The sequence below is a fragment of the Oreochromis aureus genome, linkage group 22 (genome assembly GCF_013358895.1).
Source record: "Oreochromis aureus strain Israel breed Guangdong linkage group 22, ZZ_aureus, whole genome shotgun sequence".
NCBI lineage: Eukaryota > Metazoa > Chordata > Actinopteri > Cichliformes > Cichlidae > Oreochromis > Oreochromis aureus.
Genome location: NC_052962.1, coordinates 37,476,205 through 37,548,293, shown reverse-complemented (window position 1 = coordinate 37,548,293; position 72,089 = coordinate 37,476,205). Strand labels below are relative to the sequence as shown.

The 72,089-nt window shown below is 41.7% G+C and overlaps 1 long non-coding RNA gene, 2 pseudogenes and 5 gene segments (V, D, J or C); 6 read left to right on the top strand and 2 right to left on the bottom strand.

Annotated features, from left to right (window-relative positions):
- The first annotated feature begins 18,660 nt into the window (after positions 1–18,660).
- On the top strand, positions 18,661–19,165 carry LOC120435959. The segment is given in 2 exon segments: positions 18,661–18,712; positions 18,820–19,165. Coding segments are annotated over 2 exon segments (384 nt in total).
- A 4,617-nt stretch (positions 19,166–23,782) lies between these two features.
- On the top strand, positions 23,783–24,890 carry LOC120435961. The segment is given in 2 exon segments: positions 23,783–23,834; positions 23,942–24,890. Coding segments are annotated over 2 exon segments (375 nt in total).
- An 8,489-nt stretch (positions 24,891–33,379) lies between these two features.
- On the top strand, positions 33,380–33,870 carry LOC120435593. The segment is given in 2 exon segments: positions 33,380–33,431; positions 33,539–33,870. Coding segments are annotated over 2 exon segments (384 nt in total).
- A 2,735-nt stretch (positions 33,871–36,605) lies between these two features.
- LOC120435958 lies at positions 36,606–46,666 on the bottom strand (annotated as a pseudogene).
- On the top strand, positions 45,335–45,822 carry LOC120435960. The segment is given in 2 exon segments: positions 45,335–45,386; positions 45,494–45,822. Coding segments are annotated over 2 exon segments (381 nt in total).
- A 5,598-nt stretch (positions 46,667–52,264) lies between the features above and the next one.
- LOC120435592 lies at positions 52,265–52,750 on the top strand. The segment is given in 2 exon segments: positions 52,265–52,316; positions 52,419–52,750. Coding segments are annotated over 2 exon segments (384 nt in total).
- Positions 52,751–53,686: 936 nt separating this feature from the next.
- LOC116319568 lies at positions 53,687–54,945 on the bottom strand. Its single transcript, XR_005609961.1, has 2 exons — positions 54,871–54,945; positions 53,687–54,171 (listed from the first exon to the last, which is right to left on the bottom strand). It is a non-coding gene; the product is annotated as an uncharacterized LOC116319568 (long non-coding RNA).
- A 6,411-nt stretch (positions 54,946–61,356) lies between these two features.
- On the top strand, positions 61,357–69,306 carry LOC120435591 (annotated as a pseudogene).
- Positions 69,307–72,089: the final 2,783 nt, after the last annotated feature.

The window sequence follows — 72,089 nt, the reverse complement described above, 5'->3', positions numbered from 1 at the left end:
CTTTATGTATCCAGTTGAAAAAAAAAAATCTAGTTAACATTAAAAATGTCTTTTTATGTTACGGCGAGTGAGCCGTGTGGAAATAATAAAGGAGGATCCAATTGCAGGCAGTAGTGAAGGTGTGAAGGTGGTTTATTGAACACGAAACATAAATAGACAAACGGCAAATGGAGAATGAACTTAAACTATACTGGGAAAAACTAACTACAGAACACGAACCTGAACATGAAGGAAGGTAGACGATGGTACATGATGATGACAACAGGGAGAACACACGAATAGAACATGGAAGATACACAGATGGACCAGCAACTACAGGGACAGAAGACATGACTTAAATACAGTCAGAGAAGCGTTTTGTGGGAGAAACGTTTCGTCACTCATCCAAGTGACTTCTTCAGTCTCAGCTGACTGCAGGTTTCCCCAAACCTTATAAACAGTAACCTTATAAACAGCATAATGACTGAAACTGTTTATAAGGTTTGGGGAAACCTGCAGTCAGCTGAGACTGAAGAAGTCACTTGGATGAGTGACGAAACGTTTCTCCCACAAAACGCTACGTCCAGATGAACAGATTCAACTTTTGGAGACAGCTGGAAGTAATTAACGTGACGAGAAAAGGGAGGCAATCTGAAAACACTCACATGAGACACGGACTTTCACAATAAAACAGGAAACAAGAAACCATCACACAGAGACACAGGCTCAACACAGAGAGGCAAACAGAAAATAACACATGGAACTCAAACTATACATGAGGCAACAAATCCTTAAACATGAACAAACAGAAACATAGAATTCCAATAACAATCAACAAAGCACAAGAGTATCAAAAGGCAACCCATAATGCAAAAATAAACCAAAACATCAGAAACTCAAAATGCTGGGTCAAACCGACCCAGAACCATGACATTTTAGGAGTAATCTGGCCAAGAGGACAACAGAAATTGCAACAAATATAACAATAGTTCTGTAAACATATTTTAAGTGGACAAAAAGGACCAGATTACTTATAATGTAAGTACGATAACACAGGGTTATAAAGATACTTCAAAAACAGGTAATTTAAAAAATTTTATATATCCCCTTTGTAAACTCTGTTCACTGAAATCTATTTACCAACATACGTAAAGATATTAAGTAACACAGAAACATTGGAAATCACCTTTTGGAAGGCGATCACACAGGGTTTAAAACTCCTTCTCTTCAATCTCCGTTTAACCCCAGCTTGACAGCCCCAAGGTCTCCTATTCAGTTCCTTGGGTATTGAAGACTTTTCAGCGGAAGATATAATAGGTGTTCTCAGTGCAAGGAGCTGATCACACGTGTAAACAAAGCCAGCCATGCAGCCGACTCGGCTTGTGGTCATCATGAAAAGTTTGAGTGTGAAAAGAGTGTCAAAAAAAAGAAAAGAATAGAAAACAAAAAAATTGAAACAAAAAAGAAACATTTAAAGATTAAAAAGAAAAGGGAAAAAGCAACAGAAATCCTAAAGACACTCAGGAATGTTATGAAGATGGGGAGCTGCTACAACAGGTTGCCACTAGCACAGTGCCATCTTGAATATATTTGTTCATATCATCATTCATTTAATCTTCTTATTTGTCAATTAAATTATTCTGTTTCTTCTGCACTGAGAAAAAAAGTATAAAGCTTTGGGAATAACACATTTTTTAATTTCACATTCTACCAATTATAAAAGCAAAACTTTACAAAGAACAAATGTACTTAATTCAGATCATTTCCATAGAGCCACTTTGCATCAGCAGCACCATGCTCCAGTGCTCTGGGAGAGTTTATAGTCCTGAGAGTTGAACACTGGATGACTGACAGCTGTCCTTCATCACAACAGAAGCCACAGAAATCCTCCTCATCAAAAACATGACTTTGACCTGCGTCCTCATCTGGACTCTCCTCTGCTGCTGCTTCACAGGTAAAGTCCAGAGAACATGTGCCGGAACATAATAGTGCAAAAGTAACATGACAAAACTCTGTTCAGACAGTGAATCTTATATAGCACTTTCCTACTCTCCCTGATTACTCAAAGTGTCTCCTAACTACATTCATACACATTCACACTCTTGACATGCTGACTGGATGAGACAGGGATTGAACCACTAAACTTGCGGTCAGTAGGTGACCTGCTCTACCTCCTGAGCTACAGCCTCCCAGTGGTAAACCTGAGTAAACCCTCACTCGGTTTTGGATAAAGTGTACACTTGCAAACCTGTCAAACCTACATTTGAAACGTTGGCTACAATAGCAGTATAGTATTGCAACATGGGTCTTTGGATCTTCTAACTAAAATAGGAACATAGGAACACAAATACTGCCATCATTGCCAGACCTGGCCCACATCTGGTTGACATACACCCTGCCATGACACCAGTCATTAAGAAGTGTCATTTTGATGCTGGATATGGGCCAGACCTGTTTTTTATGAGCCTGGGCCACATAAAAAAAAGACCCCAATCGGGCCAGATGTGGCATGCCATCACATAAACAGTGCCATCTACACCAGACCTAGCCCATATCTGGATGACATTGCACTTACCATGCCAGAAGTCAGCCAGCAGTGGCGGCTATACACCAGATCTGGGCCAGACCTGTCTGCTATGTGGGCACTCTTATGTTTAATTTGTCTTTTCCCCCGGTGATGATCTCTTTGGAACTCATGTGGATGGTAATTAATAAACAATACATGCAATTATTTCACTTAAAATGAACTCATCTTTCTTTTTTTGGAATAATGAAGGGACAGACCTTATCTGTCCATGAAATGGTTTGTAGTCAATTGCTTTTGAGCCTCTGAAAAAAAAAAAAAAAAAGAAGTATCCTTGTGGCAATAACGTCTGCACCTTATCTGCTCAAATACATTCCGGATTTTAGAAAACTGACTTTGAGATCTTTATTTCAGTGATATGTTAATTTGATTGATCTATTATTAAACAGCATCATGAGACTCGTCCAAGTCTGTGTTGGAGCCAGTCTGGGAAAAAAGTCACACCAAAAGGTTCATTGCCTCAGTGGTGTTTGATCACTTTTACATCAGTAGCTGAATAAATGTTTAATTCTGCTTTTGATTCAAATTACCAGATTGTGCATCAGGAGAAGACTTCAAGATCCTGAATGAATTAATAAAATAAAATAATAAAAAACTAGTGCTGTCAAAATTAACGCGTTAACTCAAATTAATTCCCCATCACGGTCAACACGATTACAATTTTTAACGCAATTAACGCATCTGGAGTGCAGAATGACTCAAAATCCTTGAAATGTTTCTGTAAACGCATTTCGGGCAGTTTGTCCAAATACAGTTACCTTCACACATGCGTAAATGTGCAGTTGATCTGGTAGTGATGGGCCGCTGAACCAATCAACTCAATATGGAAGATGATAAATGCACATTGGCCCTCTCGATGGGAAATTTGAGTATTAAAAAAAAACAAGACGGAACAGTCGACTGACATAAAGCATTGTGCACAATTTTCTTTTCACCGAAGCACTTCCGGCTTAAACTATCACATTGACGCGAAGCGTACGTTAGTCGGGGATGCTGCTAGGACTTTGGCTAATTTGTCACCCAGCTTGCGACAAACCAGTCATGGAGCATCGGGGACCCAGGAAGTCTACTCGGACATACTGACTGACACAATTGCCAAGTGGACTGAGACAAACTGCAGACCTATTAATATCGCTGAGAACACGCAATTTACACAGCTTTGGTTCCTCGTTTCAAGGACTTGAAGTGGCCCCCCAAGAGTGACAGAGAGAGGGAGTGGATAAATGTTCACAGAGTTTTATGTTAACATGAATGTTCAAGATGTTCAATAAACATGTTAAGTGTCATGGCTGTGTGCAGGCAGGCACGGAGAAAGGACCCAAAATGCAGGACTCGGAGGCAGACGTGGACTCAAAAACGCACAGCTTTATTGCTGGATAGCAACAGAACAGAACTAACCTAAACTGAGAAAAATAGAAAATAAACTAAGCAGGCTGGCAGACAGAACACACAGTTAACCTGAGGGTTGAAGACATTAACGACGTGACAGAGAACAAAGGAAACACAGGGCTAATATACACACTGCAGTAATCAAGGGATGAGAGACAGGAGGGGAACACACCTGGGAGAAATCACAGCTGACGAGACAGGGGAAACGTAAACTGAGCACACTCACATAAGACACAGACCTTCACAATAAAACAGGAAACTCAGACACAGGGAACCAGACAAGACGCTGAACTAACAGGCTGATTAACAAACAGACAGTGTGACACCATAGACAGAACACAGAAGTGGGACCAGGGCAAGCAAAGAACAGAAACCTAACAAATGGCAAATCATAACAGAATATGTACTCAGAATAAACAAAATCATAAGGAGAAACAAAACGCTGAGTCGGCAGACTCAGGATCATGACAGTACCCCCCCCTTAAGGGCTGGCCCCAGACAGCCCAACAGAAACACCAACACATCCAAAAAACAGAAAACGACCCGACCAGGGCGGGCGTTGGGGGTCCAGGACGGAGGGACAGAGTCCAAAAAGGCCCAGATGGCCAAGTTCAGGGGGTCGACCCGGAGGCCGACAGCACAGGAGGCCAAAACAGTTCAGTTCCGGAGGCCGACCATGCGAAAAGCAGCGGTAGCGGGGCAGGTCCGAAGGCGAGCCACGCAGTAGGCAGTGGCGAGGGGACAGTTCAGGGGGCCGACCGTGCGGACGGCAACGGCGGCGGCGAGGGAACAGTTCAGGGGGCCGACCGTGCGGACGGCAACGGCGGCGGCGAGGGAACAGTTCAGGGGGCCGACCGTGCGGACGGCAACGGCGGCGGCAATTCAAGTCCGGAGGCCGGCCACGCGGAAGGCAGTGGCGGCGTTCAGGAGGTCGTCCACAGTGGCGAAGATGCCCAACAAGCGGCCTGGCAGATGACCGACGATGTTGAGGCGGCAGTCGGGGACCTGAATGCTGCGTGGCCCCCGCAGCACCAGGCGAGGCGGAGGCCGAACCAGACGAGGATGAAGCCGGAGCCGGACCAGACGAGGATGAAGCCGGAGCCGGACCAGACGAGGATGAAGATGCTGAAGCCGGACCGGGCGACGCTGAGACGGCGGAGGAGGCTGGACCCGACGACGGCGTGGGTGAAGCGGGTGAAGAGGATGAAGCGTGGGTGAAGCGGGTGAAGAGGATGAAGCCACGGAGGCTGCAGCTGGCGAGGATGAGGCCACGGAGGCTGCAGCTGGCGAGGATGAGGCCTCGGAGGCTGCAGCTGGCGAGGATGAGGCCTCGGAGGCTGCAGCTGGCGAGGATGAGGCCTCGGAGGCTGCAGCTGGCGAGGATGAAGACTCGGAGGCTGCAGCTGGCGACGGCGTGGAAGCCGGAGACGGAGGCGCTGCAGCTGGCGACGGCGTGGAAGCCGGAGACGGAGGCGCTGCAGCAGGCGTGGATGAGGCTGCTGATGCGGGAGCTGGACCAGGTGAAGCTGAGACGGAGGCTGGGCCAGACGAGGGCGGAGATGAAGCTGGGCCAGACGAGGGCGGAGATGAAGCTGGACCAAACGTGGATGAAGACACAGAGGCGGAACCTGACGGCAGCGGGACTGTTGCAGGCGGTGATGTGGATGCTGCAGGCGGTGATGTGGATGCTGCAGTTGAAGCGGAGGCTGATGAGAAGACTGCTGCAGGCGAGGCTGAAGCGGAGGCGGAGGCTGGACCAGGCGAGGCTGAAGACTCGGAGGCTGCAGCTGGCGAGGATGATGAGGCTGCAGCGGGCGAGGATGAAGCTGCTGCAGCTGGCGGCGGCGTGGATGAAGCTGCTGCAGCTGGCAGCGGCGTGGATGAAGCTGCTGCAGGCGGCTGGACGGGCTCCTCGGGCCCTCCAGCTGACGGTGCAGAAGGCTGGATGGGCTCCTCGGGCCCTCCAGCTGACGAGGCAGGAAGCTGGCTAGGTTCTCCTGAACCTCCAGCTGACGAGTCTTGGGGCTGGACGGGCTCCTCGGGCCCTCCAGCAGACGAGGCAGGAGGCTGGACGGGCTCCTCGGGCCCTCCAGTGAGAACTGTCTCAGGACCAGTAGGCACAGGGGCCCCTGGGACACACAGGACAGAACCAGCAGGCGCGGGGACCTCTGGCAGGCACAGGACAGAACCAGCAGGCGCGGGGACCTCTGGCAGGCACAGGACAGAACCAGCAGGCGCGGGGACCTCTGGCAGGGACAGGACAGAACCAGCAGGCGCGGGGACCTCTGGCAGGGACAGGACAGAACCAGCAGGCGCGGGGACCTCTGGCAGGGACAGGACAGAACCAGCAGGCGCGGGGACCTCTGGCAGGGACAGGACAGAACCAGCAGGCGCGGGGGCCTCTGGCAGGGACAGGACAGAACCAGCAGGCGCGGGGGCCTCTGGCAGGGACAGGACAGAACCAGCAGGCGCGGGGGCCTCTGGCAGGGACAGGACAGGACCAGCAGGCGCACGGGCCTCTGGCAAACACATAGCAGGCTGCAGCTGCACAGAGCATTGACTCAGCTCAGGCAGCGTCAGCCGGGTGCAGTCCTCAGCTGGCTTCTTTATGTCCAGGGGGCCAGGGTTAACTGAATGCTGACATATGACCTCTGGGGAGGCCCCGGAAAGAGTAAAAGTCTCAAATTTAGCCAGGTCTGGAGGAGCAATGAAAGTCTGTGTGGGGCCATCCTTCTCCTGAAAATGAGTGGGTGGAGATGGTGGCTGAATAGACGGTGGAGCTGGCGGCTGAGGTGCAGGTCAGACAAGAGAGTGCACTGAAGTCAACTGAGCTGCGAGTGACTGGAGAACAGGAGGAGACTGAGCTGACTGGGCTGCAGATGGTAGTGGCGGTTGTGGTAAAGATGGAACTGGTGATTGAATGAATGACTGAGCAGCAGGGGAATGAACTGGGGACCGCTGGGCAGCTAAGCGAGGTGATGCTGTGGCGTGTCCAGCGGGGTGGCCTGGGGGGGCACAGGCCACCCCCCCAACCAGACTGGCCACCCCAGGTGCCACCCCGAAGCTAAAACAATAAAATTCAATGAAATATCAAATGTACGATTATGTTTTCATAGTGAAGCTCAGATATCCGAGTGTAAATGAATGCAGCATCGGCTATGAGCATCATGTTAGCAAAGGTAGGAGAGCCAAGCACGAAAGACGGCACCGCAGAAAACAGTTTTTCGGCGAAAGATTAACAGTTTAACATGGCTGGACTGGCCATCGAGCATACCGGGCATTTGTCCTGTGGGCTGATGACTTATTTATTTTGTAACGGCATGAACAATGAAAGGTGGTGGATTGGCCAGATGCTGGCCGATGTGTAAAAACTCAGTTGTTTGGCGGTGGCCAGCAGGTGGATGAGGGAAGGGGAGGCAGGAGGAGGAGAGACCCGAGGCAGCCGCCAGATCCTCTTGGGAGTCCGAGTGTCAGGTGAACTGAACTTCAGGTAAGAAGTTATGACCTGCAGTCTATCTAGGTCAGATATAAACCAAGTTTAGGTGGAGTTTATTTTCTTGTGCTGACTTTTTACAGTCAGTTACAATAACTCGTACTGCGTACTAGCTAGCATGACGGAGTTTCTATTCAGCTGGGTGGGTGCTGTGATGTTACTGATAGTGAACTTTATTTTATTCATAAGGTTAATTAATAGAGTTTCCAATGGCTCCTTAAAAAATGGAATGGTCCCTCATTCAGAGACAATATTACCCGTTTCGTATTGAGCTGAGAAGAGACGCAGTTTGTTCCGTACTAGAATGAAAAAAAGACACAAAGCTGGAGTTATTCTGTCCTTATGCTGAACAGCTGCCTCTTCTTCTCTCATTCTCTCCCCTCCCTCTCCTGTTGCTACTTCAATCATGAAACTGATCAATGATCAGCTGATCGGCTTTTCTCTTGTTTGTTTATCGCCCACTTTGCGCCAGGAAGAGGAAACCAGCGGATGTCGCGCTAAACAACAGCAGCACGTTTAAGCTTGATCAGCTGTTGTTAGAATTGATTTAATGTTACTTTCTAGTATCAGCTGATGTTTGCTGGAGCCACAGCTGTAAAGCTGCTGGTCATGATGTCGGTTTGGATATGTGTTGAGAGGGAAACATGAAGATGAAACCAGGAGATGTCCTTACTGAATCATCAGAGCTGAACAGGTGATGGAGAAACAGGTTTACCTTTTAGGTGACATGAATGAGTTGAAGGAAAGTTATGAACTGTTTCTGAGAGACAAATAACACCAGGATCCTTTTCTATGTAGCTGACAGCTGGTAACTGTGCAGGGGCGGATCTAGCAAAGTGTTGCCAGGGGGGCCAGGTAGGGCATTAACAGGGAAAGGGGGCACAAAGAAATACTTTTCTTACTTATTCTCATTTAAAATATCTCGCTTTTATTAAATAATTATCTGAATCTTGCGAACAAAGTTTTTATCTGACATAAAATTTATAGAAATCATACATATACCAAAAAGACAGTGTACATCACTGTCACAACACCGTTTGTTTTCATTCAAAGGCTTTATGGTTTTAATACCTGGTGGGCCGGTCTCTGGTCAAAATGCCCAATTTTTTGTCCCAGTCCAGCCCTGCAGGTTAATACTGGCAGTGTCACCATGCCAGTTGACTGTATTTCATCAGCCAGTGTTGTTCTTTATACATCAATATTACCAAAGTTTACCATAAGGCAGCATAGAAAGTATTTACTTGGTTTCAGGTTTTATTCAAATGTTAGTCTTTTCAGTTGTTTCCCCACTTTTTTCCCTGTTTCAAAATTAAACACCAGTTTGTGAGAAGATTATCTTCTTTTTTTAATAGGCAGATAAAATTTTGCATTGGCTAATTTCCCAATTGTATGTTAAAAATGTTTGTATTTTAATATTCAAAAATGTTTTTGCCCAAAACATATGTGCCCTATATGTCAGTAAAAATACTATGCAAATATTGCTGTCCTTGAATGCTGAGTAAACATGAATGCTGAGTAAACACTGACAAAGCACTGATTGTATCTGTTGTACTTCATCAACGCAGTATCTAAAAACTTTGCACCGTAGTGGTTAAAACCTCATTCTAATAAGAGTCAAAAGCAAATTCAGTTATTAGGTTTACAGGGTTATTGAATTATGGTTAACGGTTGGTAGAATTTTTTTTTAACATTATCTGCCAATTACATCTGCCACCCTTCTCCAAATCTGTGCCCCTACCTGGCCCCCCCAACAAAAATTTTCTAGACACGCCACTGAGGTGATGACGGCTGGGCAGCTAAGCGAGGTGATGACGGCTGGGCAGCTAAGCGAGGTGATGACGGCTGGGCAGCTAAGCGAGGTGATGACGGCTGGGCAGCTAAGCGAGGTGATGACGGCTGGGCAGCTAAGCGAGGTGATGACTGCTGGGCAGCTGACTGCACTACCTCAGTGGGGCTTCTACATGACCCGGGAAATGCTGACTCTTCAGCCAGTAGCGGTCCAGAGTCTGCTGAGGGAGGACACTCAGACTCTGGGGAGGCCCTGGAGCATGTTTCAATATCTGCAACATTACCACTTGCAGTCTTTAAATGAGGGTCAGTAGTCCAAGAAACAAAACATTTGGGTGCACACTGAACAGTCTCTTGAGGTGGCAGTTCAGGGAATAAAACAGTCTTAATGTTCTCAGAGCTGAGGTTAATTGTCTCCGGGGTGGAAACCGCAGCTTTAGCTGATACGAGGTTAACAGGTTCAGATGGAATAGAAGAAACATAGTCCTTTTTATCGTTATGCCCAGAAGGAGTGCGGGAAGAACTGTCGTGGTTACTCACAGCTGCTGATTGCTCTGGGGAAGGGCTGGAGTGCGGCTGTAGCGAGGAATGGTGATGGCGCCAGTGCCGCTTCCTCCTGGAAGTGGGAGTGCAGACTGCGGAGGAGAATGGTAATGGCGGAGAGGCCGACTCCTCATCCTGCGACCACATGGCCGCAAGGAAAGAGGCTGGCGAGCGATAGCCGGAGCAGACCGGAGTCGGTAGTTCACTCGGTGGCAGCGGCAAGGGGTTGATATCCTGCCGCGGCGATCGCTGTGGTGTCGCAGAAAGCTCCGTGTTCGGCTGCTGCGGAGGCCTCGGAGTGGAGTACTGCGAACGAGCAAAGGCTGCTAGCTCCCGAGCCTGAAGAACCTCCTGGGCTTCGTGCATCTCGTCAATTAAGCTCATGAACCCCTTGAGTTGGCGGAGATGTGGATTTCCCTCGAGGATCGCTCTGATAGCATTTAATCTAATCGCCATCGCCTTGGTATCCTTTGTGTGGGAAATCCGCTTCATTAGGCCCATGACGCGGGCAAGATCGCGCTCCCGGTATGAGTCCGCTGGGTCCATGTACTGGTCGCGTCGTTCTGTCATGGCTGTGTGCAGGCAGGCACGGAGAAAGGACCCAAAATGCAGGACTCGGAGGCAGACGTGGACTCAAAAACGCACAGCTTTATTGCTGGATAGCAACAGAACAGAACTAACCTAAACTGAGAAAAATAGAAAATAAACTAAGCAGGCTGGCAGACAGAACACACAGTTAACCTGAGGGTTGAAGACATTAACGACGTGACAGAGAACAAAGGAAACACAGGGCTAATATACACACGGCAGTAATCAAGGGATGAGAGACAGGAGGGGAACACACCTGGGAGAAATCACAGCTGACGAGACAGGGGAAACGTAAACTGAGCACACTCACATAAGACACAGACCTTCACAATAAAACAGGAAACTCAGACACAGGGAACCAGACAAGACGCTGAACTAACAGGCTGATTAACAAACAGACAGTGTGACACCATAGACAGACAGAACACAGAAGTGGGACCAGGGCAAGCAAAGAACAGAAACCTAACAAATGGCAAATCATAACAGAATATATACTCAGAATAAACAAAAGCATAAGGAAACACAAAACGCTGAGTCGGCAGACTCAGGATCATGACATTAAGTGCGTATATTTTCCCTTTTTTCTCGAGTCTGTTTGCTCATGCAAAATGCAAAGAAAAAAAATGAATGATATTTAAGTGGGATTAATCAAAATTAATCCAAAATAACCCTGTGGTGAATCTGATTTAACATTTTAACTGTTTGACAGCACTAATACACACTATATATTAGTGTATACTTATCTATTAGTATATAGGTTTTTAAAAAAAATTCTCAGGAGAGAAACTGCTAAAAGATTGAAGAAAACTATTCAAATTCTCTTTGAATTTAAGCACACATTCTTTGTTTATTCTCCATTTATTTCATTATATTGCTTAAATGTCAGTTACAAGCTTAAATATGAAGTTGAAAAAGAGTAATTGCAACCAGGCTATTGATCAAGTAACTGCGATTAATCGTGATTAATTATAGAAAATTGTGAGATTAAAAAAAATTAACTAATTAATCTATTGACAGCACCAAAAAAAAAGAAAGAAAAATTAATCCAATTACATCTCAAAACACGTTGGCTGATTAAAATGAAACCTGTGAATTCACATTGTGATGTAGTCTTGCTGGAGTCAGTGTGATCATTTCCATAGAGAGCCACTTTGCATCAGCAGCACCATGCTCCAGTGCTCTGGGAGAGTTTATAGTCCTGAGAGTTGAACACTGGATGACTGACAGCTGTCCTTCATCACAACAGAAGCCACAGAAATCCTCCTCATCAAAAACATGACTTTGATCTGCGTCCTCATCTGGACTCTCCTCTGCTGCTGCTTCACAGGTAAAGTCCAGAGAATCAAACTCCTCTCCTCTATCAACATCTGTCCCTCTGAAATGAAGCCCACAAAACCATGAAGCTGCTTTATGTTTTTGTCTCTGTATCCTCAGAGTCCAGAGGACAGATCACAGTGACTCAGCCTGGAGCAGTGAGCTCTGCTGTGGGAGGAACTGTCAGCATCAAGTGTAGGACCAGTCAGGATGTTTATGTTTATAGCAACTATCACCGTTTATCCTGGTACCAACAGAAAGATGGAGTTCCTAAATTGCTCATTTACTTTGCTACCACTCGAAAATCAGGGATTCCAGCTCGTTTTACAGGCAGTGGATCAAACTCTGACTTCACTCTGACCATCAGTGGAGTCCAGGCTGAAGATGCAGCAGTTTATTACTGTCAGAGTCTCCACTATCCTAACAGTCAGCGAGTGTTCACACAGTGAAAAACAGTCGTACAAAAACCTCCCTCAGTCAGACTGAACAGAAACTGAACTGACTGCTGCAGCTGGAAGATACTGCAGAGACTGATACAGTTCACTGAGGACACACACACACACACACACACACACACACACACACTGTTAACTTTATTCAAACTTTATTGAACATTTCAAAACCGTTGTTTTTCTCATTGCAGGTTCACAGCATTTGAACCCATTTTAATATTGCATTTTTATCTCATTTACTAAAGACAAAGTGAGAGAACATGTGATATATAACATCTAATCTTCATGACTCTGACATTGATAAAATTTTTATTACATATATTTATTAAAGTTACATACTTTCCTCAGGGATTAATAAACTTGTTGGCATGATCTGAGCTGACCAAAACAAATTCCACCTTCCAAAATTTTCTTAGAACCTTCTCCCAACTTTATAAAATTGGATTGTAAGAAAGGCAATCAAAAAATACACGTCTTTGTACTCTCTGTTATGGACACAGATCTATAGATCTTTATGGACAGAGCAGTATTAAAGACTCAAATCCAAGCACTCAGTAAGGTGCAGTGAAATGCTGAACAATTGTACCTCCTCAATAATCATGTGTTGTTTGTTACTGCTCACTAAATTATACAAAAGTGTGTTGCATCCTTGGTGTAACAAGAATGTGTCTCCCCACTCCAACTCCACCCAAGAAAGAGCAAAATCTCTGAGCAAGTGTAAATGCAATGCAGCCGTTTATTGACTTTGGCAGTGAGCTGTGCCAAAATAACAAACAAAAGATCTCCAAAGGTCCCTAATCTTCTCTGCCAAACTAAAAATAATAAAAAAAGACAATTTATTTCCCTAAACTCCTACTGGAAAAACAATTGAAAAGAGGTTTCAACAACAAATGCTCCCTGCTATGAGGCTGCTGCAGTGTTCAACATATACTGTCAGAGAAAGGGTTACCTAATTTACTAAAGTATTTACAAGTGTCCCAAAAAAGTTGATTTTGTTTCTTCGGATGTGCCATTTTTAGTTGGAGAAAGGTTTCTTTACTCGTCCAAGTGATGAAACTTTCTCTCACTGAAAACACAACGACCAGAAGAACAGAATTTTGGGGGATTTCCTCACCTGGGTGGTTGAGCATACATCAAGATATTTACAACTATTTAAAAACACCTCAGCCAGCACTCATAACACCAGACACACACATTTACTCGCACTCAGTAATGAAGGTTTTGACTCAGGATTTCACACAGAACACTCAAAGCTACCATCAGAAACACAGGCTGTTTGTTGGGGGTGGAAGCCAGGAGAGAGGGGGGAGGTGGCTGTCAGTCATCAGGTGGTCAAGAGCTCCCTGTCTCTGCTCAATACTATGGTGACTGAATGATTCTGTCACAACCGTGTGGAGAGAAGAGAGAACGGACTCAAGTGCAGGCACTGACGTGAGTGAGTTTATGTAATGAGAAGACAAAATGCAAACAAAAGGAGAACACGGTGGGACTTAGACTATCAAAACCTAAACTGGGATAAAGTAACAAAAGAACATGAGGAAAGAAGAAAACGTTACAAAAACCTGAACACTGTGAACGAGGAGCCTGAGACATAAACATGAGATGAGACACAAGATGAGAAACAGCAGATTACATGCAGACAAACCAGCAACAAACACAAGGAGACACATGGCTTAAAAATACAGAGGGATAAAGTGGGAATGAGACACAGAAGGAGAGACTGCTGGGAGAAATCTGACATAACGAGACATGGGGAAGCAAAACTCACTGCACTGAACACAGGATACAGACTGTCAAAGTAAAACAGGAAATAGAATAGAGACACTTGACAAGGGGATACAGGGGAGACAGAGCGAATATGGAACAGAGAGAGAGAAACCAGAAAGGCTAAGACCTCTAAATAACACTGAAACCAAGGGACTAGAAATGATAAAAAATGAACTAAAGACTATATAATAATTCAAAATACAAAATACTGGGTCACTGATGAAGGACCGTGACAGTTTCATTGATAAACAGCATCATCAAATCAAATCACTTTTATTGTCACGTCACATGTGCAGGTACACTGGTACAGTACATGCGAGTGAAATTCTTGTGTGCGAGCTTCACAAGCAACAGAGTTGTGCAAAAATACAGTAACGTAAAACAAGCAAAATATAAGAATGGCTAAATCTGAGTGTAATAAATATATGTACAATATAAGAGTTGTTAAGGTTCAAAAATATAGGGAAGTAAACACAGGCGGAATGCAAGTAACCACACTGGTCCAAAAGGTAAAGACGATGATTTTTAATGAAAAGACACGCGTGGGAGAATGAGCTGACTCTGTAAGCAGACAGCCCCACAATCTCATCCTCCAAACATCAAACTACAGTTTTATATGCATCAGAGTATATTTTGTGACGCGCCCTCGTTGCGTCAGTACATCAGCTTCAAAACCACAAATGTTCTATTTGACAACTTGAGACACAATTAAAAGAACACTGGCTTCCATCTTCTCCCCGGTGGTTTCCCGCAAGCCTGCTCAGCTCTCGCCTCGTGCACCTGCTTCTTCATCAAACAGTCACGTACACCAACATAAAACCGCAACCCTAGCAACACATGCTTAAACTTTCACCTACAAGTGAACCCTCTAACTAAGTGTGTGTGTGTGTGTGTGTGTGTGTGTGTGTGTGGTTACGTGTGTGTCTATGTGCTAACCACAATCGCACCCCATTTCACCTGCCGACTAGCTCCTGGCCTCTCCCCAGACAGAGAGACAGAAGCCGCTCTCGTGTATGTAATAACCGAACCGAAACTATGTATGTGTACTCTACTGAATAAATGTTTTCATCAAGAACCTCTACTAAAAGCTTAATCAAAAGATATAAAAGTATAAAAGATAATAGCATCATCGAAACTGCTCCTCAGACTAGCTTTCACTCAGACTCTAGTTTCGGTTTCACTTCCTGCAAAGCATGTAACTTCAAAAACATGTAACTTCCTGTCATATTTTGGCACAGAGTTACTCTTTCACACTGCAGTCTGCATATAAACATTTAAGATTATAAATCCAACTCAACAATTTAAAGTGGTTATAACTGCACCTGTAATAAAGCTTAATTGGGTGCCAATGTGTTTAAACATCTAAATGCAATATCACTATTAATAAATGCGTCAATGCAAATGCTTGTTATATGATTATGATGCAATAGCAATAACAAAATAATGAAACTAGAAATAGTAAAATGAAATAATAAAAATGGCAGAAAAATAACACCTCAATTCCTCACAGAGTGTATGCATTACTGGATGTGTATACTAAATATGTTTTTGTTTTTTTGTTTTTTTTACGTGTGTGTGTGTGTGTGTGTGTGTGTGTGTGTGTGTGTGTGTGTGTGTGTGTGTGTGTATACATATTTTACAAATTAAATAGATTAAACAATAAAATAAAATATATAAAATATACAGAGGTTGGTAGTTGAGACGTGCAAAACAGTGGCATTAATGTACAGTATGGAGTGCATAATGTTGTTGAATGTGGGTGAGGTGTCTATGAAGTGTTCAGCAGTCTGATAGCCTGGTGGAAAAAGCTGTCTCTCAGTCTGCTGGTTCGGGACCGGATACTGCAGAACCTCCTTCCTGATGGAAGTAGTCTGAACAGTTTATGACTGGGGTGACTGGAGTCCTTGATGATCCTCCCCGCGAGCAGACGACGCAAATCTCTCTACTTTGTTTCATGAAGAAGTAACACTGAGTGACGGACAAGGTAAGGGACTCATGTTGTAACTGACGTCAGACGCCGGAGATTTTGGCGGAAAATTAAAGCGAATGGTAGTTTAGATTTGAATAAATTCCTTTAAGCTTCAATCTTACCAAATACATTTATCAATTGTCTTACAACTAACGTTATTTGTCTAAATAATCTCCAACACCCTGGAGAACAATGGGGAGAGTTTAGAGGCTCTCCAAGATTATATTGATCAGTGCTTTCAGGATCTAGTGATGAAGAGGGCCCAGTGTGCAGCTTCCCCGGCTAAATCTGAGACACCATCGTCGAAAAGACTTCGCCCGGCAGATTCCCCCGGCACAACATCGCCAGCCGGCAAAGATATTGCCGACATACTGGAGTCAATCGACAAGCGATTGTCCAGCTTCGACGCAAGGCTGTCCTTGGTGGAGATTCTTCACCGAGAATTTAAATGCTTGCGAGAATCCCTGGAGTTCAGCCAGCAGCAGGTGGAAACGCTCGCTGCTGAAAATGCCACGCTAAGGGAGTCGGTGAAATGTCTCACAGAAAATGTTACCCAGCTCAATAGAGAAAATAAAAAAATAAAAGAAATAGTTATTGATCTACAAGCTCGTAGCATGCGTGATAATCTGGTATTTTCTGGTATTCCAGAAGCCGCTGGAGAGGACGTGGAGACCACGGTAAAAAGCTTCATCAAAACCCACCTGAAGCTGCCGGAGGACACGGTGAAGAACATCGTCTTCGATAGGGTGCATCGCCTCGGCCCCATTCGGGCTGCGGCCGGAGACCACGTCTATCGTGGCCAAATTCGCCACTTCAAACAAAAGGAACATGTGAAAAGCCGCGGCAGGGAATTAAAAGGAACGGACTTCAGCGTGAACGACCAGTTCCCCAAAGAGATCCTGGAACGACGCAGGGTCCTCTTCCCAATCCGACGCAGCTTCATCCAGAAGGGCTCCCGCGCTGTCATCGCTGTGGACCGGCTGTGCGTGGACGGACAGCTCCACCGCGACCCGACATCACTCCGTGGCTGTATTAACTTCACACCAGATAAGAATCCGCTACACCCTTTCCCCATCCACTCACACTAACTTGCATTAACATCTGTTTAACTTACTAGTATCAAATCGCATCTTAAGTGTGATATCATAGCAGAATTAACACCGTCACTCTCCGTCAATGGTTTGATTGGAATGTTTCCGTTTTTTTTTCTTTTCTTTTTTTTTCCCCCTCTTGTTTTTATGCTGCTCACCCTTGTCCTTGGTTTCTTTCTTTCTTCTTTCTTTCTTTCACTGCTTCGATCACCTGCTTCCACACTCATCCACAAACAACATCCTTTATTTCGACACATACGCACAGCACGATCACGCACAATCATGCGCTCAACGGCAGCACATTTACATCAGTCAGACAGCGCACACAGACCTACAGGATACACACACTTAAGCCAAGCGTACTCATATTAGTAAATATGCAAACACATAGTCAGACTCAGGGAGCATCTCGCCACACATTTCTTCTCTCTCTCCCTCTCTTTATTTATGAACAAGTGATTTATTCTCTCCACCTGTCTAAGCGACACACACAGCATACACCCCTAGTTATACACAGACATCTATGGGTGCACTAAGATTCGTTACATGGAATGTAAATGGAGCTGGCTCCAGAGAAAAGAGGTTAAAAATATTTAACCAACTCAAAAAACTACAGGCAGATGTTGTCCTTTTACAAGAGACCCACAGACCTCTTAAAGGTTCGAATGAACTTAAAACACCTGAGTTTCCTAATGTGTTCTCAGCTTGTTATAATTCTAGACAAAGAGGAGTAGCAATTTTAATACATAAAAATATTAATTTCACAGTACTCGATACAGTTATAGATCCAGAAGGCAGATTCTTAATCATTAAACTATCTATACTTGATAAAAAGCTATGTATTATAAGTGTATATGGTCCAAATGTTGATGATCCCTCATTCTTTCACAGTTTTTTCAGTGCACTCTCTGAACACTTAGATGGCACACTTGTTCTTGGAGGCGACCTCAACCTTGGACTAAATGAAGAAATGGACAGGCTCAATACAGCAGGAACTCAGCGTAATTGGCAGTCCACAAATATAATCAAACAGTATATGAGCGACTTTGGTCTTTGCGATGCATGGCGCTCCCTTCACCCCACCAGTAAGGAATATACTTTCTTCTCACATGTTCATCACTCCTACTCTCGTCTGGATTATTTTTTGGTCAGCAGCTCACTGCTGAGGGACATTTCAGACACTGAGATTCACCCTATAGCTGTCAGCGATCATGCTCCTGTATCTTTAACACTTTAATTTATTTATATATATTAATTTATATGAAACAAAAAACATCAAATCAAAGTAATAAAAATTTTTTATGATGTCACACTTTCTATTTCAATCTGTGATCTTATCTGACAGGGTTCTAGAGAGGCTGGAGCTTTACCCACCTGTCATAGGGTCAAGGGCAGGTTACACATTAACTTCATCATCCATATGGAAATTGCAAATTAAATTTTGAGTAATTTTAAATATTGATTAATAGGAAAGTAAGCAAAAACAGAAAAGACATCATTAATTCAGACAGAAATTTCAGAGAGAAAAAGCACGAATGATTTCATTGTGTCAGTCAGATCATTTCCATAGAGAGGCACTTTGCATCAGCAGCACCATGCTCCAGTGCTCTGGGAGAGTTTATAGTCCTGAGAGTTGAACACTGGATGACTGACAGCTGTCCTTCATCACAACAGAAGCCACAGAAATCCTCCTCATCAAAAACATGACTTTGATCTGCGTCCTCATCTGGACTCTCCTCTGCTGCTGCTTCACAGGTAAAGTCCAGAGAATCAAACTCCTCTCCTCTATCAACATCTGTCCCTCTGAAATGAAGCCCACAAAACCATGAAGCTGCTTTATGTTTTTGTCTCTGTATCCTCAGAGTCCAGAGGACAGATCACAGTGACTCAGCCTGGAGCAGTGAGCTCTGCTGTGGGAGGATCTGTGAACATCAAGTGTAGGACCAGTCAGATTGTTCATGTTTCTGGCAGCAACCACTTTTTAGCCTGGTACCAACAAAAAGATGGAGAAACTCCCAAACGTCTCATTTACTATGCTAGCACTCGAGATTCAGGGATTCCAGCTCGTTTTACAGGCAGTGGATCAAACTCTGACTTCACTCTGACCATCAGTGGAGTCCAGGCTGAAGATGCAGCAGTTTATTACTGTCAGGGTCATCACTACATCAACAGTCAAGCTGTGTTCACACAGTGAAAAACAGTCGTACAAAAACCTCCCTCAGTCAGACTGAACAGAAACTGAACTGACTGCTGCAGCTGGAAGATACTGCAGAGACTGATACAGTTCACTGAGGACACACACACACACACACACACACACATTTTTTTAAAGATTGAAAAGAAAACATTACATCACTCAGAAAATTAAAATGATTATTAAATCAACGTCAGCATTGTCAGTGACTCAGTATAATAAATCCCTATGACAGTAGCAATCTCAGCTTCCAGTAAAATATTGTGTTCAAACCAGTAAATTAATTAAATTTTCCTCTTTCTCGTGATTGTTTTCACTTTTCTAGTCTTGTTTCAGTGATACTATAATTGTGTTTTGACTTAAAAAAAAAACCTAGTGTTGATTACGGCCGACCTGGACTAGAGACAGAATCAGAATTATCAGAATCAATCAACCGAACATCCCATCACGTCTCTTGTGAACATGATAAAATGTCCACTTAATCATAAACTTAATTTAATAATGGAGTTGTACATCTGGACTAAGTAAGTTTTCTCTCAGGATGTTTGGCTGCCCGTAAACATGTTCTCTTGTCATTTTCTTATAAATCTGTGTTTTGTTGAATATTCTTAATTAAGGTAAGGCACATTTTCCTGTTACCAACTTCCACCACAAGGTGGCAGCATCATAAAGAACAGCAGTTACTACTTCCAGATTTCACCAAGTGCATCTTGGTCTATGGCAGGGGTGTCCAACTGCAGACCTCGAGGGCCGGTGTCCTGCAGGTTTTAGATGTGTCCTTGATCCAACACAGCTTAACTTCCAAGCAAGCGCCGAGTGCGCTACGACTGTAATGGGAAATTCACAGAGAAACTCGCGGAGTCTTCAACTGACCGCTGCGGCACACCTGCACCAGGGTAAACCTCCGCCTACCCCAGTCCTGCTTTACAGGTGAAAATAGAGCAACTAGCCTTTGACTTTATTTATTTTCTGCTGTGTTTTACTTGCATCTATTTGAAAGAGTGAGTGTAAACACAAAAAAATATTTTATTTTATGTGCTGGAATGTGCAGAAAATAGGTTTAAATGTTAAACAAATTTCTTCCAGTCAGAGAATGTTGCATATAATTTAATTTTTGCTTGATGCATAAAGTTAAAAGATTAAAACTAATAAAACAAGTTTTAAGAAGAGACTTTTCCATTTGATTACATTTTGTATGATGGATTATGCAGAAAAAGTAGAATTGGGCTGAAAAATCTATTGCTTTATCACCTATTCAGGTTGTAAATTGTGTTTTTTAAAAGTAACTAAGTAACTAAGTAACTAAGTAATTAATTACTTTTGAAAATAAGTAATCAGTAAAGTAACGGGATTACTTTTTTGGGGAAGTAATCAGTAATTAGTTACTGATTACTTTTTTCAAGTAACTTGACCAACACTGGTTATAATCAAATGATCTTTCCCTGATCTAATAACAATTTACAACATATCAAGTTTTAACCCGCTAAGTTGACAGGACAAGATTATAATGCTGGTTTGCAATCTTTAATCAGTCCCACATCATATTGGCCCACAGGTCTGCACAGGGTGTGACCTGCACTAAATAATCATCAACATTGGGATCCAACAGTTCAACTGAGCGAACACAGTGAACATTATAACAATAGACAGCATAACTGTTTTAAAGGCATTCAATTTTTAGGGAGAACAATACTTTTGGGTCCTCCCTGACTTGCCAATCGGAAGCTCTGTTACAAATGTGCACAAATCTGCCCAGTTCTTCCCACCTGCAGTCAGTGGACCTTGCAAGGGAAATGTGTGGGGTGGATGCATCCATTATAAAAACCTTTTTGTTCTTTAGTGAGTGAAATCGCAAGCGCAGCAAATGTAAAGCTCCAACGTAAACATTTCACTGATAGTTTATCATTTTCAACTCTGCATTTCTCCACTGTGAGAAATGCAGTGCAGACCGTCAGCAGCCAACACAGGCATCTGGAGGCATGCAATCACATGCTGTTTGTAAAAAAAAAAACTTTCAGTGAGCGGCCTTGCCCCCAGCCACCATTCATAAACGAAGGCAGGGGTCACAGGGCTGTATTTCACTATTGCATAGTCACATTCTGACTGTGTGATTGTAATGTTGTCATGGCAGGAGATCAACTTTATGTTTAATTTACACATTAAGTAAATTTACTAGACATGAGTCTGACCCCGCCAAAAGTTAAAACATAGAAAAGTCAATACAGGACAGGGGAACTGTGAAATTCTCCATTCGAACATGCCCTGTTGTAGAGACAGAGTGGGTGTACCTTCTAATGTTGGCTGGAATTTCAGGGAGCGTGAGAGCGTAACACAGAGTGACTCCGGATTCTACAAGAAATTCCACCTTCTCACCACACAGACATCGTATACATAGGCTTTAAAAATAATAAATAAATTAAACATAATAAAACAATATTCAAAAAATCTAATTTGAGAATTTACATTTGACAGTTTTTAAGATACATCTCTTCTATGCTTCCACCTTCTTTCTCAAAACTCTAAACAATAAATTTAATTTTCAGCCTACATTCACAAAATGTTACACTCATCAGGTAAAACCTCACAAACGCATCAAAAAAAGTTTTATGTGTGCTCACAAACATGCAGTGTCTTCAGCTCATGCACAGAACCAGTTAAAATGATAATACTGCTGAGCAGTTATTGCACACTCAGTGTTTGGGAGTAACGGAATTCATGTACCGGCGTTATGTATTTAAAATACAAAATATGAGTAATTGTATTCTGTTACAGTTACTGTTTAAAAAGGTGGTATTCAGAATACAGTTACTTTGTTGAAATAAATGGATTACACGTCGGTCTTTTTCTGTTTCACATGTTAGGCTATGTCCTCTCTATTTTTGGTAATTCCACGCTGGTTGAAACCCCCCCAAAAAAACGCATCAAGAGGCTCTAATGTCTGTGTCTCAATCTTGCGGCCCATGTCACCACTACTTGCGACCCTAACCCTAACCCATTATTCAAAAAGTGATTTAATATGAAGGCAATAGGCAGAGTGTTACAGGCATAGCCCTAAAGAATGTAGCCTCATGGGCAGTGTAGTCCGTGCTGGAGGGAGAATGGACTGCCATACCTGTTATGTGTCTGTGAGCGCGAGGGAGGGAAAAAAAAAGGAGAGTCAAAAAGTAGGAGTTGTCACCGAGTAGAAACGGGAGCTGGAAGCATGTAAATATAATAATAACCACTGCAGCCAAAAAGAGTGCCTGACGAGCCCAGCTGTAAGTAAGCTATTAAGACTCGACTGTACACTGTGTTCCTGTTTTCCTCTGAAACAATAAGTTCCGTTGGAGCAGCCTTTCAACGCCTCTCTGTCTCTCGCTAGCAAAGTTGACCCAGACAACAAAGTAAAGCTAGTTTTCGGCTACGAGCCCGACACGAACCCGACGTATTAGCCAGAGGTCGCTTTACTACGGTTCAGAGCCGCGGACCTATTTTATATATGCGCGTCTGCAGATCACTGCAAAAAGTGCAGCCTTACCTAATGTTCACCTACTGTTACTCATTTTATATTAAGATTTAAAAATCTAGTTGGTATTGGTATGGCGAGTAGCCTTCAGTAATAGTAATAAATCACACAGTAATATTACATTCATGTAGTTGTGGTCAGCATCATGCATCAACGTGAATCACTGCAAGTTTTTTTTGTACTGAGTTTTAGAAAAATCTAAAATAAGTTTTGCAAATTGTACCTTTCCTCTGATTTTTTTTAAATGTCTTTCATTTTTGAGGCCATGTTTAAATGTGCAGGTTCTTTTTTGGGGGGCAAAAGTTTTCTATTCTGTCCTGTTGCTTACATGTAAGCGGTTCTTTGATTTGCTGACAGGTAAGTTTCTAAAACTTCTTTCAGGGTGAAGATTCTCTGAAACTCTGTTCATGTGTTTGTGAGTAGACATGTACAACATTTTGTTTCCTTTTTCTTTTTCTTTTTTTTAAAGTGAACAAGAGGAAATCAGATTTTGTCTTACAAGGACAAATGTCTGTGCCTTTATCTTTAGACTGCATTGTTTGCATGTTTTTTGGCATTTGGCAACACTTGGGGTTATATGACAAAGTACTGCTCTGGTTTGATCTTGAAACATTTTCTTGCCTTTCTCAGTCAATGGACATTTTTTTCAAAAAGATTGCAGAAAATACCCAAATTTAAAAATCCCACACACCCATCAATGTGGGGATGTATCCTAAAGCACAAGAAAGAAAGAATGTTCATACACTCAAAAATATTTCTATATAAAATATAAATAAGATTTCAAACCAATTATTTTTTTAACTGATTCACGACCTGATCAAGATAAAGACAACTTAACTATTCAAAGAAGAAAAAGGAAAAATCATTTCCAAATAATCAGTCTTTTTGAAATCATTTACACTGAATATTTTGCCAAACTGACTGATTAATTGATAAACAGCATCGACTATTTGATCCAACTACTTGTTGGAGTCAGTCAGATGATTTCCATAGAGAGGCACTTTGCATCAGCAGCACCATGCTCCAGTGCTCTGGGAGAGTTTATAGTCCTGAGAGTTGAACACTGGATGACTGACAGCTGTCCTTCATCACAACAGAAGCCACAGAAATCCTCCTCATCAAAAACATGACTTTGATCTGCGTCCTCATCTGGACTCTCCTCTGCTGCTGCTTCACAGGTAAAGTCCAGAGAATCAAACTCCTCTCCTCTATCAACATCTGTCCCTCTGAAATGAAGCCCACAAAACCATGAAGCTGCTTTATGTTTTTGTCTCTGTATCCTCAGAGTCCAGAGGACAGATCACAGTGACTCAGCCTGGAGCAGTGAGCTCTGCTGTGGGAGGATCTGTCACCATCAGATGTACTACCAGCCATAGGGTAGATGAAGGTGATGATCTGTCCTGGTACCAACAGAAAGATGGACAAACTCCTATAATGCTCATATATAATGGTGTCACTCGAGTATCAGGGATTCCAGCTCGTTTTACAGGCAGTGGATCAAACTCTGACTTCACTCTGACCATCAGTGGAGTCCAGGCTGAAGATGCAGCAGTTTATTACTGTCTGGGTGAATTCAATGTTAACAGTCAGTGGGTGTTCACACAGTGAAAAACAGTCGTACAAAAACCTCCCTCAGTCAGACTGAACAGAAACTGAACTGACTGCTGCAGCTGGAAGATACTGCGGAGACTGATACAGTTCACTGAGGACACACACACACATATTTTTTTCAATATAAAGCGCCTTGAGGCGACTTTTGTTGTGATTTGTCGCTATATAAATAAAATTGAATTCAATTGAAATTTTATAGAGCTGAAATATTTCTGCTTTAAAAATAAATTAGCATCAAAATATCCATCCATCCCTTTACTATCTGCAGTATCATATTCAGGAATTGAAGTAACAAGTCATAAAAAATGTGACAAGAATGAGCACATTTTCATTCTTTCATGCTTTCATTCTTCATTGAAATTAATATGCTCAAATATTTAGTGTGAACTCTGCAAACACCATTGCTTGTGAAAAATAATGTAGTGATTTAAAATTGTGGACTTTACTGTGTTTAAATAGTTATGATTGATAAGGATGAACACATTCACAGAATTACGTTTACAACTGACATTGTTGGAAATGCAGGAAACATTTTGAATTTTAAATGATTTGGACTTCTCATGTTTTTAGTATCATCATGAATAATCATCCTGAAGAATACTTGGTCATAGGGGGCTCTCTGATTTTTGGCGTTGTTCTGTATTCTTGTAAATTTTTTTAAACCTTACAATAGTGACTGTTGTGAGTTGATGTTACATAAATAAAATTGAACTGGACTGAACTGTTTTTTAGTTCCTACAACTGTTTCACAATGAAAACCTTCTGTAGAAATTAAGTTGTTCTAACCAGTGAGATGCTGGAAGGCTTTTAATTTGAAAACACCCAGGAACTAATGAGTTTGTTGAAAAAGTGGATTGCAGTGACCTAAAGGGAGCAGGAGAGCATACACTTTGAAATATTGATGGATTATTATGACACAATTGTGATAAAAAGATTTCTATCAGTGCTCTGAATCACGTTAATGTTTACAGTTTGAGCTGCTTCAAAATGCCTTTGAATTTTAATTATCAGTTTTCTCAATTTTCAGTTCATGAAAAGGTTGACTTCATGAGTCAAGTAGCGTGTCTTATCCTGACATTTTCCCTCTTGCATGAAGTTTAGTTAAGTTCTGCTCTGTTCCCTTTAAATATTAGAATTATTTAGGACCAGGAGCATGTGGGTGAAGTGAAGAGTGAAGAGGATGCTGGAGCCTCTCTCAGCTGTTGTATTTGTATCCAAGCCTCTGGATGTCTGGGGCCTGGATCTCTTCCATGCCTGCTTCATGCCCTGGGGGACGGGGCTATGACTCCCCACACTCCCTAGCAGATCGTTACATGGAGAAACTTTTGAATACAAGCGTGCTGATCCACACAGGTGTGCACACAGGTGTACATACTGGTGTTCACTGTTCACAGACACAAACTACACTTTTCTTGGCTGCTACCTCAAAGTAAATTGTGCGCTGTTGGTCCTGCGTGCTGTACAACGACATTCAATATTTAGTATTTACTGTTATTTACACTTAGCTAGACTAATGCGATGGTGTTGTGTTTATTATGTTGCTCTCTTTTTTTGCTTGTTTTCTCTTTTCTTTCTTTTTCTTCTCCTCTCAACAGGTGATCTGGGAGACTTTTCTTTTTGTGCCCTTTCTTACTGTCCCTCTTGTCTTCCGTTTTTCTTTTCTTTCATCTTACTTTCTCCCTTTCCTATCCCCCAGTCATGTCTGTCCGGTCTGTAACAACTGATAATAAAATAAAATAAATAACAATAACAAAGGTCAATCAAATGGACCGATATGGCAGGGCAATGATGATCCACTTGGTAAAGTAAATCCATTGGGCATCTTTCTTGGCCTTCAGACATCAATTCTGACGGCTAAAGAACCAAATGGGACAGGCAAAAAAAACAAAACAACAACAACAAAAAAGGATATGTCTTTCAAAATGAGAAATTCAACATTGCAGAAATGCTCAATAAAAAAAAAATAACCATGTGAGGATGTATCTTAACACACAAGAAAATAAAAATAAAAATTATAAAGTGTATTTCCAACCAGTAATCTGATAAACTGATTCACCGCCTGATCAAGAAAACGCAAATGCACAGGAGCCTGGAGGCTGCTGCGAGAGGATCCAAAAGCAGATTCAAGCATGGGAGGCAACAATAAAGTTTCAACTAGTTTATTTACTTAAACACAGGAGTTACTGGCAACACGAATGAGGGATTCTTGGCAAGAAGGCAAGCGAGTCAGAACTGTGGGAAGAGGGAGAGCGTGATTAGAGAGGACTGTAGGGGAAGCTCGACTATAGAGGTGAAGAATATTGGAAAGGTATTCTTCTTGGCAGGTGGAGGGTAAAACACCTCTAGGGGAGGTGGATGGCCAGTTGAGCTCCGAGAGTGGTGAGTGAGTGGGATGATTCCAACCTTGTTTTCCAGTGATCCACAAGAGACGGTAGACGGTTCACAGACATGTTTTTTATGTCATTTTGCAGAAAAAGCGATGAAAGCCACCCTGATCTGGAGTCCCGTCCTTCCCGATTACCAAAACCACTGCTGCCACAACCGAGCACGGTCCGTTGAAAAGCAAGGCCAACTGCTGCTGTGTAACAATAAAAGATCCCCACCTTGACCTCGACCCTAAGGAAGAGAACACACCCTACCAAGATGCCATAACAGCGCTGAACAACGGCCTGTGGCAAGCTCTGAATGCAAACAACACAGAGGTGAGTCAGCTGATAGCGGCATTGTTAAGCCTGACGACTTGGACGAAGCAAACGCCTCCCCCTGTGAGAGTCACTCCTCAAAAGGTCAAACGATTCTACGTAGGGGGAGAGGATAAACTAACGCTGGCCAAAGTATGCCGACATGCTTGGTACACCCAGGAAAGGGTTGATGCAAAGAAAACGGAAGAAGAAGGAAAACAAAGCGCTGACCCTCACCACGCAGCATGCAGCGCTATGCTGAGAGGAAACACAGGCCAACGAGGGAGGAAGGAAGAGGCAGAGAATGGTGATGTGGAGACAGGGATGCCTGTTTGTGGGTGCCTGAAGGTGGCTGAGGAAAATGCTACAGCTGTGGGATGGAGGGACATTTTAGGAGAGACTATCCTGATCAAAAACCCTGAGGTAAAGGACTGAAGGTGGACTAGAGGAAAGGGACTCCGGACAGAGCTGTAGGCAGTGGATCTCCCACGTCACCATTAAAAAAAAAAAACTAAAAAAAAACAACAAACAGTGAGGTTAAACAATGCACATACACACACACACACAAGCAGAGAGTGTATTAATCCACCTACTAACACAACCATACAATGAAGGTCAGCTTACACTCATGAACATGCCCATATGTCTCATCATTGTTAACTGTCAGCAGTTCATCCACTGCTGACAGTTAACTCTCCAGGTTACAGGACAACAGGTTAATTTTTGTAAAAAAAAGGTGACGCTGGTATTACCAACCCGAGAGCACACGATAAATTTAGTTGTTATTATAATAAAATTGCCCTGCAAGGCAGCGGTCCCCAACCTTTTTGGTGCCACAGACCTGTTTATGTCCAACAATATTTTCACGGACCGGCCTTTAAAGTGTCACGGGTAAATACAACAAAATAAAAAAAAGAATATTTATTAATAACACACGGGACAAGACCCAGGAAAACCAAGTTAACAATAAAAACAATTTAAAAAAATAACAATAAAAACTGATAAAAACCCTGAAAACCATAAATTTCACACCCAAGCCTCAACTCTCGCGGCCCAGTACCAAACGACCGGTCCCTGGTCCAGGGGGTTGGGGACTGCTGTCCTCGAGCACTTGTGGGCAACCAGTAAATATGATGTGGGGGAAATGAAGGGGTAGTGGTACCTAGTCTGATTTCAGACTTAGTCAGTAATGAATTAAAGCCAGGAGGAGTGAATGCAGCACTGCATGTCACGGCACCTGAAGTTCTAATCCCTACACCTTATTGTTCCACCAGGAAGCAAAATGCTTCTGTGATTTATCTGGCTGATGTTTTTTGGTTTCCTTAATACAACGTTGATCCTGCCAGTTAGTTTTGGTTTGCTTTCTCTTTCTAAGAGAACAGTTATGCTTGGACATGTCCTAAACTAGGGCTAATATTATTATTATTATTATTATTATTATTATTATTTTGGTAACAGTGCATGAGAGGCTCCATTATCAGCAATGATTAGCATGAATGCATGTAACTGCACTGTGACGGACTGATGATGGGGACAAGTTCTGACTGACTTGCAACTAATACTAAAGACTGCACCTACTTTAGGATTAGTCACTAATGCCTAAATCACCCAAAAAGTGAAAAAAGGGTGAATGTTTGTTTTTGCAGGAGCCGTGAAGGTTGACATGAGTGTGTGGGCCCTGCAGACTTGATCATTTAGCTGCTACTTTCTGTCTCACTGATTTTTGTGTGAAGGAAACTGTTTTAATAGCTCTGTGTTGGTTATGGAATCACATTGTATTGTTGAGAAAATGCCAAATGTTACAGTGGGGGAAATGTGTATACAATGTGAAAATAAACTGTTATAAAACTAGTGTCACTTCTTTCACAGCACCTGTTTTACTTTGATAGTCCCTGTCCTGTGTCTGTACTGTGTCTGGTTTTGCTTCCCTTTGTCTCGTCAGCTCTGATTCCTCCCAGCTGTGTTCTCTCTGTGTGTCATCCTGTGTTTTACCCTGCGTCTTTTCCAGCGTATACCTGCATGTCATTCTGTGAGTTATGGTCTCAGGTTTGTTTATTAGAATTTCCCAGTTAAAGTTTTTCTTAGTTTCTGTCCTTCAGTCTGTATTCTCACCATTTGTAAATAAAGCTCACTCGTATCAAACCCAGTGCCTCCATTTGGGTTGTCTCATAACTCCACACGCCGCAACCGTGACACGTTATCATATCACTATTCAGCTCAAGTTGCTGAACTCGTAACATTAAAACAAGTAAGTGATCTTATTTAAGATGAGTCAGCATTTACAATATTTCTGAATAAACACATGGGATGATCCATCATTTGGGCACATTATGGAAACAGTGTTTTCAATGATTCAAAGAAATCCCTTGCACATGAAAAACTTATGGCTGCAGAGCTGGATGCCTTATTACTCCTCTGACCTACAGTTGTTTGTAAATGTTAAGTTTATATTAACTCAAAGATTCTGTTTTTCTAGGCAATTATAGTGTGGATGCAGAGGTGAAACCAGGAGTTAAAGAGACTTAACATGAAAACCACACTAACTTCATCTCCTAACACAGGTGTACAGACCTGGAGCAGATTTACTCTAAAATTATTTGGCAATTTTTCTTTGATTTTTTTTCTATGATTTGTGTGACTAACAATTCATGTACAGGTATTGAAACTGTACAGGTGGTACAGATAAACTTTTGATAACCCATAAGTAAAGTTCACTGAACAGAAGGTAAAATGAGGGTTGATATGCTTTCAAAATGGTTAGAGGTTTTTCCTTCCAGTAAGGAGATACAGCTGCAGTAGCCAGAGCATTGCTGGAAGAAATCATCCCAAGAGTGGAAACTCCAGACTGAGACTGGGTGCAGATGAGAAATCTTCAGAGTCCCAGTGGGAAGCAGGGACCAGTCCACACACAGCTGACAATGCAGACAGCAGTTAAGGTAGAGAGTCGTGCCAGTTGGGGTCCTGCTAGTCATCACAAGAAGATTCCAGGACCACAGTAATAACCCAAAGGGTTAAAAGATTTCAATGTTGATGATGAGGAAGACAACAAGGGTGTACGTCGTGCTCTGACCTTTCATCCTACAGCTGCGTTGGAACGACAGAGAGTGAGGGGTGAAAGAGCGCCCTCCTCCAGCAAGCGTGTGCCAAGCTCAGGCTCAGTGATGTACAGAGCGAGGTTCTGTGTCACCTACGAGGAATCAGCGATGGAACGCAGACATTGCCTGATTAAACAGTCAGGCTGGTTTTGCCTGAAGAGGTCCAGTGTGTTTTTAAATTATGGTGGTGATTGGTGCGACCTTTCTAATCATTTTACAAATGATATATATTTACATGACTCTCCAAAAATCACAAACACAGGAAAGGTGTATATGGATTACTGAGTTTCAAACTTTCTAGTCTGGATCTGATTAAAAGTGACTAGAGTAATTAAAGTGTGGAAATTTCACAATTACTTGTGCACATTATGTAGAGTAGAGAGACTGCTCTTCTGGCATGCCAGTTCCTGATGTGTAAGTGTATTAAATCCTGATTATCTTAGTAAACAGAGCAACAACAGTTTTTAGGTCCTTTGATACACGTACTGAATTCTGATACATTGTTTGACACCCTAAAATAGGATTTTGGGATCATCACATTTCATTGAGGGATTTTACTAGGCCTGAAAAATGCTGGGAGCATGCTGGGAGGAGTTTGATTGCATTACAACAGTAAAGATTACAGTACACTGCATGGGTAGATGTTGGGAAGCACTAATGCAGCAAAATGTTTGCAAGTTACCTCTGTCGTAGCCATCTTGCTTTTCCTGTAAAGAGGAAGCCCACCTCAATTGCAGTTCTTTTATAGGCCAGTTTGAATTGAGGAGGCGTGGTCTCAGAGTATATAAAGCTGGCAGGAAATGATTAGGAGGCCATTTTTTTGGAAGCTGCAGTTTGTATGTGCAAGAGATTGGCAAGAGACAATAAAATAACTACTTCAGTTAAGACAGAGTGATGTTTTCCTCACCACAGCTCTCTGTGTAACAGTAGAAAACACAGATCTATCATCTGCTGTAAAATTTAGATCAGTGTTTGATCTATGGTGGCTGTGTGGAAACACATGGCTATTTTGGCGACTTTGACTTCAAAGAGAGATATTATCACAGGAAACTAGACACAAGAGGACAGAGAATGAAAATAGAAAACCTAAGGCTAGATAACAAACGGAGACCTGGGGATACAAAGAGAGATCAAAACTATAACAACCCAAACTAGGACATTTGCCTGAGATTATTAAATAAACCAGAATCAAAAGTCCAGTATCGAGAACACTGGGTACAAACCCCCGGATCATGACACGTATCATCATGACAAAAAATAGTCCACTATCTTTTAGTTCTAAGATTTTATATATCAGGACATAATAAAAATAATTTAAGACATTAGCATGTTTTAAAAGAGGTAAATACATCCACAGACTAATATCTACACAAATCATCATTATTTAACAAAAACTAAGTCAAAATGCAGAAGCAGCGTGTGAAACACTGAGTACATCCTTACTGCTTTATAGGAATTAAGAAGGTAATTATAAGTCAGGTGTATTTGATTAATTGATTATCACAAAGTGTGAGCATCTCTATAAAAGCAGAGGTTTGGCAGTTTGCATTCAGATGTCTGTTAACACAATGCAAAGGAGGGCTGACAACAGCAACCGTTTTATAGAAGCAACTGTTGCTGCCTATCAACATGTGAATGGTTATAAGACCATTTTCAAACAATCTGAAGTTCTTCATTCTGCACTGACAAAATAAGACAATCGACCAGAAGGAAGCCAAAAGAAAAAATCCAAATAAAGTGTTTGATTATGGTTTTCAGCCACCACTGAACATAACAGCTTCACTGCTCCTTGTAAGTGATTCTCCAGTTATTTGAACACTGCTGAAGAGAAGAAGACCATTTTTGTAAAAGACGTCCTCGTAGGTCATAATATGGTGGTGACAGAGAGCTCTAACATATCTTTGAAGTATACAGCATAGTGTTCATAACGTTTAAATCTTCATCAGATAATTCAGTGATTCCTCAGACTTTTTCTTTATAGAAAACACCACTTATATCAAGACAGAAATGGATAAAGGTGATCATTTAGACCAACTCTAAAGGAATACGTGGTTTTCAACCTTTTCAGAAAATGCTCCCTGCAACAGAACAGCCTTCAGATTCTCAGAATGTTTCTGAAAATTTTGTGTGAAAATGCCAAATATGCTGTGAAAAATTCTCTCTTTATAATAAACCGCATCATCAGATTGATCCAACTCCCTGTGAGTCAGTCAGATCATTTCCATAGAGACAAAGGAGTTTGCAAAGAAAAAGGAAGCACTGAAAACATGTGGTTATCCTAACTGGGCGTTCATAAAGTCAGCAAAGATGCACAGAAAAGAAGATCAGACACCAGCGAGGGAGGATAAGAAAGACAGACGCAACAACGTTGTCATCCCCTATGTAGCCGGTGTATCAGAGAAACTCAGGAGAGTTTTCTCCAAGCACGACATCCCAGTGTACCTCAGACCCAGCAACACACTCAGACACAAACTGGTTCACCCGAAAGACAAAACTCCAAAACACAGACTGAACAACGTGGTGTATGCTGTACAGTGCAGTGAGGAATGCCCGGACCTCTACATTGGAGAGACCAAACAGCCACTTCACAAGCGCATGGCACAACATAGAAGAGCCACCTCCACAGGACAAGACTCAGCAGTCCACCTGCATCTTAAGGATAAAGGTCACTCTTTTGAGGATGCCAATGTTCACATATTGGACAGAGAGGACAGATGGTTTGAAAGAGGAGTGAAAGAGGCCATCTATGTCCACTGTGAGCGACCATCTTTGAACAGAGGCGGTGGTTTACGACACCAACTGTCTGCCATCTATAATCCAGTTTTGAGTTCCCTCCCAGACGCCTTAACGCCCACTCACATCCTGGGCCATCTGACCTCAGGAAATCACATGACAAGGTGGGGCCAGGTTTCACAATGAGCTCACCCGAAACCCTGGCTGATTAGGTTCCCACACCCGCTTTCACACCTTGGCGCATGTGATTAGAGGATCACCAGGGGGTCCTTTGTCCCTCCTTGGGGGATACTCCCACTGGGTTTAAATCTGGGACTCTCGGCCATTTGACCTTAGAACTGAAGAAGCTTCTCGGATGAGAGGTGAAACGTCTTCAAGCAACTTAAAGAAGTCCAGACGCTTTTCTTTGCAAACTCCTTTGACTACGATGACCTGGATGACTGAGAACCTTCACAGACACATTTCCATAGAGAGGCACTTTGCATCAGCAGCACCATGCTCCAGTGCTCTGGGAGAGTTTATAGTCCTGAGAGTTGAACACTGGATGACTGACAGCTGTCCTTCATCACAACAGAAGCCACAGAAATCCTCCTCATCAAAAACATGACTTTGATCTGCGTCCTCATCTGGACTCTCCTCTGCTGCTGCTTCACAGGTAAAGTCCAGAGAATCAAACTCCTCTCCTCTATCAACATCTGTCCCTCTGAAATGAAGCCCACAAAACCATGAAGCTGCTTTATGTTTTTGTCTCTGTATCCTCAGAGTCCAGAGGACAGATCACAGTGACTCAGCCTGGAGCAGTGAGCTCTGCTGTGGGAGGAACTGTGAATATCAAGTGTAGGACCAGTCAGAACGTTTATGTTTATAACAACTACCATCTTTTATCCTGGTACCAACAGAAAGATGGACAACCTCCCAAACGTCTCATTTACTGGTCTAGCACTCGAGATTCAGGGATTCCAGCTCGTTTTACAGGCAGTGGATCAAACTCTGACTTCACTCTGACCATCAGTGGAGTTCAGGCTGAAGATGCAGCAGTTTATTACTGTCAGAGTCCGCACTATATCAACAGTCAGCATTTGTTCACACAGTGAAAAACAGTCGTACAAAAACCTCCCTCAGTCAGACTGAACAGAAACTGAAGTGACTGCTGCAGCTGGAAGATACTGCAGAGACTGATACAGTTCACTGAGGACCAGTGTTGGGACTAACGCGTTATTAAGTAACGCGTTACAGTAACTACGTTATTATTGTGGTAACGAGCACGGTAACTAGTTATTATGCCAAAACCAGGAACGTTACTCGTTACTGGGATTTAGATAGGCTCGTTACTCGTTACTGCGTGTGGTGGATATCGCGAGCTTCCACAGATTCAATAACATTAGCAAGTGGTGGAGGCCAGCAGGTGGATGAAGGAAAAGGGAGGCAAGAGGAGAGACCCGAAGCTGCCGCGGTCCGCGTGTCAGGTGAACTGAACTTCAGGTAAGAAGTTATGACCTGCAGTCTATCAGTCAGATATAAACCAAGTTTAGGTGGAGTTTATTTTCGGTATGCTGACATTTTCGTACTGCGTGCTAGCTAGCATGACGGAGTTTCTATACAGCTGGGTGGGTGCTATGTTACTGATGTTGAACTTTATTTTGTTCATACGGTTAATTATTAGAGTTGCCAACCGTCCCCTAAAAACAGAATCGTCTTGTATTCAGAGAAAATATTACGCGTTTAGTACTGAGGTGAAAAGGAACAGTTTGTCCCGGACTTCAGCTACAATGAAAAAGACACAAAGCTGAAGCTGCACAGCTGCCTCTTCTTCTCTCATTCTCTCCTGTTTCTACTTCAATCACGAAACTGATCAATGATCAGCTGATCGGCTTTTCTCTCTTGTTTATTTATCGCCCACTTTGCGCCAGAAAGAGGAAACCAGCGAATGTCGCGTTAAACAACAGCAGCACGTTTAAGCTTGATCAGCTGTTGTTAGAATTTATTTAATATTAATTTCTAGTATCAGCTGATGTTTGCTGGAGCCACAGCTGTAAAGCTGCTGGTCATGATATCGGTTTGGTTATCTGGTGAGAGGGAAACATGCAGATGAAACCAGGAGATGTCCTTACTGAATCATCAGAGCTGAACAGGTGATGGAGAAACAGGTTTACCTTTTAGGTGACATGAATGAGTTGAAGGGAAGTTATGAACTGTTTCTGAGAGACAAATAACACCAGGATGCTTTTCTATGTAGCTGACAGCTGGTAACTGTGCAGGGGCGGGTCTAGCAAAGTGTTGCCAGGGGCCAGGTAGGGCATTAACAGGGAAAGGGGGGACAAGGAAATACTTTTCTTTATTATTCTCATTTAAAATGTCTCGCTTTTAAAAAAATAATTATCTGAGTCTTACAACAAACAATTGATAGATTGATACATATATACCATCAGAACAGTGTACATCACTGTCACAACAGTGTTTATTTTCATTCAAAGGCTTTATGATTTTTCCTATAATGGTGGGCGGTCTCTAGTCAAAATGCCGGGACGATTTTTTTTCCCCAGTCCAGCTCTGTATGCAGCTCATCTGCAGTCTGGTGTTACCTACATCTTCCTATTCAGAAGGCAGAATTTCCAAGTTCTGAGTACAATCAAAAGCACCACAACTGCAGTTTTTGTGTTGGATGTAAAAGCAGGCTAGAATCATGGCGGCGGTCAACGACGGTCCAGGCGTGGGATTTCTCTCGTGGAAATGTGCACATTATTTTTTCCTTTCTATTGGTAGGTGGCACAGTGCACTTATGGCAAGTAAGCAAGCTAGAAGACTGACAGTCTGGCTGGGTATCCAGTTACGGAAGCAACACATTAACAAGAGAATTCTGAGTAAAACCAAAGTTACTTTCCCTAGTAACTAGTTACTCTGAAAGTAACGAGTAACTTGAAGTAACTGAGCTACTTTTTTAGAGAAGTAACTAGTAATGTAACTAAGTTACTAATTTAAAGTAACTTACCCAACACTGCTGAGGACACACACACACAAATAAATTTTCTCTCAAAGATAAATATACTCAATAAATTAAAGAACAAACGTGGGACAGTAACAGAAACCAAGATCAATCTTAGTAATAACCTTTGACCTTAGCAGTGGAAAAAAAGACACTAAATTTATATCAAACCTTAAAGATCTGAAGAAAAAAATCTGGAAATGTTCCTGATCAGTGAGGGTCAAAATAAAAACACCTGTGAATTTAAGATTTTACTGTAAACATATCATCAAACATGAACATGAGTGAAAAATCTGTTATTGAACTGAAGGTGTTTTTTCATATTTTGTTCATATCATCATTCATTTAATCTTCTCCTTGTTCGTCAATTAAAACTTTGTACTTCAGATTCTTTCTAATCACTCCTTGTATTCGTTGACTCTCCTGTCTGTGAGTTCTCCTCAGAACAAACAGCTCATAAGAGACACTAAAGACTCTTTCTTCTTTAGACTTGCTTTGTAGTCTGGTGAGGCTGTTTCCATGGCAACCAGGTCCCAGCGTTGCTTCATGAACCAGTCTGTCTGGTACAGGTGAGCAACACCACCAACAACCTACCACACACATTCATGTAAATTTAAATAAACATAAAAATAACCTGTACAATTTTAAAACTCCTTTTTCAGCTTTTGCCAAAATGCAGATCTCCTTAATGGTTCTTTCAGCCTGTGTTTTATTTTACCAGTGTAAAATAAAGACATCATGTTGGAGTGAAGGGTTGGTTTAAATTCATGTAAATGAAAAATATATTCATCAACTGCAGGTTTGTAGATTTTGAATAAAATAAAATGTCTGATTCAAACAAAATTCACTTTGCAAAACATCTTTATTACCTAAAACATGAATGTTGTCATTATGAGAAAGAAAATAACAGTTTTAGTCTTTATTTGTTCTTTAAAAAGAAAGATGGAGAGACAGTTACAGAGTTGAGAATGAGAGCATTAAACCAGTATCAGGTTGAGTCAGGTCAGGACTGGGAACACTGGACTCTCCTCAGTGGCTCTGAGACCAGAGTCTGGCAGCCCTGGGTGGCCTCACAGGTCACAGAGCCCACCTTCATCCAGCGGTCTGCAGGGAGCCTCAGGGTGCTGCTCCAGCTGTAGAGGCCGTCATTCTGCAGCACCACGGGCTCCTGCTCTCCTCCCAGCTGATGCTGCCACTGCCATCCACCTTCCAGGACAGACTCCAGTCTGAGGGGAAGCCCTTGTTGGCCAGACATGTGATTGTTGCAGTCCCCTGCTGTAGCTCCTCACTGGAGGGGGGCAACACTGTCAGGATGGGACGGGTATCACCTAGGAGACACCAATCAGCTTAGAGCACAGGGAGCACACAGCTGTCAATCAAACCACAGACAGTCGGACACCTTTACTGTAAGAGCTGATTTTCTCCGTTAAGAAGTTTCTGTCAGGTGTTTTTTCTGCTGCACCAGTCATTAACTCACACATTGTTTCACTTCCCTTTAAGAAAGCTCTCATGCATATCAGCACAGAGAGAATCATCACACAGTTTGACCTGAAATATGTTCAAACTACACTGGAAATAAAAGAAGCAGATGTAGCAGAAGTAATTTCAAACAATACTTGACAGTTCTTCTTCTTTATATTATTGTTTTGATTTTTTTTTTTCAGTTTAATTTGACTGAAATGGCCTGTATTTATATAGTGCTTTAATAGTCCCTAAGAACCCCAAAGCGCTTTACATATCCAGTCATCCACGCATTCACACACTGGTGATGGCAGCTACATTGTAGCCACAGCCACCCTGGGGCGCACTGACAGAGGCGAGGCTGCCGGACACTGGCGCCACCGGGCCCTCTGACCACCACCAGTAGGCAACGGGTGAAGTGTATTGCCCAAGGACACAACGACCGAGACTTTCCGAGTCGGGGCTCGAACCGGCAACCTTCCGAATACAAGGCGAACTCCCAACTCTTGAGCCACGATTGCTCCATGAAGTCTATTCGTCCTAAACAACATAACCACCATCATCATCTCATGCGGCTACCCAAACCCGGCGGCAGCAGCTGGACACTTGAAGGCCGACGCTGACGAGAAAAACAACAAATTCTCCCCTGACAGTGACAACGAGACTCCCTGACTCTCTCACCAGATCCCTCAACTCCACCTGCGTAGGCTGCGGACTGTTGATCTTAATTGGGCGAAAGGACACTTTCTCAGGCTGAACACAGGACACACATCCTCACACACACACACGTACACTTAGACAGATACCCCCCTCCCTGAACCCATCGCCTCCCATGCTTACCTCCCATCCGATGTAGACGGAGGTTCAGCATCACTTTAGGTTGCGCAGAGAGTGCAGCGTCCTTGATGCTGCTGTGTAAGATAAGATAAGATAAGATGGCCTTTATTAGTCCCACAGGTGGGAAATTTGTTTTGTTACAGCAAAAGTGCAAAGTTATGTAGCAGAAATTAGAAAACACTGGAATGCAATAAAATAAAATAAAATAAAATAAAATACTGTGTACAATAGAATAAAATAGAAATACAAATACTATATACAACTGAGTAGGAAAATACAAAAACACAACTTCGTCAGAAGAAGAATTGCACATATAGCAGTCTTATTGCACATGTGTGGGTTTGTGTGTTTGATCAGCTGCAAAAGTCTTTATTGTAGAGTCTGACAGCAGTGGGGAGGAAAGACCTGCGAAATCTCTCCATCCCACACCGTGGGTGCCGCAGTCTCCCACTGAAGGAGCTGCTCAGTGCCTTCACAGTCTCATGCATGGGGTGGGAGATGTTGTCCATCAGGGATGACAGCTTAGCCACCATTCTAGCATTAGCTAGCTAGTACATTAGCATATTCCCCTTTTGCTTGTCTTGTGTTTTATGGTGTTGTGAAGATAAATGTGCTTTTGTGCTGAGAAGTTTTTGTTTCTGTTTTCTCATTCTGATCCCCCAGTAGGGATCAGGATGAGCAGAGTTTCTTTTTCCTCATCGACTGCCCTTTTGTGTTATACATTTCATTGTTTTCTTTATGCTGCCTGTTCTGTCCTGTCTCCCCATTGTGATGTTTGTGTATTGTATGTGCGGTCGGAAAGGTCCAATTTTGCTGCAGGCAACAGCAAGTGACAAATAAAGGCTTCAATCTATCAATCAATATACAAATACTCAGCACTCACACAACATAGAGACAAACAGAAATGAACACTGTACACACACTCAGACTCCCCAAACATCCTCTATACCCCCCAGGTCCAGGTAGGGTCACCGACAAGATAGCCCCTGGGATCCCTGGGACACACACTCCCCTCTACTACAATAATTTAGCGATTCACGGACACTGTCAAAAAAGCTACCCTGGATAGTGTTGGAATTGATATTTTTTATATTGTCATTTGTGCTTAGAAACATGGAATCATTTATGCTTAGAGATGTATAATCATTCATATGCTGATAAAGTATTTTATCCTTATTTGGTCTGATAAGGATTCTGTGCACACTCTGTGCACCCTGAGATGAGAGGAAGCAGCCTCGATGTTATAATTTCCATTATAGCTTTAGGAACCAGACTGCTCTGTTTCTAAAAGTGCAAGACTTCACACCTTTAAATGTTCGTTTGAGACATGACCTATTGCAAGTTCCTGTTCTTATAGTTTAGCGAGACGCTTACTTCTGCTTTTCTGCATACCTCATACACACAGTTAAAGTTCATTGAAAGGTCGTATGTCTATGTATAGTATGTGTAGCATGTGGGTTGAAGTACAGTACCAATGGATAACTACCAAGGTAATGAGTAATTTGGGCTAGTATCAGAAGATTAAGAACGACTCTTAGAGCTCTGGTACATGAATGGTAGAGAAACCAAACAAACACAGTTGTGTGGCTTAAAAGTACTTTAGTGAGGTTAAGCCTTTTAAAAGAATTTTGTAACCAACACTGAATTACAACAGGTTTAACAGAACTTACAGTATAAAAATTTCCCCCAAAGTAGCAAAACAATAGAATAAAATAAAATTGTGCACAAGTAAAAGAATTAGTCTTTTAAGTCCAAATGGTACCGGTGGGGCCCATGACAAACGGGCGTATTGCATTAGAGTCCGTCCAATGAGGAGTGTGTGTGTGATAGGGATGCACCGATACCGATACTGGTATCGGGTATCGGGGCCGATACTGTAAAATGTGTGCGTACTCGTACTCGTAAAAGTTAACCGATACCATGAACCGATACTAATGTAGCCCGGATGGGAATTTGGGAGTGGATACTCATAATTCCCATGGACTTAAACGCCACGGTAACATAAGGTGGTCACAGTTGATGTTATGTGATGTAACTCTACCCTGAATGTAATTTGCCCTGTAATATGTCACAAGGTAAATACAGGTAATTAGAGCAATCAAACTGTTATGTTAATCATAAAAGTATTATTTTATGGTATGTAACTCTGAAGGGAGTTAAAATATTTTTCAGAGTTCTCATTTTCTGGAGGCCCGTGAAGGTAGCATAAAACGGGACCTGTGTATCTGTTGCAATGGAGGAGGAGAAGAGAACGGCATGGAGAGATGAACGAGGTTAGCTGAACCAAAGTGAGAGACTCGGCTAGTTTTACTGAGGTTAACCAGCACAAAAGAGTGTGTGACTAGAAAGCTGACCGTGTGAGAGCTTCACAACAGAGTGTGGGTGAAGTGACTTTTTGTTTCAACGGTCGCACCACCGTGCTGTGTTTCCAGCTACGATCGCCGAGGCTAAAGGCTAGCCCGGACTGCTTGGCTTCGCCAAGGAGGCAGCCGCTATGAACTGTCGGAGAGCTGGACAGTGACTCGCTAACGTGCTGTAGCAGAGACAGCATCGGGTCCGCAGGGAGTGGATTTAGTGTGGGACTGGTGAACGGCGATCTACCGGGCAACGGAACTGTAAGTCAGACTTTTGTGCTCTTACTGGGGAGAAGAGGATTTTTCTCCATCGTCCGGCGTGAGCAGCAAACAGGCCTGCAACAAGTGTGAATGTGAGTGTGTGGAGCCCATGTGTGAATATTGTGTGTTTAGTAGATTTATATAACGTGTTTTGGAGTGTATATTAGTGAGTCACTTACCAAAAGGTGATAACATAAGTTGGGTTGTTTAATATAATTTGAAAGGGAATTATGTCATTTATACAGTGTATTTCATTTGGTTAAGGAATTGGAATATCATTTGAGTTTAAAAAAGGGATGTGTTGTACAGTATTTGTCTCTGCCCTTACGTTCAGTAAACGTTTCGTTTGGGTTAAAGAGTTGTCTGGGGTCGTTTCTTTACTACTGGTTAAGTTTAACTTGTGTGTGGTAGAAGTATTGGTTTTTGTACTCGGTATCGGCAAGTACTCAGATCCAAGTATCGGTATCGGATCGGTTTGAAAAAATTGGTATCATTGCATCCCTAGTGTGTGATTGTCTGTCCTACCGTACTACTTGTACAGTAGAGGATTGTAGTCCATCAATGTGCAAATGAGTGTGCGTGTATATGTATATCGTCTCCTAGGATCTTGGGTTGGCTCGCCATCCAGTGAACACTGGAACACTCTGGGTTCTGGAATCGCTGACCTGATCTTTGGATTCGTCCCATATAAAAAACCTGACCTATAAACAATGGTCAAATATATGTCACGTCCACTTTAAGAATAACTTTCACAAATTAAACTAAAGTAGTGTCACACTGCAGTAACTACTATTCAGATCAGCTATTGTCAATTCAATCATCATCAGTTCAGTCATGTTGTACAACATTAAAATATCAAGTTCCAAAGTTCAAAGTATCAATATCCAGAATTTCACAGTATCAAGGTTCAATACTTGTTTGTAACCTGCAGTAACATTAAAGATTATCTACAAGGTTTCAAACATTCAGGAATTATAGTCACCATATAATTCACTTCCATTGTAAACATGAATTACATCCAACAAAATAACCTCACTGTACATATATATCTAATCACAAATAAATAAGTATATTACCCCTTTTAAGAAATGGAATAATATGCAAATGCTTATCAGAAATGAACAAAGTGCAAATAATCAATTTCAATAACACGTAAACACAAGGACTCAGTCCACAAATAGGAGTATTAAAATAGACGTGCTTAATCCCGCTTGTACCATAGGCCTACTAGCACAAGTGGAAATACACTAAAAATTACCTCCAAGTATTCAATACTGAGTATTGTAAAACAACTGATTGACATTAAAAAATTAAACAGTCAAGTCAAGTCAAGTCAAGTCAAGTTGGCTTTATTGTCACTTCAGCCATATACAGTTTGTACACAGTGAGGCGAAACAGCGTTCCTCCAGGGCCAAGGTGCTACATGCAACATAAATTTACAACATAAATTAACAGAAAATCACTAAACTAGCTAACTAGAGACAAGACAGACTGACCTAACATAAATTACAACATAAATTAACAAAAACTAACTATTCTAACTAGGTAAGTAGTGCAAAGGAAACCGTAAACATACTTGGTAGGTAGGTAGTGCAGGAACAGTAAACATAAAAATATTGTGCAAAAAGAGCATTTACAGGTTGATGTGTAAGTCCAGTCTCAGTGCTTTGAGGTAGTTGAGTTGAGCTGAGTGATAGAGAGTGTGTGTGTGTGTGTGTGTGTGTGTGTGTGTGTGTGTTTGTGTTTATCAGTCCAGTCCCTTTTTGTTGAGGAGACAGATGGCTTGTGGAAAGAAGCTGTTGCACAGTCTGGATGTGTGTGCCCGAATGCTTCGGTACCTTTTTCCAGATGACAGGAGTGTGAAGAGTGTGTGAGAGGGGTGTGTCCAATCAGCCACAATGCTGGTGGCTTTGCGGATGCAGCGTGTGGTGTAGATGTCCTTAATAGAGGGGAGAGAGACCCTCTATTACAGGAAGCAGGATAAAGTCTGCTTACAATTATCTCTCATAAAGTTATTTTTAGCTGCTTTAACCATTTACAGCTTTTCACATGTTAATGACTTGGTTAACGATCTAACTAGCATAACAACAGTGCGTTTCAGAGTAAAAGTAAAATTTCAGTGTATTTGTAATTGCATATTCATGAATGATTGCTTGCTGACAATAAAAAGGGCTGTAGCGAAGGAATCAGTGGAAGTGGGCTGAGTTCAGGTGAAGGAATCTTTTCCTCCACTTTGGCTGACTTCCCTCGCGAGCCACAAAGACAAAGAGCTCTGTCTTGTTTTGTTTTGTCGTGCAGTTATTGGTTTCGTGTTCCAGCGGGGTTTGTGCCTAGATAAACCCAACAGACAGCATCCTTTAATAGAAAAATACATTTAAAATTTTGTCTCATCTTTGTAACAGGAGTTTGTGACTGTAGTTTCCAGGAACAGGAGAGATGACCTAAATTTAGGACACACAGGAAAATCCCACCTTCATCCAGTGGTTTGCTTTGAGCTTCATGGTGCTGATTCAGCTATAGAAGATCATTCTGTAGTGTCCCGGGGCTCCTGCTCTCCTCATCACTGATGCTGCCACTGCCAACACTGTCACTCATCTTTGTGACAGCCTCAAGTCTGTGTGGAAGCCCTTGTTGGTCAGACACATGATGGTGGCATTTCCCTGCTGCAGTTCGTCACTGGAGGAACCCAGCACCATCTAGATGGGACAGGGGTCACCTAAGAGACACCAGCCATCTTAGATAACAGAAACCACAAGTTGATATTTAGCTGTAAGACGCTTTTTTCTGCTCCACCAATCACTAACTCACATTTTTTCACTGTTTCCAAAACAAATCCAAAAACCCCAGAACAAAGATTTCTTTCTGTAGAGAGCAACATGTCTGTGACTTTTTAATTGCACACTTTCACAGGTAATTTTAAAACTGGCAATTAATGAATTAGTGAAAACCTCCAGAGTAGTTTTTTTTTGCAGTGTAGGTACATTTATAAAGGTTTTAAGGACTTTATTCATGGTAATATTACAAGAAACATTAGTAATATTATTCATGTTCTTAATACGGGAGCTATATTAAAAATAAGTTTACACATATTTGCAATAAATAGTCAAATAATCTGATTGTTTTGTCAACCATGTAACAACATAATAAACGTCTGAACTGAGTTAGTATAAATGCCAAAGGTTTTAAAACATTTTCCCTTAATACTGTAAAAATGATTGATCTACTGATAAAAACACAAATTATCCACAGTTGGATTCAAAGCATTTCCATAGAGAGTGTCTGTACATTAGCAGCACCAAAGTCCTGGTCACCATGACTCAGTCTGGAGCAGGGAGCTCTGCTCTGGGGGACACTGTCACCATCAAATGGACCAGTCATAAGGTCTCTGTATCAGACTGTTTAGCCTAGCCTCAACAGAGGGATGGAAAATCCTCCTAAACTTTCCATTTATTACACTCGCACTAGAACATCAGGGATTCCAGCTCGTTTTACAGGCAGTGGATCAAACTCTGACTTCACTCTGATCATCAGTGGAGTCCAGGCTGAAGATAAAGGAATGGTAAATGGTACATGGACTGGTTCTTATATAACACTTTTCTACTCAGCTTGAGCAATCAAATCTCTTCATAAAACATGCCTCATTCACAGACGTTCATATAAACACTAAATTCTATGCCTGAGTGCTTTCTATCTAGCATTGACACAAATGTTCAGCATTTTACTCTCACCTGTCAGAGAGTTTAAAATATTTGAAACTGTAGCCTTTTGTGTTTGTCACTGATCAATATCTGAGTAATATTATTCATAATTAGGCACTAATACACATGGCGTCTTGATGCATGCTCAATCATCTAGATAAGTAAAACCCACAAGGTTGATTCGGTTCATCTGGATGTAATGTTATCAGTGGGAGAAACATTTCATCACTCATCCAAGTGACTTCTTCAGTTTCAGCTGACTGCAGGTTTCCCCAAACCTTATAAACAGTACATTTGCATAATAACTGAAACCAGCCCAGTGAAGGAACAATGGGCTGGGAGGTCAGTTCGTTGATCATTAATATGCAAATTCTCATGACCATTAATCAACAGCCAATGATCAACGGCCATGAGTAAGACACACGGTCTGGTGCAAAGATTCAGTAAAGTTCTGACGATGTGCTGCTTATTATTTTATGCTGTAATCTTTATAGTGTAGTACAGAGCAAGATGAAGAAATGATGACTTTTCTTCGTGCAAATATTTACCTACTGTATTGCCAGATTTGAAGTATGTCACAGAATAGCCTGCCCAATCCTCACAACCAAAGCTTGCTCAGCATAAGATGCACAATGTAAAACTTCAAAAAATGCTTTTAAAAGTAATCAACAAAATACAATTTGCTGATTTTATGAAAAACTCAATGGATTAATTAAAAAGACTAAGAGAAAAAAAGATGTAATTACAGCAGACAGAAATACCAAATCACTGATTCTTGAACACAGAGTAAACCTTTTATAATGGACAAGGGCATTTCCATGATTTCCACAGAGAGGCACTTTGCATCAGCAGCACCATGCTCCAGTGCTCTGGGAGAGTTTATAGTCCTGAGAGTTGAACACTGGATGACTGACAGCTGTCCTTCATCACAACAGAAGCCACAGAAATCCTCCTCATCAAAAACATGACTTTGATCTGCGTCCTCATCTGGACTCTCCTCTGCTGCTGCTTCACAGGTAAAGTCCAGAGAATCAAACTCCTCTCCTCTATCAACATCTGTCCCTCTGAAATGAAGCCCACAAAACCATGAAGCTGCTTTATGTTTTTGTCTCTGTATCCTCAGAGTCCAGAGGACAGATCACAGTGACTCAGCCTGGAGCAGTGAGCTCTGCTGTGGGAGGATCTGTGAGCATCAAGTGTAGGACCAGTCAGAATGTTCATGTTTATAGCAACTACCACTGTTTAGCCTGGTACCAACAGAGAGATGGACAACCTCCCAAACGTCTCATTTGCTACACTAGCAGAAGAGATTCTGGGATTCCAGCTCGTTTTACAGGCAGTGGATCAAACTCTGACTTCACTCTGACCATCAGTGGAGTCCAGGCTGAAGATGCAGCAGTTTATTACTGTCAGAGTTTTCACTATCCTAACAGTCAGAATGTGTTCACATAGTGAAAAACAGTCGTACAAAAACCTCCCTCAGTCAGACTGAACAGAAACTGAACTGACTGCTGCAGCTGGAAGATACTGCAGAGACTGATACAGTTCACTGAGGACAGACAGACACACAGACACACACACACACACACAGACACACACACACACACACACACACACACACACACACACACACACACACACACACAGAACAAAAGTGGGTCAGTAACATTTAAGACCAATCTTGGTCAGTTCAATTCAGTTTTAATTATACAGCGCCAAATCACTACAACAGTCACCTCAAGGCGCTGTATATTGTAAGGTAGACCATACAATAATACAAACAGAGAAAAACCCAAAAATCATATGATCCCCTTATGAGCAAGCAGTTTAACCGCAGTCTGAAGGAAAAACTCACTTTTAACAGGAAGAAACCTCCGGTAGAACCATGCTCAGGTAGGGGCGGGGCCATCTGCTGAGAGAAGGAACTAAAGACAGAGATGATTTTTATATTTGTGTTTTGTTTTTTCCAGTTGTAATTTTGATACAGCAGATCTGAATTACCCTTCATGACAAGTGGATAATTAAAAATTCCTTCATCAAACTTGTTGTAAAGTTACGTGCTTTTCTCTCATTCAAAAATCAGAAATCAAAATTTAAATGATCTTCAATAAAAAGAAAATATTTGATAGTAAACCAGAATAAACTTACTTCCAACATTCAGTCTGGTTCCTCCACTGAATGTGTACCACAGTGATACAAACTCATTGAGCCGCCGTACAAAAACCTCTGACTGTAGAGAGACACGGCTCTCTGACTCTGAAACAAACAAACTCAACAACATAATTCACTGTTTGCACAGCAGCCATGACTCAGCTGATATGACTCCTTCAAATAACATCACAATAACATCATACAGTGTTAGTTTACATACAGTTAGATCCATAAGTTTTTGGACAATGATACATTTTCAAAGCACTATTTAGACATTTTCCCCCATTTTCAGAGGCACACAGTTAATTTGACAAATAAAGGTGATTGTAAATATAATAATTATTTTTAATACTTGGATAAAAATTTGTAGACAATAACTGCCTAAAGTCTAGAACCCACGGAGATCACCAAGTGCTGTGTCCGCTTTCAACAGATAACTCTTTATTGTCATTGCACACTCATACCTAGAACAACTGGAAACTGTCCCACGTCAGCACTACGCACAACACAGCACAAACAAGACAACACAGTAACTTAACTAAAAAAATACAAAGAAGAAATAAAAAGAATGAGTGTATGAATAAAAGGTATTAGTGTATGTTTTATTGCACATTGTTATTATTATTATTATTGTTATTGTTCCCCTCAGAAAGTCCAGGGAGGTAGCAAGTGATAGAGTGAAAATGTAATTGATGCTACTTTAATCAAATGAGCTTATATCAAAAAAACAAGGACATTTCATAATGCATCATCATGAAAAATGACCGGAAAGAAAACATTACGTCACTGAAATAATGGAAATTTTTAATTAAGTCTTCAAAGTCAGCGAGTCACTGTAATACATCTTTTTGACAGTAACAAATTCAGCTTCCAATGAAAACTTCACATTAGAATTAGTAAAATAATTAAAATTCCCCTTCTGTCTTTTTTTTCACTGTTAAATTCTAGCTTCAAGAATAACTTTGTTTTAAACTGGAATATTAAATCATCCCATAATATGAAACTGAATTGTCCTTGTGTTGAAATAGTTTTGACAAGCAGTGGACATCTTCAAAACCTAGTGCTCATTACGGCCGACCTGGACTAGAGACAAAATAGAATAGAATAAAATAGCTCTTTATTGTCACTGTTACAAGAACAATGAAACACAGTTTGGCATCTATCCGTTGTGTGCAATATACAATAACGTAAGTATCTACACAATAGCACAGGCATTTACATTTACACAAAAAAGATATATACACATGCGTACCAATACATACAAAAAAAAGTAAAAATTCCCCACTCGCCCCTGCAAGCAGTCTATCCTTCAAGCTCGGGTCCTCTACCAGAGGCCTGGGAGCTTGAGGGTCCTGTGCAGTATCTTAGCTGTTCCCAGGACTGCGCTCTTCTGGACAGAGATCTGCGATGTTGTTCCTGGGATCTGATGAAGCCACTCGCCTAGCTTGGGAGTCACCGCACCTAGTGCTCCGATTACCACGGGGACCACCGTTACCTTCACCCTCCACATCCTCTCGAGCTCTTCTCTGAGCCCTTGGTATTTCTCGAGCTTCTCGTGTTCCTTCTTCCTGATGTTGCTGTCATTGGGAACCGCTACATTTATCACTACAGCCGTCTTCTCCTGTTTGTCTACCACCACTATGTCCAGTTGGTTAGCCACCACCATTTTGTCCGTCTGTATCTGGAAGTCCCACAGGATCTTAGCTCGGTCATTCTCCACCACCCTTGGGGGCATCTCCCATTTTGACCTCTGGACTTCCAGGCCGTATTCAGCACAGATATTTCTGTACACTATGCCGGCCACTTGGTTATGGCGTTCCATGTATGCCCTGCCTGCTAGCATCTTACGCCCTGCTGTTATGTGCTGGATTGTCTCTGGGGCATCTTTACACAGCCTGCACCTGGGGTCTTGCCTGGTGTGATAGACCCCAGCCTCTATGGATCTTGTACTCAGAGCTTGTTCTTGTGCTGCCATGATTAGTGCCTCTGTGCTGTCTTTCAGTCCAGCTTTGTCCAGCCACTGGTAGGATTTCTGGATATCAGCCACCTCCTCTATCTGCCGGTGGTACATACCGTGCAGGGGCCTGTCCTTCCATGATGGTTCCTCGTCTCCCTCCTCTTTCTTGGGTTTCTGCTGCCTGAGGTATTCACTGAGCACGCTGTCAGTTGGGGCCCTCTTCGTGATGTATTCGTGGATGTTTCTTGTCTCATCCTGGACCGTGATGCTGACACTCACCAGTCCCCGGCCTCCTTCCTTCTGCTTAGCGTACAGCCTCAGGGTGCTTGACTTGCCCTGAAACCCTCCGTTCCTGGTCAGGAGCTACCTGATCTTGATGTCAGTGGCTTCTATCTCCTCCTTTGGCCAGCTTATTATCCCAGCAGGGTACCTGATCACGGGCAGGGTGTAGGTGTTGATAGCCCAGATCCTGTTCTTACTGTTCAGCTGACTTCTCAGGACTTGCCTGACCCTCTGCAGGTACTTGGTGGTTGCAGCTTTTCTAGCAACCTCTTTATGGTTCCATTTGCCTGTGGGATCCCCAGGTACTTGTAGCTGTCCTCTATGTCTGCAATGTTGCCTTCTGGTGGTTTGATCCCCTCCATTCTGACTACCTTCCCTCTCTTTGTTATCATCCGACTACATTTCTACAGTCCGAACGACATTCTGATGTCATTGCTGTATATCCTGGTGGTGTGGATCAGTGAATCGATGTCTCGTTCACTCTTGGCATACAGCTTGATGTCATCCATGTACAGGAGGTGGCTGACAACTGCTCCATTCCGTAGTCGTAGTTCAAATGCTGAACCTCCTCTCTGTAGGCTGAATCATCATTGTTGTTAATCAATCCTATGATGGTGGTGTCATCAGCAAATTTTATAATGGTGTTACTGGTGTGGACTGAACAACAGTCATGGGTGAAACATGAGTATAAGAGGGGACTGTGGACACACCCTTGTGGGACGCCTACGTTCAGAATGAGGGTGGAGGGGGTGTGCTTTCCCATCCTGATGTTCTGGGGTCTGTTGCACAGGAAGTCCAATATCCAGGTGCACAGTGAGCTGCTGAGTCCTAAGTTGCTTAGTTTATTAACCAGTTTCTGGAGTTGAACTGTATTGAAGGCAGAGCTGAAGTCCAAAAACAGCATTCTCACATAGATGTTACTACTGTCCAGGTGTGTGAGGGTTGTGTGAAGAGCTGTTATTATGGCATTCTCTGTCGACCTGTCTATCTTGTATGCAAACTGGTATGAATCAAGGTTTGCAGGGATGGCAGCTTTATTGTGCAACATGATAAGTTTCTCAAAGCATTTGGTAATTGTGGGTGTTAAAGCAACTGGACGGTAGTTATTCAAGCAGCTCACTGTGTTCTTCTTGGGCACTGGAACGATGGTGGTTGACTTAAAGCAGGATGGTACTACAGACTGTAGCAGTGAGAGGTTGAAGATGGTGATGAAAACCTCTGCTAGTTGGTCTGCACATGCTTTAAGCACTCAACCGGCTACACCGTCTGGACCAGCTTCTTTCCTTGCGTTGACTCTGCGCAGTGTGGTTCTGACCTGATGCTGTTCCAGCTGGATGGGGGCGTCGTCCCTCTCTGAAACATTAGGATGGGTGATGGTGTCCCTGTTTTGTTGTTTAAAGCGGGCGAAGAACTGGTTTAGGGTGTCAGGTAAGTTGATGTCCGGGGAGTGGGTTTGTGTGCGATTGTCTTTGTAGCCAGTGAGTGTCTTGATCCCCCGCCACATGTTTCTCAAGTTGTTCGTGTTAAAGTGTTCCTTGATGCGGTGTTTGTATTTGCGCTTGGCTTCTTTTATGCCTGTAAGCAGAGACTGGCGTGCCTCTTTGTAGACTTGTTGATCTCCTGATTTGAAGGCGCTGTCACGTGCTTTTAGTAAAGCTCACACCTCGCTGTTGAGCCATGGTTTAGTGAACATGATAAAATATTACACATTACAACTACTTGAATGCTTTGTAAATAACATTTGTTTGGGGACTCATTTACAGCCAAAGCAGGGCTCTAGAGTGCGACCAAATTTTTCAATGGTTCGACTTAAAAAAAATCTTAGGTGGCACTGTTCGAGTAACAAAAAAAAAAAAAAAATACTCTGCAACTCTGAAAGTCTCCGAGTGGTCAACAGCAGACACACATTGTGCCCTTATCATGGTCTAAACCAATCAAAGATAGTCAGGGGCAGGACCTCTCTGATTGGTCGTGGCCCAGATATTCATGTAATCCATGTGTACGTTTGAAAGTGCAGGGCAGGTGGATAGAGAGAGGTGAGTAGCTTGAATAAAGCGATATCGATTCATTAAATTCTGAATCGACTTTTAAATATAAATGTATTTTTCCCAGAAACGTCAGAATCTCAGGTTAAAGTTCACATAACTATTTCAACAACCACCAAACAGCAAATGAGAGCAGGTACACGGATTCACACAAAGATGTAAGCAGAAGCGGACCCGACGCATCAGAATCAGCTTTCTCTTTCTCGGCTTTCTCACCCGACGGCCCGTACATGGACATGGCATCGGGGCTGAAAGCCGACAGCTCACCGATTCTGATGCGTCGGGTCCGCGCTGTGTTTACGTCTTTTTTGCACTCGATTCTGAGCTGCAGGTTTTGTCTCTCTCCAACCAAAATTTACTGAACCAGCAGCAAAAGAAGCAACAAACTACGCTTCACATTTGATAAACATCGTCATGAATTTCCTCTGACTTTTGCTATTTTCCCTCCACCACAATAAAAATCACACTTCATGCACAGCTCTCTCTCTCTCTCTCTCTCTCTGTACTTCAAGAACAGTTTTCCATCTCAAATCGTGATAAATGCGCTGCCCAACAGTCCCCTCTCCCCACTGCCTTTCAGCGGCAGGCAGCAGCAAACAGGTCGTCAGAGGAGGCCGAGATGATGATTAAGTTTAACATTATCTACAATATTGCCAAAGAGTGCCAAAGTACTTTAAGCACAAGCACAAGATTGTTAGCTAATCATTTACAAATCAATATTGTCTGTGTGGAAAGCAATTACCCCCCCCCCAACTTTTGTGCTGGTGCGCCTAAGAAAAAAAATTAGGCGCACCAGTGCAACCGTGGCAAAAAGTTAGTCTACAGCCCTGCAAAGTGTCTTTTTTGTTTCTTTTTTGTAAACAGTGCAAGGGAGTTTCAAAATGCCACTTCTAAATATAAGAGGGTTTTTTTTTATAATGCATAAATAATTTCTATTTGCAAACAATGATGACATCATTTAAGAAAAAAAGATAGTTTTATTACTTCACAAAGCTTTCAGTAGTTTGGCCTCTAAGTATATCTCTGACATGCTCACTGTTTACAACCCAGTCAGACCTCTCAGGTCATCAGATGCAGATCTTTTAAATGTTCCCAGAATTAGAACTAGCTGTGCTGACGGTGCTTTCAGTCATTGTGGTCGTCTGATTTTAATCCTTGCTGACCGAAATTCAGTTATATCTGTGCATATATTTAGAAAGTACAACAATTGAAATTCATGATTTTCAGCTTTATATTTTCAAAGTAAAACTTCTGTAAAAATATTTTTGAAAAAAGATCACTGACAGACAGCAGCATGCACTGGACTGAGTCAACAAATTTCCATAGAGAGGCACTTTGCATCAGCAGCACCATGCTCCAGTGCTCTGGGAGAGTTTATAGTCCTGAGAGTTGAACACTGGATGACTGACAGCTGTCCTTCATCACAACAGAAGCCACAGAAATCCTCCTCATCAAAAACATGACTTTGATCTGCGTCCTCATCTGGACTCTCCTCTGCTGCTGCTTCACAGGTAAAGTCCAGAGAATCAAACTCCTCTCCTCTATCAACATCTGTCCCTCTGAAATGAAGCCCACAAAACCATGAAGCTGCTTTTTTGTCTCTGTATCCTCAGAGTCCAGAGGACAGATCACAGTGACTCAACCTGGAGCAGTGAGCTCTGCTGTGGGAGGATCTGTGAGCATCAAGTGTAGGACCAGTCAGAATATTCTTGTTTGGAACAACAACCATCTTTTAGCCTGGTACCAACAGAGAGATGGAACCCCCCCAAAACGTCTCATTTACTATGCTAGCACCCGAGATTCAGGGATTCCAGCTCGTTTTACAGGCAGTGGATCAAACTCTGACTTCACTCTGACCATCAGTGGAGTCCAGGCTGAAGATGCAGCAGTTTATTACTGTCTGAGCAGACACAATGTTAACAGCCAAGCTGTGTTCACACAGTGAAAAACAGTCGTACAAAAACCTCCCTCAGTCAGACTGAAGAGAAACTGAACTGACTGCTGCAGCTGGAAGATACTGCAGAGACTGATACAGTTCACTGAGGACACACACACACACACACACACACACACACACACACACACACACACACGCAAAATAAAGTGATTCATCACAAATTTGTGTCCTACTGCTATTGCATACATGTTGTGTTCAACTTTCAAATATATATTTAACTAAAGATCAAACGTGGGCCATTAACAGATACCAGAATAAGTCTTCTTCATGACCTTTGACCTTAGAGCAAATCACTGAATCTATATCAAGATAAAATATTCTGAAGATAAAAATCTGAAAATGTTCCTGATCAGTGAGGGTCAAAATAAAAACAACACACCTGTGAATTTAAGATTTTACTGTAAACATATCATCAAACATGAACATGAGTGAAAAAACTGTTATTGAACTGAAGGTGTTTTCATTTTATTCATATTTTGTTCATATCATCATTCATTTAATCTTCTGCTTGTTCGTCAATGAAATTAAAACTTTGTACTTCAGATTCTTTCTAATCACTCCTTGTATTCGTTGACTCTCCTGTCTGTGAGTTCTCCTCAGAACAAACAGCTCATAAGAGACACTAAAGACTCTTTCTTCTTTAGACTTGCTTTGTAGTCTGGTGAGATTGTTTCCATGGCAACATTCATGTAACTTTGAACAAACATAAAAATAACCTGTACAATTTTAAAACTCCTTTTTCAGCTTTTGCCAAAATGCAGATCTCCTTAATGGTTCTTTCAGCCTGTGTTTTATTTTACCAGTGTAAAATAAAGACATCATGTTGGAGTGCAGCGTTGGCCTAAATTCTTGTAAATGAAAAATATATTCATCAAGTGCAGGTTTATAGATTTGAATGAAATAAAATGTCTGATTCAACCGAAATTCACTTTGCAAAACATCTTTATTACCTAAAACATGAATGTTGTCATTATGAGAAAGAAAATAACAGTTTTAGTCTTTATTTGTTCTTTAAAAAAGAAAGATGGAGAGACAGTTACAGAGTTGAGAATGAGAGCATTAAACCAGTATCAGGTTGAGTCAGGTCAGGACTGGGAACACTGGACTCTCCTCAGTGGCTCTGAGACCAGAGTCTGGCAGCCCTGGGTGGCCTCACAGGTCACAGAGCCCACCTTCATCCAGCGGTCTGCAGGGAGCCTCAGGGTGCTGCTCCAGCTGTAGAGGCCGTCATTCTGCAGCACCACGGGCTCCTGCTCTCCTCCCAGCTGATGCTGCCACTGCCATCCACCTTCCAGGACAGACTCCAGTCTGAGGGGAAGCCCTTGTTGGCCAGACATGTGATTGTTGCAGTCCCCTGCTGTAGCTCCTCACTGGAGGGGGCAACACTGTCAGGATGGGACGGGTATCACCTAGGAGACACCAATCAGCTTAGAGCACAGGGAGCACACAGCTGTCAATCAAACCACAGACAGTCGGACACCTTTACTGTAAGAGCTGATTTTCTCCGTTAAGAAGTTTCTGTCAGGTGTTTTTTCTGCTCCACCAGTCATTAACTCACACATTGTTTCACTTCCCTTTAAGAAAGCTCTCATGCATATCAGCACAGAGAGAATCATCACACAGTTTGACCTGAAATATGTTCAAACTACACTGGAAATAAAAGAAGCAGATGTGGCAACATTTACAAAACAAGTTTAAATTCATCAATATTGTACATGACTTATATTAAAATTAACTGGAAACAAATAAATAAGATATATATATTCAGTGACACATAATGCTCTTCATGTATATCTAAAGCATTTTTTTAAGTTCACATAAACTCAAACTAATTTCAAACAATACTTTACAGACTAAAGACATCAGAGATGATTTTTATATTTCTTTTGTTTGTTTTTTTCCAGTTTCAATTAGACTGAAATGTAGACATAACATTTTTCAGATCAGATTTGAATTACCCTCCATGACATAAGAGGATGATAAAAAATTCCAGCATCAAACTTGTTGCAAAGTTACATGATTTTCTCTCATTCAAAAATCAGAAAATTAATTGTTAAATCATCTGCAACAAAAAGATAGTATTTGACAGTTAAACAGAATAAACTTACTTCCAACATTCAGTCTGGTTCCTCCACCAAAAGTCCACCACAGTGATACAAACTCATTGAGCCGCCGTACAAAAACCTCTGACTGCAGAGAGACACGGCTCTCTGACTCTGAAACAAACAAACTCAACAAAATAATTCACTGTTTACACAGCAGCAATGACTCAGCTGATATGACTTCTTCAAATAACATCATACAATGTTAGTTTAAATATAGTTTGATCCATAAGTTTTTGGATGATGACACTTTCACAGTTTTACTCTGTACATCAACACAGTGGAATCTGAGTCAAACAATTATAATGTGACTGAAGTGCAGACCTTCAAGGCCCACAAAACTCTTTATGATTTAAAGGCATGAGGAGTTTTTTGAGTTTAGTTTTCTATCAGCTGTTTAGGAATCACAGTCATATTTACAGATTAGCCCCAATTTTGAGAGGCACATAATTAATTGGATAAACAAAGATAATTGTAAATATAATAATAATAATTTTAAATTCCTGGATAAAAATCCTTCAGACAATGACTACCTAAAGTCTTGAACCAGTGGAGGTCCCCACATGCTGTGTCCTCCCTCAAGATGCTCTACTAGGCCTTTACTGAAGCCATCTTTTTGGGGGGGTCATTATTCATTTGCACTGTGAAAGATTGTGAAGTGAGTGTTGCAGCACTTGGTTGAATGTGAGCAGAGAGTATAGCTGTGTACACTTCACATTTCACCCTGTTACCTCTATCAGCAGTAACATTATCAATAAACACTAGTGGCCCAGCTACACTGGCAGCCAAAAACATCAGTGCCATAACTTTGGCTCCACCATCTTTGACAGATGATGCGATTTGCTTCAGATCAGTTTTTCTCCTTTGTAATTTTCTCTTCCAATCATGCTGAAAAAACTTCATCTTGGAAATGTTCCTGATGTTTGAAATGTTTTACTGGCAAAGTCTAATCCAGCCTGTTGAGTTTGTAATCAGGTAGCGAAGGCGACGTCTGGGTTCAACACTTTATTTCAGGCTTTACAGCGGCACTCCATGTTGTTACCTCTCTCTACTTTCTTTTTCTCCCCTCTCTCTTACCCAGCCTCATTAGCGGCACCCCTGGTCTGACAGGGTAACAGCATGTAATAATTTGCCTCCTTTGTTATACAATGTAAAATCTAATTAGTTCCCAGAACTCAAAAAAATTATGGAAACTCATTGCCTCAAAAAAATTGAGTAAAGCTTAGCTAAAAATGACTAAGTTAGGACAACTTATTTACTTTGAGTACTCTGTACAAGCTCATTTGTTCCCAGAACTCAAAAAAATTGGATCAAGTTTACGTAAGATGACCAAGTTAGGGCAACTTACTCATTTTGAGTACACTGTACAGCCTTGTTAGTTCCCAGAACTCAAAAAAATTATGGAAACTCGTTGCCTCAGAAAAACTAAGTAAAGCTTACTTAAGATGACTGTTAGGACAACTTATACATTGCAAGTCTGCAGTATTAACAATAACTTGATATTTCTGACTGTACAATACTAATTGTTTACCTACTGACAAACATGTTAAGTTCAACTAAATGAAAAAACAATTTGTGGTAACCTGAATATGATTAAAAATAATTAACAACAATTTTTGTAATGATGTTAAAATCAGCCCAACTTTTATTTTCAAACACAACAAAGTATAACAGCCAACATACTGGACACTGTTCTGCTGAACAACAAACAATTATATTGCCATCACTGTTATAATCTTACAATGAAACAAAGTCTCAGATTTAATTATTCTGAAAATAAGTTTAGGCCTACCACAAGTTTGTTTTGTACTTACATTACTTATATAATCAAAGTAAAATATATTTATTGTTCTGTCACAAGTGCAGTCTCTGATTTAAACAACACATTTGTTTTCCATTCCAACACATGAGCTGGAATGTTGTATTATTTTAAGGATGGCTTGTTTCCAGTCCAGGCATTACTGCCTGAATGACTGTCATGGATCGAGGTGATCCAAATGTACACTGAAAAAAAGGGATTGGCCAACTCTTGGATTTACGTAAACATCTTGCGTGTATTTAACATAAGTGCCTCATGCTTTAAAGTTAAGTGTAACTATATAGTGTAGAAACTACATGATATGCAGAGAGGCTAGATTAAATTGTTCATATCATGTTCGAGTGAAGTAAGTCAATAACTTTCAGTCTCGTACGCTTTGGATCGTGGTTTCAGGAAAGCATCCATCTCAGTCAAATCGAGCAAATTGGGTGGTTGTTACATTAAAAAAGTCTAACTTGTAATTTAAACACAATAATATCATGTTTCTATAAACGTAATTAAATCATGAAGGATCTGTATGAAATTCAACAACTTAATTTGTTCTTGTTGAGATGACATGATACAATCTAGTAAGAGTGGTTAGTTGTTGAACTCATGAAATTCACAAGATCGCACGAGATGTCAAACTGCAGGAAAATCACTGGAGTTATAAGAGGCAGACAATTACACACACACCATGTGTATGCTATTGCTATTTATTGTGGTTTAACCTGTCAAGGACAAAACGTATAAAAAATTCTGCATCAAGCCTTGAAATCATAGCTTTCCTACTTTTGTTAAGTCTGGATTGTTGGCATGGTGGTTAGTGCTGTTGCTTCACAGTAAGAAGATTCTGGGTTCAAATCCACAGTCTGGCTAGTTTGCACTGGTTTCTCTCTGGGTATTCTAGTTTCTTCCCACAGTTAAAAGTCATGCAGTTGTTAGAGCTAGGTTAATTGGTGATTCTAAATTACCTGTCAATGTAAGTGCAAATGGTTGTTTGTGGTAGACTTATGAGCTGTCCAGGGTGTACCCTGCCTTGTAACCTATCACTTCAGGGTTATTTCCCAGCCCCCCTGCAACCAGGATAAAGATAGGAGGATGGTAGTAGTTGTACATCCATTGAATTTTTATGGTAACCAGGATCTAGACTTTGTTGAACATTATATAATATGAAGAGAACATGTAGTATTTAAGTGACCAAGTAGTACTGGGGTAAAAGTTATTGAATAGTGTTGAAATAAAATGACAAAATTGTGAAGGATTAAAATATTCCAAGAGCTCAGCTTACTTCATCTAAACGTTTCAATCGCGTTTTATGAACACAAAATGCACAGGTTTATTGAATATGAAAAAGTTGTGTTGATTGAACTCAATTGTTTAAGTTTCTGCCAAAGCAAAACATTTGTGTGCAACCGATGTCCACTATTGAATCAAGTAAATCCAACATGGCCTTTTTTTCAGTGTAGGTGCAGAAGAAAGTCTTTAACTTCCCTTAAGTACAGTGGCAGTGGATGTAGGTTGGAGATGCAATGAGCTTGAACCTGCAGGCAACCATCTTCACTGAACACACCATCTGTGACGGAGGACTCATCTCTCCTGTTGTCCTGCAAGCAAACAATCATATTTTTTGGAACATGAACTTAATTGCTTTCTTAAAACATTTTTTTCTGCATTTGGTATAAAACAGACTCCAATTTAGACGATCTCAGGCTCCCTCCCCACCGGAGAGGTGACATTCAATGTCCCAATTGTCAGTCTGGATAGCCGTGACCACCACCCGACACACAATAATGTCATGAAAGCATCATTTTAAAAAAGGGCTATGCAAACATGGCCAATAACTTTCATTCTAATGATGTGCAAAATGATTTTGGGCACAAAACAGATTTTGCTGTTAGAAAACTTGCAGACTTCACTATATACAGTGTAGACCCTCTAAACTAAGTTTGGGGGATGTGATCTTTCAAGAAATGCAGACCAAACTGTTGTTGTTTGTTTACTTACACAGCATGTCTTGTAGAATTAACTGGAGTCACCAGCAACAGCATAGTGCAGTCATATCTCAAGTCTAATAACAGAAGACAGGAAAAGATCAGTGAAGAAACAACTTCCCCAAACCAAAGCACAAATAAAACAATAAGTAAAACAGGCTGATCTAAAGTATGATTAAAGTTCAGCCTGATTAATATAAATGTCACTGACAGTTGCTAATATATTGGAAAACCAAAATACTTACTGATGTCTTTCTGTCCAACAACAGGAGTGCTGGTCCCGAGCCTCAAAGACAGTAAGAAGCAAGCAGAGGAAGAAAAAACAGAACATTTTTCAGAAACTGATTTGATCCTTAATGACTGTGCAATCATTGTAACATAGAGTTTGCTTATGTTGTTAAATAAAGGCTAGATTTGACATTAATAGATACCACAGATGTTCAAAAGCTGCCACAAAGCATGAAAAAAAATAGACATCTCCGAAAACGTCGGAGCATTTTTGCAAATATGTGATGTCTTGATAAATCGAGCAGATATTTGAACTTTACACAGCTACATTCTCGCCTGAAAATATCTTAAAAGTTTATTTTGTGACCCAGCGGCAGCAGCAACGCTAGGCTAACACTAACTAGCTAGCAAGATTTTAAACCTGGTGCTAAACTAAGAGAAGCCACAAAATCAGTTTGAATAAGAGTAAAGTGTCTGTGAAGGTTCTCATTCATCCAGGTCATCGTAGTCAAAGGAGTTTGCAAAGAAAAGCATCTGGACTTCTTTAAGTTGCTTGAAGACGTTTCACCTCTCATCCGAGAAGCTTCTTCAGTTCTAAGGTCAAATGGCAGAGAGTCCCAGATTTAAACCCAGTGGGAGTATCCCCCCAAGGAGGGACAAAGGACCCCCTGGTGATCCTCTAATCACATGCGCCAAGGTGTGAAAGCGGGTGTGGGACCTAATCAGCCAAGGTTTCGGGTGAGCTCATTGTGAAACCTGGCCCCACCTTGTCTCTTGAATAAGAGTAAACATTTACTCACCAAGTCAGTGTATCAGGTAAAGATCCACAGCAATGACAACAATAATATCTTGAGCTGACGCTGTAACTCAGTGTTACTTTGGTTATCTGATATTCAGTATATATGTATATATCTATATTGGGTGTTCAGTTATAAAATGTTCTTTAATGATTTTGAGTTTTTTTATTGCTATTGGTTTGTGGCTGCTTTACGACAGTCGACTGTGATAGTACATCCTAGCGGGAGGGGCTATGAGCTCACATGGCTTGTAGCTGTGCCAGAGAGCAAGCTTGGGTGAGCTAGCGGGGAATATCTCCTTCTGCAGTAGCCTTAAAAAAAGACTATTGTTCGTTCTCCTGCCAGACGCCTTGCTGCTGTGCTGCCTTACTGCTGTGCTGCCTGGTTGTCGGGCTGTCTCGCGGGTGCCATTAAGGATCGGCGGCTGCCATTCATTCATCCATCCGGACCTCGATTATTTGGACCGAAGTACTCACACACACGCCCGCACTCAGTGCCATACACTCTCTTTATTTTGCTGGCCAGCTAACACCATTGTTTTATTTTCTTGTTGCATTCGCAAAGACTATCCAAAGACATTTTGGTTATTGTCAAATAGACACTCTCTGATTACAGACTGAGGAGGTTGTGGTGTTACAACCCCAGGACTGAGAAAAAAAGACTCTTTACACAATATATTCACTTGCCACCTGGTTAGAAGTGGCCATTGATGAAAATATATTTTACTTCCTCTTGTCTTTGTTTGTATTGTATCCCAGGGAAGTTCTAAGTTGTTCAGGTTGAAACATTTGCACTTAGAGTCGGTTAAGTTTCCTTTGATGTATTAGTATCAAGCTAATGTTTAAGAATGTATGTTAAGGACGGATGTGCTCCAGTCCATCAAAACTTTAAAGTGCTGGACACCGATGGTAAATTGCCATCAGACCCTAAATAAATTGTCCTCTGCTGTTATCCAAATTGCTTCACTCATTCTTTGGTGAGTAGACGTATTGGTTACAACGCTTCTCCAGGTTTGCTCAACATATTCCATAAAAAATGCACCGTGAACATGCGGACTGATCCGGGAGGGAGGAGGACGGTAGTGACGTGGCATTTTCAAAACACATCTTTCATCCTTCCGCACTGACAAGCAAAACTTCCAGCTTACTTAGTTTTTCTAAGTTAAGACAACTCAAATAAATGGAGTTTATCAGCGTTTTTGCATAAAAAGTACTGGTAACTTATTTAAATTGAGTTCTAATAACAAATTGATAAAAATTTAGTTCAGCCTATTTAATATTTTTAATTAAACACAATGTCTTGATGCATTCTCAATCATCCAGGAAAGTAAATCTCCAAAAGTTGAATCTGTTCATCTGGACGTAGCGTTTTGTGGGAGAAACGTTTCGTCACTCATCCAAGTGACTTCTTCAGTCTCAGCTGACTGCAGGTTTCCCCAAACCTTATGACTGAAACCAGCCCACTGAAGGAACAATGGGCTGTGAGGTCAGTTCCTTAATCATAATTATGCAAATTCCCATGACCATTGATCAACAATCACTGACCAAAACCCACTGATCAAAGAACACTGATCAATGGCCATGAGTACCATTCACAGAGAGTTGGGGAATGGCTGCAATCACAGCATTGTAAGATGGCAAAAGATGAACTTTTGGAGATTTACTTTCCTGGATGATTGAGAATGCATCAAGACGTTTTAACCCACTTTGGCAAGGACTGCCTAAAGCTTGTACGTCAGTATGAGCAAACAGCACGTAAGATGGCGGACTACAGGAACCACCTGAGATTCAGCCTCAGATGCCGACAAAACAGGATTACTCCTAAAAGTCTGCAAATGAGCTCTTCAGTTAAAGGCTTCCGGGCAACAAAAATCCTCCAGAAGGCACAGCATCAGTTGCTTAATGAACGGGTGAGGCAGACAAATTTTACCATCGACATGCTAAAATCTCAAGAGGAGCGGATCCGACAGAGACTGACAATACTTTTAGATGAGAATACTCTTAAAAAGGTGTTTGACTTCACTGAGAAGGCTCGTCTAGCACAGCACAAGAAGTCTAAGACCAGGCAACAAAGGAAGTTTGACTTACTTTTTGTACGTCGGAAACCACCACAAAATACGGAGAGTGTCCTCAGTGGCCAGAAGAGACAAGGATGCGACATGGAGGATGTGGACAAGTGGGTGAAGAATTTGTCTGACAGACAGCTCACCCAAACAGAGAAAAACATCCTTGCTAAAGGGTTGAATTTTGCCGTCACACCGAGACAAATCCCTCTAGTGGAGCTGATCACAGGCACAGAAACAGCAATTCGTAACAACAATATTGCAGAAGTGGAAGCAGAGCAACTACGGACGAAAGTTTCGCCTGTCTCAGCAATGCAAAGCCCCAGCATCCAACATCACCATGGAGGAGAGCAAGGCACTCACATCACTTAGTGATGACAACAACATTATCATCCTTCCGGCAGACAAGGGTAGGTGCACAGTATTGCTTAACCAGAAAGACTATCATGAGAAGATTTTGTCACTACTCAGTGATGAAAATACTTATGAGCCCCTGAAACGAGACCCAGGAAGTGGCTACAGGAAGAGGGTCATAGACTGTCTGAAGCAGTTAGAACAAGACAAGGCTATCGACCGGACCTCATACCACAGGCTGTACCCAGGGAGTCTACACCAAGTCTGTATGGTTTACCGAAAATACATAAGCAGGGTGCACCTTTAAGACCAATTGTCTGCATGATCAACTCGGTCACCTATAACATCTCCAAGTTTCTGGCTTCGATCCCCAACCCGCTGGTGGGCAGCTCTGAACACCACATCCAGAACACCCTGGATTTTGTTGAGAAGGTGAGAGATGTCATTATGGAGGCAGATGAAACCATGGTCTCGTGCGACGTTACATCTCTCTTCACTTGCATCCCGTCACGGAAGCGTTGGAGGTAGTCCGTAAGAGATTACAGGATGACACCAACCTCAGCAGCAGGACCACTCTCAGCATCGACCAAGTGTGTTTGCTTTTGGAACTGTGTCTTCATTCCACCTACTTCACATACAAGGATCAGTTCTACAGGCAGAAACATGGGTGTGCCATGGGCTCCCCAGTTTCACCCATCGTGGCCAATTTGTACATGGAAGAAGTGGAAAAGAGGGCGTTGCTATCCTACCCTGGAACACCACCAAGCCATTGGTTCAGATATGTGGATGACACCTGGGTGAAAATCAAATCTCAGGACGTACTACATTTCACGGATCACATTAACTCGGTGGACCAACACATCAAATTCACCAGGAGGATATGAAAAGTGGCAGGTTAGCCTTCTTAGACTGTGAGATTTCCATCAGTAATGGGGACATCTAAAAGCTGACGTGTACCGGAAACCCACGCATACGGATCAGTATCTAAGGTTTGACTCTCATCATCCACTGGAGCACAAACTGGGTGTCATCAGGACGCTACAACACAGAGCGAACACCATCCCCACTGACACAGCGGCCAGGGAGGCAGAAGAACAGCACATCAAGAAGGCCCTGTGGTTATCCCAGCTGGACTTTTGTCAAAGCTGGGAAGGCACCTAAAGAAAGCTCCAGCCGATCCAGGAGAGAAGGACAACCGCTGCCCAGGCGAAAACCTGTAGTGATCCCATATGTGTCAGGAGTATCGGAACAGTTGAGATGCATTTTTTCTAAACACCGGGTCTCTGTGGCTTTTAAACCCCAAAATACGCTGCGCCAAAAAACTGGTCCACCCCAAGGATCGGGTCCCCCGACACAAACAGAGTAACATAGTGTACGCTGTTAAGTGCCAGGAGGATTGCCAGGATTTATACATCGGGGAAACCAAACAACCTCTAGCGAAGAAGAGCAACCTCATCAGGCCAGGACTCTGCAGTTTATTTACACCTACAGGCCAGTGGACGCTCTTTCAATGATGAGGATGTACACATCCTGGACAGGGAAGAACGCTGGTTTGAGCGCGGAGTCAAGGAGGCCATTTACGTGAAAAGGGAAAGACCATCTCTGAATCGAGGAGGGGGCCTAAGGGTACATCTGTCACCATCTTACAATGCTGTGATTGCAGCCATTCCCCAACTCTCTGTGAATGGTACTCATGGCCATTGATCAGTGTTCTTTGATCAGTGGGTTTTGGTCAGTGATTGTTGATCAATGGTCATGGGAATTTGCATAATTATGATTAAGGAACTGACCTCACAGCCCATTGTTCCTTCAGTGGGCTGGTTTCAGTCATTATGCAAATGTACTGTTTATAAGGTTTGGGGAAACCTGCAGTCAGCTGAGACTGAAGAAGTCACTTGGATGAGTGACGAAACGTTTCTCCCACAAAACGCTACGTCCAGATGAACAGATTCAACTTTTGGAGAATTAAACACAATATTACATTTTACAGTGTAGAACCTTGAACACACAACACAGTCTTCCAGTTCTTGAGGGTAACTTGACAGTAATAAAGTTTTTTTTTTTTTTTTTATCTCATGCTGATACATGCAAGCTGATCTCTTGAACTCAAAATACTTTATCTTTTTAATTTACCTTGGCATATTGAGGAAACAATCTTGTATCTCTATGAAATGGGCTGTAGTAGACAGTCGTTCAATTACTTTGCACCATTTTCCAGCATCCAGTGTTTATTTCAGAATCCAGGTATCCTCTGTTTCCATTTGAAATGGTAGTTAAGACCTTCAATAATCAATAGCTCTTCTGTGTTGTTTTAAGTGCAGTACTGTACAAATGGCTGGTGAAATTCTCCAAAAGCTTTGCTGTTTTCAACATAATGTGTAATAACAACCTCATTACAATATATCCATACTTTATAATTTGTCATACCAACAGTAATCTGGGTTGCCACTCTGATCAAAGAACACTTGTTGGAAATTTAAGCATTTGCTTCAAACGTCATTAATTTATCATCTCATAGCCAATGTTCCCTCTAATTTTTCACGTGTCTGAGCGAACACACAAACTCCCTGAGCGATCCCTTGGACGACTGTGAGCGACATCAGACGTGTGCACTGTGGTCACGCCAGCATCTAATCCATCCAAGTTACATGGTTTATTAAAATAATCAAATTACAGCATTTACATTTATGTTAAATTACTTTTAATTAACTGCTTTAGCCCACTTACAATGAAAATGTAAAATAAATCTAGTTATTGACCTGTGTAGTATGTTAACACTATTGTAAGTAAAAATAACTTGAACTCCAATTTTGAAAACACAACTTTCTTTCTTTTTAAAAAAAGCTCTGACTTGTATTATGAGTCTGTGGTCTGGGAGAGCATCCTGTAGTCCTCTATAGTATATAATGACCAATGCTGGGCAATTAATCATATAGTTACTTCTTCAAAAAAGTAACTCAGTTTTGCAAACAACAAAGATTTTTGCAGCTATTTTTTTAAATGCAGCCAAGGCGTTTTTAAATAAACGTTTCAAACTATTTACAGAACAATCAGCTGTTCTGCATCAAATCTGATGCCACACAAATTATTTGTGCCACTGCAAAAAATAATTTCTGTCCACTATGAGATAAAGGAGAACAACAGCCTGATATCTGCAGGCCTGACAACAGGAGATGTATCACTGCTGTAACACCTGTAACATTCAGCAGCCGCCTCATTGTTCTGACACACAACAAAACTACACTACACACTAACTACACAAGATTTGCGCTAAACGTGGCAAATCTCGCACATCTCTAAGCACCGCCGTCACTCCTAAAACTTCCCCCCGTTTCTTAACAACTAGATGCCACGTTGCCATATGATTTTTTTGATTGGTCGACATGATACATTTTTGGACGAATAGGAAAGGGAGAGGGGGTGGGGTTTGTTCTTGCTCACAGGCGGACAGTGTTTTCGAGCCTTTTTTCTTATAAAAGGCCGTTTTTACCCGCAGTAAATATAAACAACGACTGTATTCAGGAAGAAAACCAAACATTGCAGATATTTTTTATCATAACTCTGGTTTTACGTGGCCGATCAACACAATTTAAAAACTGGTATAAAGTCCACACTTTTTCCGTCAGTTGTTCCGTCTGTCCTGCTCACATCTCCAATGGTTGTACACGTTGTCATTAACGGGGCTTCACTCCACATCAGCCACGCCGCTTTGCTAGCTAAAACACCGGTGTCAGCACATAAGGACGCTGTCATAGCCTGTTAACGACGTTGATTAGCTGCGTATATACGAATGTGAATCGCATCATTGGCTGGACTATGGGATAAGGTGGCATCGTTCTAATCCCATACGGGAGCAGCCAGTCACTTACTGACTAACACTGCAAAACAGAATTGTTAAAGTATTAATTTTAATTTCAAAGCAGGTTAGAATTTTTTTTGTGCGCAACGCAGATTTTCTGTGCGCAGAGACCGTGCCAGCAGTGCGCAATTGCGCACGTGCGCAGCTTAGAGGGAACATTGCTCATAGCATATGGCTATTTTTCTCTCTGTGGATCAATCTTCTGACAGACGTTTTCCTAGAAATAACTCCATTACATAAGCTGTCTGATTTGTTGTACTTAAAATAAAAATATTTAAATGCTTTCATTCTGTCACGGACCCGGCTCTGGAGGACTCGGGGGTCCGTGAGCAGGATGGACCGTTATTATCATTATTATTATTATCATTGGTATTGTTGTTGTTATTTGGGGATGTGTGTCTTTCTGCACTATGCTGTGTTGTTCTGTGTTCCACTCATTATATGTAGAGGCAGGGTGCGGGTGTGTGGGTGTGTACATGTGTGGCTGGAGGATGGAGAACAGCCACATGCGGGCCTGATGGGTGTGGCCCGGCAGGAGGACCGGCCACACCTGAAGTTCCTGCCACACACCTGTTGGTGATCAGGGCTCGTCGGGGGAGCTACTTAGGAGAGTGTTGGAGCGCCTACCGGCGCGGGATCATTAAGCTAAGACGCCAAGTCAGTGTGTGTAGTATTAGGAAGTGCGGATCGTGTGTGCGCGCAGGGTCAGTGTTTTATGGCTGCTTCTGTTATTGTCCTGCAGGTGGAACGAGGGACCAGAAGGGCAGCACGCACAGGGTGTGCAGAAACACAACTGCCGGGAGCACGAGCACGGACGTCGGAGGGGAACACACACACGGGAGTCTAGGGAGCAAAGGGGATTTATTGTGCATCTGTTACCTCACTGTAAATAAACGGACTGTCTACACAGAGCTCCGCGCCTGGGTCCTCCTTTTCCCCACATCCCCACGGCTTGCCCTGGCATACCGTGACACATTCAATGAAGGCAGATGTTTTTGTGTTATTTATTTTAAAGAACTCAACTATTTTTTATCCCAGATAATCTATAAATTCTTCCTCTTTTACCAACTCTACATCATTATAAATTAAACAACATAATATATGTTTTCAATCAAAATACTTGTCACGGCCCTGGGTCTGTGATCAAGTGTTTTGTGTTTAATTTATATTTCTTGATGATTGTGATTCATGGTTTTAGTTCTCTTGATGTTATATTTTTTGTTCTAGCTTCTAGTTTCAGTCACTGTGTCTTCCATGTATTCCATGTTTCATATCCAGTCAGTCTCGTCTCCACCTGCTGTGTCCCTGGCAGCTCTGGAGAGTCTATCCAGCCATCAGCTCCACCTACTACACAACCACCAGGACATCCATCTGTGGCACCTACGCCGCAGGTGGCGTGGCTTCTTTATGTGTTTGTTATGACATGCATAGGTTCTTTCTCTTCAGCACCCTCTTCTGGTCATAGTGGGAATACTCACAAGCTTATATTTTGGTGGGGTTTTTCTGTGTTCCTGTGGGTAGAGGAAACAGGAAGCTGGTCACATACATTCATACTCCAATGGATGCATCAGATATCAACCTAGGGTCTAAGGATATTTGGTATGCACACTGGAGCAGTAAAGGGTTGAACCACTAACCTTCCAATTAGTAGGAAGCCTGGTTCTGCTGGAGGTTTCTTCCTGTTAAAAGGGAGTTTTTCTTTCCCACTGTCGAAGTGGCCAAAGCGCTTTCTCATAGGGGGTCATATGATTGTTGGGGTTTTGTGTTACTGTAGTGTTTAAAATATAATAATAAGAACTCTGATTATGAAAGTTTGGGCTTTGATATATTATTTATAATAAAACATATATAATATGTAATATATGTAATGTAATATACAATAAACATATAATAAAACTGTTCATTAGTAGACTGCTGTCAGTGAACTGATGGCAGCTCTATCCCAACCGCTTGTGTTTATTAAAAGGTGTTAGCCTTCTGCTCATCGTGTTTGTAGATTTTGTTAATTAAATTTCCATAACAATAACAAAGCAATACAACTATTTAAAGGGCATTTCTGCTTCCACCTTCTTGTATTCATATCTTTCTCTCTGCCCTGGCTGTACTTGTGTCTACATGGAAATTCTTCATCTTCAACTCTCTACTGATGAGGAACTTTCCAAATAAACAGGAACTAACAAAAAGATAAATTAAGAAAGTGAGAGGAATACACTAAACAAGATGACAGAGTGGATCAGAGAAATGGAAACACTGGGGAGCACCGGGACAGCAAAGACACCGAAGCACGAATAAAAGTACAACTCTGGAAGTATGAAAAACACATCACTGATCTCTTGTCACAATACAAAATGATTAAAGACCACAAGATAAAACAAGTATTTTACTTCATTTAAACCATGAAGAATTAAATGTGTTTTTACCCCTGGGGTAGACCACAAGCAATGTCCATACAAAAGGAGAAATACCATTTCATTTCACAAACTGCTTCCTGTCTCTTAAATAACCCCTAAGCAAATATAAAACTATTACCCTAACACCATAATGTTCCAATTTTCTTATTAATATATATGATGGTCTCTTGTGTCCAAAGCCTTTCTTAAGTGTATGAATAACCCATTCACATATTGTTTTTTGTCTATGGAGTTTGGGGTGTATTCCATTCATTCTAATAGTGCCAATGATGGTGATCTGCCAGATCTGAACCCGTACTGACTCTTGGTGAGTATGTTAGTGATGACATCACCTGGTATCTTCAGAAACCTGCAGAAGCTCCTAAACTGCAGATTGATGATGCTACCACCTGCAAATCTACAGTTTGTGATTATTTAAGTGGGAGTCAGTCTGGAACTGACTTCACTTTGACCATCAGTGAAGTTCAGCATGAAAGTGCAGGAGTTTATTACTGTCAGCAGGAGTACAGCCGTCTGTTCACATGTGAGGAACACTGTGAGAAAACACTTTTGGTTATTTAAACTTTTGTCTTTGAGGAACGACAAATGAAAAATGATCAAAAGTCTGAATTTTAATAATTTGTTTTTCTTTTCAGAAGAGTGACCTTGTGTGACACTATGGATAATATTCATTACAGCTGATCAATTACTATTGACAATAATAAATAAGTAAGCCTTTCTGTTACACACTGAATGACTGACAGCTGATCATTCAGTTATGAGTCACCTATATAATTTCCTAAATTAGCCATTGGGCCAACAAATTTATATCTAAATAATTGGTATCAAATCAAAATAATAAAAAAAATATTGATGGTGACACACTTTCTATTTCAATCTGTGATCTTATCTGACAGGATTCTGGAGAGGCTGGAGCTTTTCCCAGCTGTCCCAGGGTGAGGGGCAGGTTACACATTAACTTCATCATCCATATGGAAATTGCAAAGTAAATGTTGGGTAATTTTAAATATTGATTATTAAGAAACAAAGCAAAAACAGAAAAGACATTAATTCAGACAAAGATTTCAGATAGAAAAAGCACGAAGGATTTCATTGTGTCAGTCAGATGATTTCCATAGAGAGGCACTTTGCATCAGCAGCACCATGCTCCAGTGCTCTGGGAGAGTTTATAGTCCTGAGAGTTGAACACTGGATGACTGACAGCTGTCCTTCATCACAACAGAAGCCACAGAAATCCTCCTCATCAAAAACATGACTTTGATCTGCGTCCTCATCTGGACTCTCCTCTGCTGCTGCTTCACAGGTAAAGTCCAGAGAATCAAACTCCTCTCCTCTATCAACATCTGTCCCTCTGAAATGAAGCCCACAAAACCATGAAGCTGCTTTTTATGTTTTGTCTCTGTATCCTCAGAGTCCAGAGGACAGATCACAGTGACTCAGCCTGGAGCAGTGAGCTCTGCTGTGGGAGGAACTGTGAACATCAAGTGTAGGACCAGTCAGAATGTTCTTGTTTATAGCAACAATCACCGTTTAGCCTGGTACCAACAGAAAGATGGAGTTCTTAAAATGCTCATTTACCATGCTAGCACTCGACAATCAGGGATTCCAGCTCGTTTTACAGGCAGTGGATCAAACTCTGACTTCACTCTGACCATCAGTGGAGTCCAGGCTGAAGATGCAGCAGTTTATTACTGTCTGAGTCTTCACTATATAAACAGTCAGTATGTGTTCACACAGTGAAAAACAGTCGTACAAAAACCTCCCTCAGTCAGACTGAACAGAAACTGAACTGACTGCTGCAGCTGGAAGATACTGCAGAGACTGATACAGTTCACTGAGGACACACACACACACACACACACACACACACACACACACACACACACACACACACATTTTTTAAAGATTGAAAAGAAAACATTACATCACTCAGAAAATTAAAATGATTATTAAATCAAAGTCAGCATTGTCAGTGACTCAGTACAATAAATCCCTATGACAGTAGCAATCTCAGCTTCCAACTAAAATATTGTGTTCAAACCAGTAAATTAATTAAATTTCCCTCTTTCTCACGATTTTTTCACTTTTCTAGTCTTGTTTCAGTGATACTATAATTGTGTTTTGACTTAAAAAAAAACCTAGTGTTGATTACGGCTGACCTGGACTAGAGACAGAATCAGAATCAATCAACCGAACATCCCATCAGGTCACTTGTGAACATGATAAAATGTCCACTTAATCATAAACTTAATTCAGTAATGGAGTTGTACTTCTGGAGTAAGTAAGTTTTCTCTCAGGATGTTAGGCTGCCCGTAAACATGTTCTCTTGTCATTTTCTTATGAATCTGTGTTTTGTTGAATGTTCTTAATTAAGGTAAGGCCCATTTTCCTGTTACCAACTTCCACCACAAGGTGGCAGCATCATAAAGAACAGCAGTTACTACTTCCATATTTCACCAAGTGCATCTTGGTCTATGGCAGGGGTGTCCAACTCCAGACCTCGAGGGCCGGTGTCCTGCAGGTTTTACATGTGTCCTTGATCCAACACAGCTTATTTAAATCACTAAATTACGTCCTCAACATATCTTGAAGTTCTCCAGAGGCCTGTAATGAACTAATCATTTGATTCAGGTGTGCTGACCCAGGGTGAGATCTGAAACCTGCACGACACTGGCCCTCAAGGCCTGGAGTTGGACATCACTGGTATATGGTTCTGTGTATTTGCTGTTGTGTGTTGTTGTGTTTTGTGACTGATAAACACACACACACACACACACACACACACACTTTTAGAGAGTTTAAATTTTTCTGCTTTAAACATAAATTATCATAAAAACATTTATTCCTCTCTTTACTGTCTGCAGTATCACATTCAGGTTAGCTGGAATGAACACAGGGAGGATTTCATTCTTCGTTGTGAATAATATGCTGAAATATTTAGAGTAAACTCTGCAAACACCATGTGTTGAGAAAAATAATGTAGTGATTTAAAATTTAGGACTGTTTACTGTATTTGAATAGCTATGATTGATAAAAAAAAAATGAAAACATTCACCCAATTACTTTTACAGCTGACCTGGTTATTTTGGTGCATGAAATATTTAATATTGTAAATGATGATGACTTCTCATGTTTTTACTTTTATCATGAATAATCATCCCGATGAAGACTCTTAAAACGCCATCTGTTATTCCAGGACAAACTGCTAATTCATGAAGCTAATTTCCATCACTCTGGTGTTTCTGATCATTTTACTGGTAGCTGGTCTGGGACTGACGTCACTCTGATCATCAGTTCAGAGTTCAGAATTAAGATGCAGTGGTTTGTTACTGTTAGCAGTGTTTAAGTTTGTTGTTCATACAAAACCCTCACACAGCTGGAGAGGAACTGATCTGAGAGCTGCAGTAAAACTGAAGACCAGCAAGATATAAACAATAGTTTTATTTGAAATGTTGTGGAATTTTGTAAATAAATTCTGCAACACAGAAAGAGCTGTGGTCAAGCTATTTATTACTGCGAGCAGGAGAGCCAACACACACAGTCATGCCAGTCCAGTCAGTCCCCTCACATCTGTCATTGCTGATAGTGGAGCCTCTCGTGCACATATTTGAGTATCCACTGACAGCAATATGACATCATATCGAAAAAGAAAAAGAAAATAATTCTGCATGATTTTGGAATGGATTGAATCACTACAATCCTTTTAGACTCGGGGCTTACCA